Source organism: Mytilus edulis, chromosome 7 (assembly GCF_963676685.1).
Source record: "Mytilus edulis chromosome 7, xbMytEdul2.2, whole genome shotgun sequence".
NCBI classification, from domain to species: domain Eukaryota; kingdom Metazoa; phylum Mollusca; class Bivalvia; order Mytilida; family Mytilidae; genus Mytilus; species Mytilus edulis.
Genome location: NC_092350.1, coordinates 18,137,020 through 18,197,686, shown reverse-complemented (window position 1 = coordinate 18,197,686; position 60,667 = coordinate 18,137,020). Strand labels below are relative to the sequence as shown.

General features: G+C 31.3%; 1 protein-coding gene across 1 annotated transcript; it reads right to left on the bottom strand.

Annotated features, from left to right (window-relative positions):
- Nucleotides 1-3,385: 3,385 nt before the first annotated feature.
- On the bottom strand, nt 3,386-27,550 carry LOC139480903 (uncharacterized). Its single transcript, XM_071263845.1, has 6 exons — nt 27,231-27,550; nt 13,294-13,407; nt 7,140-7,223; nt 5,916-6,059; nt 5,523-5,612; nt 3,386-4,080 (listed from the first exon to the last, which is right to left on the bottom strand). Exons 2-6 carry the CDS (start codon nt 13,386-13,388, stop codon nt 3,924-3,926), a joined length of 570 nt encoding a protein of 189 aa, XP_071119946.1. The 5' UTR covers nt 13,389-13,407; nt 27,231-27,550; the 3' UTR covers nt 3,386-3,923.
- Nucleotides 27,551-60,667: the final 33,117 nt, after the last annotated feature.

The window sequence follows — 60,667 nt, the reverse complement described above, 5'->3', positions numbered from 1 at the left end:
TGTAGATACATCTGGTCTTGCGTTCGGTATCCAAGAGCTTGAAGCTCCTACTCATCACCAATGTCTTATCATAAAATTGATGAATCAGGGGTATGTCAAAGAACGTCTCGTCCATTTTCGAAAAAAGTTCATCGGAAGGTACCAAGACCTTGTTGATAAATATTCCGTATCAACTTCACAAGTAATACACGATGGTCTTGAAGTATAGATTCTGATTGCTGACGTAGTTTATCGTCTTGATAGCGTGTTATAGTATTCTTTTATTTGTCTTTATGAATCTTATTTTTACCGTTTTTGGTGATATCCATTTGACGTGGCTTTGTACTTATACATCCAGTTATTGTGTTATTGTTCCGTAGTAAATAATTTTGTATTATTGTCTTTCAAAATTGCTAAAATGCTTTGTCTGTATGCCTGTTGTGTTTATTTTTTTACATATGACGTGGCTCTGTACTTATACATCCCGTTATTGTGTTATTGTGCTATGGTAAATTTTGTATTCTTGTCTTTCATGTGCTAATGTGCTTAATCTATATGCCCATTTGTGCTTCTTTGTTACATATTTGTTAGTTTTTGTAGTGATTAAAATTATAACACAATGTTGACAGCTGTACCATTATTTTTGACAGTTTTTAATATAATGAATTGTATGCACTGTCAAACAAGTGGAAAGGTTTAGAATAGCTAGCTATAAAATCAGGTTATATCCACCATTTTCTACATAAGAAAATGCCTGTACCAAGTCAGGACTAATATGACAGTTGTAATCCATTCGTTTAATGTGTTTTAGCTTTTAATTTTGCCATTTGATGATGGACTTTCCATTGTCAGTTTTCCGCGGAGTTCAGTATTTTTGTGATTTTACAATTTAAAAAAAAAATGAAAACAATCCTATATACATTTGGTCCATTCATCTCGCTTTTCTGGATTAAAATTCAGCAAGAACGTTGAAACCTCCATTTTTAAAGCCAAGAAGTTAACGTAAAAGTATTTGGATGCGTTGATATAAGATCAAGTTGGGACATTAACATAAGATCTAAATCAATACAAATTTGGTGACTAGGTTTAATAATTTTAATTTTTTTCGTATATTTTGTTGAATATTTTGCATATTTGTACAGTTTGTCAGTTTCTGATTTTTCTTATCAATTTTTGTACGACACCTATAGCTATACATGTAACCTTTAGAATAGTTAATGTTATTGGTACCGAAGACACAACTATGTATCACAATCAGAACTGGTCATATAGAGCTGTAAGAAACATCTTTTATACTATTATTTTCTAATTTGTAGAGAATAATCTCGGAAGTCTTGATCTTTAAGAATAACAACCAATATTGTAATTCGGTTTATCTTCATTTATTGCTAGACACTGAAATTTATATATACAAATAGGGGACGGAGTGAAGCGTGCAAACTTGTTGAGTACATTGTATATTATTGCGTCTGTTCGAAGCCAGGTTTGAAAACATTAAAGTAGTTGTCTAAGATAATGTTTTTGTTTATCCTATAGAGTGGGGCGCTCATGTTCGCCGTGGACACAATTTCGGCGCTTTATGATTTTGAGGTGAACACACTTCAGAGGATGGCTGAAATGGAAGAAATTTGCCGGTAATTTATATTTTTGTTACAAATGATTATTTTTTTAAACTAAGACAAAATTTCGGCACTAACCGCAAAAGACAGCGATTTCGGCCAATTTCCTGAAATAAAAAACACGATTTCAAGGAAGTATTTCTTAGTAATTCTCTAACTGATTGCCCTAAATTTCCGTTCTTTACACCTTTGATATGTCTGCTATTAATCTATAATGAAATTGATTGATAAATATTGTATAAAGCTGAAGCTATTTGGCGAATATGTGTTCCCTTTTGACAAAACATTAGCAATTTTCAAAAAGCCTTTAATCTAAATTTCAGATGATTTTTTTCAAAAGAAACACGTTTTAAAGCATACATATTTTGCTTTTGATGTTATCTTTATACAGAAATATCGTTATACTTCAAAAACATAAAGACCTGAACATAAACTGCAGATAACATGGAAAGTTATGGCGAAAATGAGCACCCAACTCTAATTAGTTTTTTGGTTTGATGTTTTTGAAATTTGCCGTTAAACAGATTGTTGGTTATTTTGATATAATCTTATAATTTGACCATAAGAAGGTTTCGTATATAAATAATAACAGTTACATGCTCCTGGTGGAAGACCATGTGATTAAAAAATAAAACCCAACCCCTACTTATTTTATTTAATTATAACACGAACACGATAAATATGTACTTTCACCAAAATAAAATGTCCTCAGGCTTGTCAATGAACTAAGATCACGAGTTTAAAGAAATCCACATAAATGTCAACATAGTCCAAAATGGCAGCGTAGAATATAATTAAGACATGATGTAACAATATGTTATGTTTGCATAACTGGGACTGGGGAAGGTTAATGTTTCAAAAAGAAATCGCCAAAAAAGATCTTCTCATACAATACAGCTAAGACTTCACACGTACACCCTGTATATTTTCGGTTGTAGTCTCTGAGATTCTAAACTATAGGGATATCGTCTCTTTTCAAAAGTTATGATAGGTTTTAAGATTTTAAAGTATTGATTTTACAAGTCTTTGATTCTGCAATAAATTACTGATGATTTACACTGTTTTGAGGACTATTGCAATATCATTTGACATGCCTTTAATAAAGCATGCCCTTGTCAGTGCTTGCCTTCGGTTACATACTAGTATTTAAAATTGTTGTTGTTAAGGGCAGCTTGATCGATGGACTCTATTCGCATTCACAACCTTTCTAGAGTTGGGTGATATTTTGAACTCTAGATGTTTAGATGTTTGGTTTATGTAAATCTATTGGTTGCCGTCTACATGACACATTTATCATTATATTTTCTCATCTTTAGGCCATAAAAAAGAATAGGTTTGCCGCTTGCCCTAACCCTACCTACCCAGAAAAAAGCTGCCTACTCAAAATCTTTTATTGTCCTGATTTGAAGAAGTTTTTTTTAATCAGATAGGCATGAAGACAAATAAACATCCGATACTTCAATTTCTTTCTTTTAAAAAAAAAAAGAAAAAAATACCTACCTACCTACCTACCTACTCACTGTCTCAAGCTTTAGGTAAAGTTTGGGCAAACCAAAATATTTTTAAGTTTGGCCTTATGATGTATAAAATTGAGATTGGAAATGGGGAATGTGTCAAAGAGGCAACAACCCGACCAAAGAACAGACATCTAAGTATGCATTGCAATTTTCGTAGACGACAACTCGGGAACAAACAAAAAGGATAACAGTCGATTCTGAGACAAGTCCTCTTTAACAGCATTGTTCTTTTCTTTTAATTATATCAGATACAGATGTTTTATGCATAAATGTGAAAATTTAAAACTTTATTGCGAATGAGAACAATTTCAAAGAATATTGCACAAAATACAAATATAAATATTAAATAACAAATTGCATTATACTAGAAAATATTAATCTACAATATAACACAATATTACAAACAAACAAATCAGAAGTAAAAGTTACAGCGTAAGTTATGGAATGGAATAAAAATTTACACTTGTAAAATTCTTGTTAAGTATTCAAAACGATTAATCTAGACAAAATACCACAACACATTTTTTTGTGTATTTATTGAAACTTGTACTATTGAGATGGATAAATTTGAAAACACGTAACTCTGCATAAAAGAATTATGTGCTCGTACTCGTGTTCAGACTACTAAATTGAACATTGCTATAAAACATAATGTTCTTCTAACAAAAAAACAATATTTGTTTTTAACATTCTGTTCTGTCCTAAAGAGGAATTTCCTGCCGTATCATGCATCAAACTATTGACATTCAAAATAAATGTAAGGTGATTTAATTAAAAGAAAATTTGAAATCGCTGATACACATTGTGCTTATAATGTTTCTTTTGTTTTCAGAATCTGTTGAATAGATCGTCGTCTTCTCTTCCCTGGGCTTCTTCCACTCCCTAGGAAGTTAAACATGTCAGCAATGGCGGAGTACTCTTGTGTCTGGCAGTGGAACCCGAGATTTAACTGGCAACTCTTCTTCCTGTAAATAAAAGACGTTACACGTTACATAAAATTAAAGTAAAATTAAATGAAAATTAACAAACAAAAATGTTTTATTTTTTTGGACCTTAGGTCTCCTCACTTATGGTTAATCAGTTACAAATGTATATCACGTATTCAAATGCATTAGGGGAAACAACTCTTATATGGAGTCTTCGTATCGCTTCCGTCAAAATTGGACAAAAAATCCTAAGGATATAGCGAATAGCGAGCAATTTGGTAAAATAGATTTGTCGCTTTCCTTTACTGTTACGAAGGATATCTCATACATGAAAACAGTGTTTGAGGAGAACACTCTTACAATAAAAAGTCTTCGACTAAACAGGGCCAGTCTCAAAAGCGCAATGACTGTTTGATATCATATGCAATAAGTTTAAGCGACATCTTGGGTAACCACAAAACAAGGCACGTTACAAAGGAGTAGGTACAGTAAGACCCCTTTTTGGCCCCAAAATATAGCATTTTTCAAAATTGTTAAAATGTATACTTTTAGTTATTTATTGGAAAGAAGAATGCTTCTGCTGCATACATATGGGCTGTTTTTGACAATACAATGCACATATATCGGGTACTAGCATCAATAAGTCATGCTAAATTACTGAAATCTTCACAATTTTAGCATTTTAGTTAAATTTTAGACGGTCTGAAATGAAAGTGGCCGCATTCGTGTTCATTCTAAATATTGAAATGTAAGTTGTTTTTGATGATAACACATAACATATATAAAGGTTGAGGTTTAACACGGATGCGGCCACTTTCATTTTTGACAAAAAAACATCTGGAAATTGACATTTTTGGGCATATTTGATAGATTAAAAAAAAAAATTAAGCTGGAATCGGAGCGTTTTTAATGAGTTAAGCAGTTAATATCTTTCCATAAACTTATTGAATCAACCGAAATAGACACTAAAGTGTTTAAAAAGTGTCAAAAATCTTTCGTCAGATGAAATTGAAATTTAAGGCCAAAATCGGCTGTTACCAGACCTACTCTTTTGGCGGAATAAAAAAAATTAATCAGAACAAATACAATAGGTTTTTCCACAGAATAGTGTAAACCACAGTAGAAAGACATAAGAAAGGATGTGAACTGGACAATATATGATGCAACCAGACAGACATTCTACAAGTAAACATATTCATCAAGATTTAAAGCCAGTTTCATGAGAAGCAATAATAATGTATGGACTTTTATACTTTGCGAGGTCTTTTAGAATAAAAACATTTTCGATCTAAAGCCGCCGTTTATGAAACTAAAGACTTCATTTTTAGGTATTTGCCTTTCCGCGGCTAATTTTGCAGAGTTTAGGCGACAGAGCAAAGCTAACTAATAGTATTTTAAAAGCTGAATCATGTATCACGTTAAAAAACCTTAAGTATAGTACTCATATTAGTATTTTACTTCTAGCATTTGAATAAATTTACCTTTCTTCATGGACTGTATTGTCAGCATATGTCAAGATATGTTTTAGTCTTTGAATCATCTCTTTCTTTCTTAAAAGGTCTTGTAGGAATCTAAAAATGAACAAAACATGATGATACCAAGATAGGCATGAACCGCTGTAACCGTTTCTATGGTATTTTTTTTTACCTATTAGACATCCCGTTTTTGCACAAAAAAAGTATCCATGTTGGCAACATACTATCTAAAAAGATTTTAACCTGATTTTCCAAGTTATTTAATTTTTCAAACACAATAGCACTTAAGTCTTGTAGAAATCTAAAAATGAACAAAACATGATGAGGAAACTTCAAGGGCATAGTCATAGTACTAGTAATCTTTTCAATGATTGAATGTATATTCCCGTTTAAACTTACTGTCGAAGTGAAGGGTCCATACTTGGTACAGATCTTTTTCCTGGACTATTTCTATCATTTATTACTTGAAAGCTCCTTTGAATTTCATCGATATCTACTGTTGAACACATTTCGTCGGACATTCCGCCTCCCCAAGTACATTCTCTGAAATAATTAATGTATTGTTATCTCAGCAGTCTTCTGGAAAAAACTTGAAATGTGGTTGCAGTTTTCCCAACTAAGTGAAATATTAAATGACTGTTTTGAATCAAATTCCCTTGGTCAACTGATATGTATGTCATGTCATCTTAAAACGTTTTAAGTGTGGTATTTGTAACAGTGTACATATATGGATGTGAATATGTAAAGGAGTTGCGTATAGGATATGGTAAACCGATTGAACATATCCATAACGGAAAATATTTGTTTGAATTATTACAATGGCATCGCTAAACATAAATTAAAAGCAAAACACATTAAAACTATATAGTAGATACATATAAATTTAGGTCAACATATGTTTTGAAGCTCCTGCATGTGGTATTCAAGAACTATACAAAGTCTTCTGTTTTATTTGCTCACATTTGCATATACAATATACAATTCTTACATACTAACACTGTGTCATAAATATTACTACCGCACAGACTACCGTACAAACTCTGATCGAAATTTGTGATAAGGTTACTGTTTAAATCATTGTTATAAGTGCTCTTCTAACACAAATAGTTTGATAACTCGTCTCATAGTTGATTGAACAAAAGAAATTAAAGCAAATAAGGCATGAAATATAATATTTATTTCTGATTTTGGTATAATTAGAAACAGAAAAATATAGAAATAAACTTATTTCAACTGATATTTTCGTTCTAAAAATGAAATTCAGGAGAAATTTTGTTCTCATAAAGAATTGGTTTATCTGAGGAATGACTGTAATATTTTCCTGTCTATGAAGAAAAAACATTAAAAATGTGTTGCAAACTGAATAAACCGCGCAGCGGGTTATTCTAAAGTGTGCACCACATTGTCATTTCGAATAGGACGAAAATATGTTACAGTCATTCCTTATAATTTAATTCTAAATTAAAATTCCATTTTAAACCGGAGTAACTCATGTAAAAAACCGTTTGTTATGTCACGGTCACATGACGAGAGTATGTATATGAGCTGATAGAAAAAGCACTGGCAGTCAATCAGAAGACGCGTTACATCCCAAAATTAAATCATAACGTTATATTAACTTACTCTTCAATGACGTCAGAAAGTTTTTCTAAAGACTCTGTTACTGATTTTAAGTTATGGCGGACGTCATCTAGCTGCTGTATAAGTCTGAAAGCATAAAATGAAAGGTTCTTTAATTAATTGATTTATTTTTTGCTGAACGTTTAATGGCACACTATTCATACACTTGCAAGCATCGTCCATTCTCTAAACAAGGTATTGGATTGAACGTCCTCGTTCCGACCGGTTTTGGCGGCGTATTTACACGTAGCCAAATTTCCTTATCATATATTATATGATAAGAGATGAAACATTTTATAACATAGTATCGATAACATTTTGTCGTGATCGCTACATGAATACGTGGCTTATGTTCTATCGATATCTGCATAAATGGGGCTTAAGCGAGAAAACTAGTCACTAGAGCATGTGAAAGTTATGGCAATATGGCATGTCATACATCAGAAACAAATTGGATGTCTTTCAAAAGAAAATATTTTAATATATATGATCCCAAGACTAGAAAATGTATGATATATTTTTTTTTGCGAGGGCAGTCTCCTGACAGGAAGAAAGAGCCATCGATTCCGAGTATAGAAACCTACAAGAACATCAATTCAACGGAATCTACGACCTGTAAAATATTCTAATTGGTGTCCAAGTATTGTTTGCTTACACATACATAATGCGCAATGCACTTGTTTTGTTTAAGAAAGATGTTGTTCATTTCAATATTTTTTGCATAAAAAATTGTACAGCAAAAAGAAGAAAAACTATCATAAAAAACAATGTTAAACCAGTATAAAACCACTTTTTACATACGGACTTTCCTGTACCAAGTCAGAAATATGACAGTTGTTTTCCATTCGTTTGATGTGTTTGAGCTTTTGTTTTAGCTATTTGATAAGGGACTTTCCGATTTGAGTTATTTTACTTTTTAACGTCATGTTTGTCAATAAAAGATTTGCTACTATGAACAATCCACTATATAGATTTGAAAATAAATAACATATATGCAAATAAGGTCTATGAATCATTCAGATGTACAATCAGTTATGGAAAGTGCTGTTTTTTCCCTAACCTATAAAGAACTAATTGTTGAAAAATTAAAACAACTACACATAAAACGATAAGAATTAAGTCTCTTGTCAAAATATATTCCTCGCCATAAAAGTGAATGCAATCAAGCAAGCTAATGTAGATGTTAATCTGTAGACCAAAGTTTTAAGAGATGGCGGTACATATGGACTTGGTTAGTGTCACGCTAAAGTCTAATTTCCATAGACTAGATCGTGAAACCTTGCGACTTTTCTCTTCATTTAACATCGTTTGTTCGTTATTGCACAGTTATATTTTAATTAAGTCATGATAGAAACATTAATTTCTTATCAGGACTTAAATTTATGCTAATTAGAAAACATATATAGTGACAGTCTATTTACATATACCAAGACGCTCAATCTGTTATACAGAAAAGCGAACATTTAGGTTTGTAATGGAAGGTTTGTAACGGAAGGTTTGTAATGGAAGGTTTGTAATGGAAGGTTTGTAATGGAAGGTTTGTAATGGAAGGTTTGTAATGGAAGGTTTGTAATAGGTTTGTAATGGAAGGTTTGTAATGGAAGGTTTGTAATGGAAGGTTTGTAATGGAAGGTTTGTAATGGAAGGTTTGTAATGTTGTAAATGCATTTTCAATTCTTATTAATTGACAAAATCAAAGCTGAACTTTAATTTTGTATTTGATTATCACGCGGTCTATTTACATGCTCCCAATTAACTTAGCTCTTTTATTTTTGAGTTATGCCGAATTTATTTTTGATTCAACCAGACAGTTTTCTTAACATACAAATGATAAAAAGAGGGGTTATTTGTCCATAGTTTGAAAGAATACCACTTCATCTTGTATTGATAGTCACTTATTTGCAAGTTACAACATTTTATTTTGAAGACAAAATATTTTATCCCGCATCGTACGAAAAAAATCAAAGTTTATATTTATATTGTGTTTCTAACATGTTTTCGTCCTGAATATGTATTTAAACTGGACGTCATCTATCCATGTATCTATCCGTCCTTTTATATCGAAGTCCTTGATACGCAGAATAACTTTCCCTTAACTTAAAAAGAGTTATAACTTATTTACATCGGTCTGTGTTGTCCTCTCGTCAGCTTTTGACGTTTGAGATTATCAATTGTAAGTCGTTAACACTACAAGTTAACATCGACAAAGTCATCATTCCGAAGACTTTTATTGTATTATTCGATTTGTAATTAACTGAGAAGCCAAATTGCTATACTAAAGAATCTTTAACGTTAATTAATATTTATCTCTTTTATAATTTCAACAAGGAGAGACAAAGTCTTTTAAGTCCCTGGACTCGTAGTTCTAAAATTTGATAAGAATTGAAATTATTTGATTTGTATTTCATGTTCTTATTTCAGCTTAAATCTCAAACGGGAGCAATAATCGGCAATGTGTGAACCCCGCATTAGGCCATATATTGACCAAAAACAAAAGAAAACTATTGTCGTATCGAAAGTTAGCTTTTAGAGATTTGAAATTGTATCTATATGAATTGACTACTTCGTCAATATTTATTGTTTAAATTATGTTTTCCGATTTTATGAAAGATTTTGGATTTATATAGATTTCAGCACAATATATATGTTCAATTTATGAAAAAGGATAGTTTACTTTTCCTTTGGGTAAATTAATCAGCACGTTATTCTAAACATATCCAATTTACTTGTTTCTTTAATAACTGATAAACATAAATCAATTTGATATAGCCGTTTTGTTATTTGAAAATACAAATGGGAAATTAAAACAAAGAACATAATACGATTTTAAATAATCAATTTTAAAAAATCTCTATCAAGACGGAGTGTTTCGGTTATTAACTAAATTTTGGAATCAATTTCCCCTGGAATATTAAATCAAGAATTGAAAACGAAGAGTTAGCCATTGATTTTAAGTTGTATACTTCCTAAGAGCTAATTTACAAAAGGTTATCTCCATAGAAGCCCATCTTAACTGCTAACTTTCAAATAAAGACGTCCTTCTGGTTTCCGACACACAAAAAAGAGTTTTGACACATAGAAATCATTAATTTGGCATCCTGGAGTTGATGCCATTACTCAAAAAATAAAAACAAATGTCAAGTCATGTATTCTAATCGAAATAGTGTGATCAATTTGCCTAAAACGATTTGTTTTATATTGTTTTAGATTAAGAAAAAAACTCAACAAACAACAACAACATGGTTGTAGCTGGCAAATCGCTTTTTAATGTATTCTTCTATAATAGTTAATATTATTCGAGTAACTTTATGATCTTTTTGACAAATTGAAAAATCTACCACAAAAATTAAACTTTTCTCATTGATTTGACATAATGTGTTCTTTTTTGACAAAGTCTTTATAATTTTTATTTGAATATAATCCTCATATTTCATTTTTCCATTATATCATATGCTTGGAAAACTAAGCCAATTTTGTTATGAAACAATATCTTTTAAAATTCAATTTATCAAACAATATAAATAAAAGAAGTAGAAAATCAGTAGATAAAAAAGGGTACTAGCACGAATATTTTTCCGGCAAAAGAATTTCGTATTCTCATTTCACGGATACGTTATACTAATAACCTCATTTGTTTAAATTTCTTCCCTATGTTGTTTTTATTGTTCTAAATAATGGACATAAAAGATCTGTCGAATAATACGAATTACACACCTCCAATCCTGTAAACAAAGCCCTGCTGGAACAGGTAGTCTTAATTGTTATATTGGTTACACGTTGGTGTCGTTATTGTCTAACGTTCAATATATATTGTTATACCTTCAACAATAGTAACTCTTTCATTGCTGTAAGTCATTAATGGAAAAGTAATTAAGTCTATAAATGTATGAAAGTGTCCGGTTGATGCTAACGTTTCAGTATTAATAAAGGTAGCAATGACGAATGTCAACCTTGATTCATCTAACGAACAATATTTTTATTGTCTAATAAGCTGTCAAGTACCATTAAGATAAAGTAAGAATTCAAGGCAAACGTAGCAGGTTTTGTCTACCTTCAAACGCTAATCCATACAAGGATAAACGCGTAGACATGAATAAGATAATGTATTAAAAGGGAAATGCATCGATTCATGACACTTAATCACGAAGCGCACATATGTCTGATATCAAAATACATATAAAGCTACACTAAAGACGACATTAAAAGATTTGAGTCAACTTTTTCTTGGGAAGCTTTCATATATTTAGAATATTTGAAAAAGTGAAATAAAAAAATACCGAACTCCAAGGAAAATTATAAATGGAAAATCCCTAATCATATGGCAAAATCAAAATCAAGAACACAACAAACGAATAGATAACAACTGTCATTCCCTGATATGGTACAGACTCGATCTTATGTAGAAAATGGTGGATTAAAACCTGGTTCTATAGCTAGCTTAAACTTCTCACTATTGACAACGATGTTTGAACATAGCAAATAGACATAATAGGTAACAAAGTCAAAAAAGGGATACATCAGTCCACATGGTGTTATTTTCTAAAGCACTATCTAAATAAACAAATATGTCAACTAAGAAATATAAAAGGCCTTTAGAAAAGCACATTAGTAAAAATTAAAAACAAGAACATAAAACTTTTACCATAAAATAGCACAATGACGGAATTTAAGAACCGAGCCATGTCAAATGGATATCAACAACAATAGACTAAACAGTAAAAGTAATATTCACAAAGACAAATTAAAGAACTCTATAGCACGTTATAAAGATAATAAACACTGTCAGTACCCAGAATCTATACTTCAAGATCATCGTGTACTATTTGTGAAGTTGATTCATCCTAGCTTTAGAGAGGTTAATTTCATTTACTGTATCAGGCCATCATAGACAGATTCATTCAGGTTTGCGCCTGTTAAAATGTTTAAACCCGCTGTTCTAAGACAGGAGCCTGTGTTCAGTGGTTGTCATTTGTTGATGCGGTTTTTTATATTGATTAGACCGTTGGTTTTCCTGTTTGAATAGTTTTACATGTTGGAGCTCTTGATACATTTTAGCTTGCTGTTCGGTGAAAGCCAACTTTGCTCAGTTAATTCTCTGTGGTGAAGTCCTATAATTGTTAACGTTTTATACTTGTGACTTGGATGGAGAATTGTTTCATTGGCACTCATACCAAATCTTTTTATTTATATAATGCAATGCGCGATTTATAATAAGTCACTTCAATACCAATTGATATGTATTCATATATCATGGAGTTCCAAAATGATGGATTTTCTATCACTGCATAACAAAATCGAACATTCGATATGTTTTTCTTTGGTGTCCTACTACTGGGTGGTATAAAAGAGAGACTAAATATGTCAAAGTATATTCAAATTTGAAATAGAAAACAAACTGAAGAGTACCATTTCAAATGCGAAACAAAAACGAAGGGAGATAAACAACAGAAAACTAAACACAACATGTTGATCTTAGATGCTCGCGAAGGGTAAGTGGACCATGCTCGACATGCGGCACCAGTCGTGAAGCTCGTGTGATGAACAAACCTGAAGATACGTCTTAATTTAGTAGGTTAAATTTGAGAAAAAGAGGACAGGATTTTGGTTACGACAATTGGAACATATTATTATATTCGTCGTCATCCGTGAAACAGATATTTCATAACTGTCAACCAACTCATGAAGTTGTCCGTAAAATTTGCGAAGAAATGATTTTAACTTAACAACTGCCTTGTTAGCTTAAACCATTTATCAAAGAATTGGTGACAGGAAATGCAAGCTCTGGAATATAGTATCAACTTTGTGAGACATATTCTTTATTTACAAGTACTTCTTGAATGCAATTGCTGCTATCTGATAGCCCTAACATGATTACTCTCCCGTAGTCAATGCAAGGCCATTTGCACTATAGGTTTTGTTCCATATCAACTTAGTGGTTGATATATTTTGTACCTGTTTTTGAGCTTAAGTTTCGTAATTCCAAGCTTAGTTGTCATAAAACCGTTTAAACCACTAATTCGTGTCTATTTTGATGGTGTCGCTACCTAAATAAATGGCTTTGAGCTTACCAGATGAATTAAATGTGTCTCAAATACAAGAATTGGGTCATGGTTAACTTTCATTGTTAAATAGAGAGAATAAATGGTTTTATACATACTGTTTTCCTCGGTTTGAAACGTCGTCTTCGACTGCTGCCGAGGTCGTCAGAAATAAAATAGCTGTTATTAATAACCACATGTAAGTTTCAACCATATCCAACAAACTGTAATTTCTAAAAATATACAAGATATCAAAACTATATTTAAGTTACGTCGCTCAATTTCAGGAAAGATAGTGCATTGATGTGATTATATTACAATTATGACAAACGAATAACAAGGTATAGGGAGTAAACGTCATTTGTTTATGATTACACTATTATGGACTAAAGACGTTTTGTATGCTGTTTAGCGCTAAGTGATTTTTTAAAGCCATGTTTGAAAGATTTATCAGTATAACACAATTGTCTTTTCGAGTAAAACCGAATTTAATACTCTTTTTCCTTGAAGGGTAAACCATAAAATATATTTTTATTTAAATAAATGTATTAACCCGATTTCAATGACTACGAAACGAGAAAACCATGAATCAGACACGCTAGGGACCAAACAATTATGACGCAAATAACCGTGACACAACACACTTGAGATTAAACGTCTAAGAGGCCAAAACTAAACCAGACACACTTAAGAGTCCAAACTGAAATCAGGCATATAAGAAACAAACGTTTTGGAGGTAAAACAATCAAACCAGGCACACAGGGGATCAAATGGCAAAACCGTGGCACATGGAAGTCAGGTCCACTTTATCACAAACATTCCTGACGCACCAGACCTTTTTGGAACAGTTATCCCAGTTTGGTCAGAACAGGACTTAGAAAACCGTTGGATGAAAGAAAACTTTTCAGTTAAGTTCGTACGATATGCCTATGCCTTATCGAGGTACAGCATATGTTCATAATGTTTAAAATCTTGTGTTGATCAGAATAATTTTCATTGCTTCATGATTTTTTAGTACTTGTATTCCCTTTGAATAAACTGCGAACAATAGTTTCCTCATTAATTGCAACAAAAAGATGTAATGATCTTTAATTGAAATTTATTTTCATCTTATTTATTTTCATGAACATCTTTAAACAATGCATATATGTTGGATCTGAACCTAATTGAAATATATTGTAAAGTTAATTATTTTGCACTTCCTTGTTTTAAAATAGTGAGAGAAGGGGTTCGTCATCTTATTGACTCATTTGACTTGTCACACATATAAGAGAAAGCCCTATTAATTCCTACATAACTCCTTTTCAATACAATATTGTACTCCTATTTTAAACATATACTGCATAACACTTTTAGGTCAAACAGAAATAGTTAACTCAATATTCAGGACATAATGCCCTCAATATCTGAGGGAACCTCGTAAAAAACAATAAAAAATCTTTGTCATTTGGGTTTACGTATAGTAGGACTTTTTACGTCGATAAACTACATACTTTGTTGTTTGATTTCCAGTCTGTAATAATAAAACCAAAGATAAAAAAATCTTTTAATTATTTAGCGTTGCAATTACAATGTTAACTGTCTTTTTTATTACTACAAATTCCTAATCAAATTTTAATTTTCCGCACGTTTCCGCGATACAGGTGATGATAAAATCGTGTGTTGTGCTTGTTTAAATTCAATTTATGCTTGCAGTAGACGTTGATTGCAATGATGAACTCAAAAGTTAACAGCAAAATTGACAACTCAATAATTGTCGTCCGTTATAAACGTAAAACGTTCTGCTAATGATTGTCGTAAAATTGAATCAAGTAGTCTGCTTTAATTGTTATTTTATGATGATAAGGATGTAATTGGTACCAGAATAGTAAATATTCTGTTGTTTTAGAGGTCTTTTGTGTTAATTTTTGTTACAAAGAGTAAACGTAATAGTTTGTAAAACTTAGAAACAAATATGACAGTTTCCATAAAGACCTTTGATCTATATATATTCTTTATAATATTGTTTAAATTATTTTGATAGTCCGATAATATAATCCTAAAAGAAATAAACGTCACATTATAAAACACAAAGGTCAAACTGGGAAAATTTGAATGTAGGCATAAAATAAAACACGAAATCAAATTAATTCGTGAAACTATGGATGTGGGCATGATGTTAGGATTTAAAGTTAATTGGAAATAATATCATTATTGAACACTTTCGAGATTAAGACAAAAACTGACTACAGGAGTAAATTTTGTTTGTGCAGATCGAAAATATGTTTGAGTTTAAAGAACGTAAGACGATACAAGGCAGATAATCATTAATCATTAATTGATCAATTCTAGACAAAACTATGACCAACAGTAAAAACTTCCTTCAAATTAAACTGAATGAAGTAATATTTGTCATTCATACAAAACAAATAATCGTGATAAAGCTTTTTATGACATTTGTTGTTCATTCGTATGATGTGTTTGAGCTTTTGATTTGCCTTTTGATTAGGGACTTTCCGTTTTTTTAATTTTCCTTGTAGTACAATATTTTGTGAGTTTATTTTTTGTTGTGCTACTAAGTAGACAACTGTTTCAGGTGAGGGACCGAACGCTTACAAACTTGTTTACATCATATGCCTCTGTACCTCTCCCCAAATCAGAAGTCCGGAATTCAGTTGCTGTTTTATTTGCATTGACAACACATCTCCTTTTTACGCGAATGTTTGTAGATGAGTTTCTATGCACTTATATAGACATAGATACAAAGAGCTATTCAAATTCATTGCATATAAACAAAGTTCAATGTTTTAAATGATTTACTATAAACAGACAGCCCTTGATTTAAATGAAGACAATTTTTGGGAATCATTTCAGATGTCATTCAAGTATACACAAATGAAAATAGCACTTCTACCTTTCATGCTTAGCGAATTTACTGATTTATCTTTAACAGGAAAGCTCATCTGTAGGGTTAAACATGTTTGTAAGCGATCAACCCTCTTGCTAACCAAAAACATGAAAACGGTTTTACATACATAAACGTTTTGGTTGCTATGACGCTGGCCAATGAAATAAGACTTAACATATAGATTTTGAATTGTTGTTTAATACAGTATTATAAAGTTGTTTATGCAGCTGTTTTTCGTTCTATTATTCTCATGCACTATAAACCAAAGAATTGTAGGACTTTGGAACATGCATAATAATCGGAGTTTCAAATACATTTTAAAAAACAATTAAAATATATGAAAGCTTATTGAGTTGAGTTTTGTTTTGGTATTCGATTTCTCGTACTATTTCCATTCAAGATGACATAACTTCAGATGCATATTTGCATTAAAATAAAATGAAGTCGTCGATGTAATATATATGCTTGTAGTTTTGATGATTTCAATAAACTCTGAGAACATTTGATTTTACATATCGTTTGAATAAATGTCCTTAATTAACCGTTATTTTAATTGCTGTTCAGTTAAGTGTGAATAATATCAAAATCTGTACATTTATTTGACATTACAGTGAATGATATTTATCCATTGCAGTATAAAAACTGAAGAAAACTGTTTTTATCTTAAAAGTTTTAAACAAAAGGTAATAGTTGAGGATTATCTTGAATATTTAATGAGGTAAAGTAGATTTATTCAGTATATGGAGTGGCTTATTTCTACATCACGTAGCAGGGTAATTTCTTAGAAATTTGTTATTTGCATGTTTCTAAAGAAATGAATTTCTTTTCAGTGAAAACTTGCATTTCTCACGGCTACAACTAAATAGTTTATTTGTTCTGAGGTGGTAACGTATACTTTTCAATACGTCAACTATTTATTTAATGTGAGACTATATTATTTGATTTTGAATAAATTTAAAGCGATGTGAGGAAAATATCACTAATGATTCTAAGGAACATGAAAATCTCCCAAAGCTCCACTTGAGTGTATGACTATGCATTAAAGAGGTAAATATAATTCCAATAATATAAATGAAAAATATTAATATTTCGAAAAAGATAAAATAAAACTAGTGATAGTTGGGAGGCAATCAAAAACTAGAAGTTGAAGAGCAACACCATGATCATTAATTTGCATTGTTTGTTTGTAGTTAATAATGTTTAAACATTTTAAATTTAAAAAAAAAATGGATTTGAAAACATACAATATCTGTCAGAATATTAGATCACGATTAAAACCACAAGTCGAAGAAGTATAAAGACCCCCCCCCCCCAAAAAAAAACAACAAAAAAAAAACCAATACGACAAATGATCATTGTTGAAAGGGGAGGGTTATGATATGGATAAACTCGATACACCTATCTAACAGGCTTATGTGCATGCACCTAGTAAGGAACCTGGTCAGTGATTTTTTAAGTTATTATTTTAAGTTTGAAAGATGTTTTGAAAAGAAGTCGTTGCTGATACTATCAGTCTCTGTTTAGTGTTATACATTTTTGTGTTTCACTTGGACATTTCGCTTAGACATAGGTCTTTCTCTGTAGACTGTTTGATTAATATTCGATGTCCCATTGATTATGATTGTAGATGGATTTCGTCTTCTTGACGTATACATAGCTTTACGTTTAATCACTGTATATATCAAATCTACATAACACTGAAAATTTTAAAACAGGATATCTATTTGACGTTTAAAGCCGTTCTACATCAGTAGTCTGTTCCTACCCACTTAGTGAGTGTTTTTTGGAGACCTTCTGAAGTTTAACTCTGATCTTAGAATCACTGTATTATTGAAAACAATCTTATATTAGAAGAGCTCAGTTTGTTCAAATCAAAATTCTATTACACGACGGCATGCTTTATTGCATAACCGAACTTTCAACTTGAAAGAATTTATCACATAATGTTTTTTTTTTATTATTGTACATGTAAAGTCGATAATAAAGCAGGCAAATTTTAAACATTGTTCTGAAACATTTTAAATAACTATATCAAAGTTTATAGTTGTATTGTTCTTCTTTACCTTTCAAATCATGTTTATTAAAAAAATATTGAATCGCTTGATTTAAACATAAAACATCATACAACTCTCTTTGATATTCTCTTTTTTTTGTTTTAAAAATATTTACATACAATAGAGTTTGCATTAAATAAGTTTTCTTGTGAACCATTTATGATGAGTTTTATTTTGAATGTAAAGAATTCTTAATCATATTCTAATCATGCATTCAGTATTTGATTTTTTTCTTTGATCCGACATATCTGATATAATATGGTTTTTATGGGTATAAGTAGTAATGTATTTATCTAGCTAAAACAGACCTTATTGAATAAAGTACTTTTTCATATTTCATTTTTCATATTCTCGTCAGTGGTTGTTGCTTTCCCTTTGTGCTTTTCGTCAAATAAAAATGATAGTGTTGAGAACAGGCATTCGTTTGTTATAAAATTCATTTACAGTGTATTTGGACGATTATCATCCTGATTTTATCGTCTTGGAACCCATTCAAGGCTTCTGGTGGAGTTTTTTGTTGATCTATATTTATTTTTATGTTAAGTGTTTGATGAACTGTTGTTTGTCTGATCGTCTGTTTTATCCAGGGCATGGTGTGTTTTTATTTTCTTCGGGTCATGGTATGTTCTGTTCTTTTCTTATCATAGTGTTGTAGGTTTCCTTTCAGTCATGTTACTGTTTATTTTCTTCTGGTCACGGTGTTGTCTGTTATATTTTGGTTATGGTGTTGCCTGTCTTCTTCTGATCTGTTTTTCTTTAAACTACAGGTTTAAATGCTTCCTTGAAAATGTTTTTTTTCTCTCTCTCTCTTTAAACTTTATAATCGTTGGAGAAGGTATGTTAATTCTATTGTGAATTGTGGAATTCAGTCAGTTCCTCTCTGACCAAAGTTTACCACATTATGATTGAAGCATGCTCCTGTGAATTATATTGACTTTTAGGAGCAGATTTTACGCTTACAATTTCTAACCAAATAGGTACTAGCCTATTAGTTAGCAAATTCAAATTTACGATATAAATTATTCGAAATATTAAGGATTTTCTTATTCCAGGCAAAGATTAACTTAGCCGTATTTGGCACAACTTTTTGATTTTTTTTAATCCTAAATGCCCTCCAACTTTGTACTTGGTTTGGCTATCAAACTGTTTTGATCTGAGCGTCACTGATGAGTCTTATGTAGACGAAATGCGCGTCTGGCGTATCCAATTGTAAGACTGTTAACTATTCAGAGGTTTATATAAGAACGTATTAAAAAAAAATGGGAGTAGTTGATCAAACAAGAAATAGCACAATAAAATAGAGAACATTTTTTAAAATACTAAAGGCCAATACGATCTTACAAAACTAGAACTGAGCTTATATTGTCTGAAAGGGCATTTGTATCCCAAAGTGATCCATGTGGTCGTATTCAGTTAGGATCATAATGAGTAAACGGAGGTAAACTGAATTCAAGTACAATGCATTTCATTATACGGTATACTATACACCCGTCATTTATAATAGCACAAGCAGTCCAATGATTTCATGAAATGCCGAATATGGGGTTGATGTTAAGAAATCAGGCGATAATACAGTAACATGCTTCGTTGTTCTCTTATTTGTAACGTCTATACTGAATCATTATACTGCTATAGTTTACGATATAGTTTATGCACTATGAAATGTCATTACTTAAATTTTAATGTATCAATCTAAAAAGGGAGGTCAAATTGCTACAGCGAATGTTAACATCGCTTTTCGTTAAATAGTGACAATTATACGGTTTTTAAGCAGATCGAAATTTCATAATATATAATAGTAATAAATATAACATAGGTACCTACCTCCTTTTACATATAAGCCTAGTCGTCTAGATAAATGAACTTTAGATCAACCCTCATAGCGTTAAATAACAAATATACAAATAAACATATTACCATTGCGATAATTATCACTTGTATCAATATTTAATTGAATAATATTGTAAGCCATATTTATCTTTTTTATTCCATTTAGATTATGACGTAAAAACCAATTAAGCTGGCTACAAATCGGTTTGTTACAACTATGACTTAGCAGATAGAACGTCTGAAAGGGAGACTATAGAGGATAGACATATCTCTTCCACATTTGTAAATGCCTGTACCAAGTCAGGAATATGACAGTTGTTGTTCATTTGTTTGATGTGTTTTGTCATTTGATTTTGTCATTTGATTTGGAACTTTACGATTGAATTTTCCACGGAGTTCAGTATTTTTGTGATTTTTCTTTTTTCTGTTCAAACTATTCTAGTTTCGGATTCTTATATTCTGCGCAAAACTGCTTCGTTTTCACCTCTTCGATTTAAAAATAACTCCATTGGTAAAAAACCTAAAAGGAGTGAGTTCGGTAGAGGTCATATTTGGCCTGGTTTTGCATGTTCAATGTTTCAAGATAGAAATATTTTAAATTAATGAAAAGACGTGTCAGAAATTCAAATAGTACTATTTTGTCAAAGGGTAATTTTACAGCATTGATTTTTATATCTCTAATGTGTCAAAAATACATTTGTTTTGCAAAATTTGACAAAATCGTCTGGATGTCAACAAAATTTCGTCCTAGAAAACATAGGCAGCAGTTGACAATTTAAATATTCAGGTCAGATATGTATAATGTCATAACAGACATCATATCAAGGGAACCCTTTTGTCGACGAGTGCGATCTTTGTTTTGTGTAATTCATTTTAACTATTTTCATTGAATGAGCGCTATTTGTAGCGTTCATGAATAGAACGGAAAGTACATAAATTTTCAACAAAAAGAAAATTTTTCTATCTAGTAATTGTGTTTTGTTTATTCAATGTGATATTGGTAAATAAATTTGAACTTAAAATTTAAGCTCTTTTAGGGCTTTATCGAGCCTACACCATTACATCCAAAGGTAACAACCCAATGATACAAAAAGTAAACTAACAAAAAAACTGTGCACCAAGGGAAATTCAAAACGGAAGTCATTTATAAAATGGTAATGTCAACCCATCTAACGAATGGAAAACAATTGTCATACTTGGTACAGACATTTCTAAATGTCGAAAATGGTTAAGTGAACCTGTATGATAAGAATGTGTGAGCAAAATAAACACATATAATAGGCAAATATGACAACAACAAAAAAAAACACCAAAACGGTGAACAGCAGTGAACATTGTAATATAATCTTAATCACTATAAAAAATCAATTATACACAAATATATGTTTCGAATTATAACAATGAAAAGATTGACATTTCGGGCGGAGATTAATTTTAATTAACGAAAAAATGCGAAAATACCCCCTCCTTTCCAACAAAAGGGAAAAGAAATAGAAAGCAAATCATTATACTTTTAAAGCCGTTATCGGTCGATGTACAAAATTGGCCATGGCGCAAAATTGTTTTGCATTAAAATTAGGAAAACAAAAATAGATGACATCAACCAGTTTTATAGTAATTAGTTTTGGTCACGACTGGTGCATCAAATGATATTAAATCGGTATCTCATATTACTCTAGATAAACTTATCATAGATTTCAGGCTTAAATGGTCCCGCAAGATGCATATTTTGTAGTTTCGAATACAAAAGAACCATCAGTGATGATCAAATAACAAAATCTAATTTTTTTTTGAAAAGCACCGAGGTACCATGCATATTTAATTTTGTTTACCGTGTTGGTTCCCCAATTCTGACACTCGCCTCATACGCGTATTTACATTTAAGGCATTTTAAAATCTGTCTTCAACGTTTGAGGAAGTCCTGCAAAATAATGTTGAAGTATGAATTCAAAACCGATTATATAAGATAATAAAGTAGAAGATAAAACAAAAGAACGAACAGTCTTCAGAAGTTCTTTTGTATAATATATAGTGTTGTTTTTCAATGTTAAATCTAATAGTCTATCATAACGAGATTATCTTTGAGACAAATTCCGTGTAATTATTCTTCACTCAATATTGTTTGGCTTAAATTGGTTCACATTGTCATGTTTTGCCACGGTCTCGTCAAGTGTTAAATGTCAAATTTAATAATGAAGTCCTTGTCTTGCCGTAGGAACAATAAAAAGTACCAACGTAAGTCTCACTAAAAGCAGGTTTCTTTTCTAATCTACTGATTGATTATTTTAGGAAATATTTACTTCAGTTCATTAATAGATTCTGTTGGTTTCCTTTCTTTATATGTTTAAACAAAGTATGAACCATTCAATTATCAATTAAGAGAAAAATGCATACGTAGGCATTAAAATAAAGCTGATTTTGCTTTTCATAACTTTTATCATAATTTTGTACTTCATGTTATAGTTGTAACATTCGATTATATGACGTACATATGTAGCTGTAGTAAAATAACAAAAGTACTGAACTCCCAGGAAAATTCAAAATGAAAAGTTCTTAATCAAATGGCAAAATCAAAAGCTCAAACACATCAAACGAATCGACAACAACTGTCATATTCCTGACTTGGTACTTGACATTGATTAAAATACTTTAATAAGCTACCTAAATCTCTCACTTGTATGACATTTGCATAACACTCGATTATATTTGACAACAATGTGCGAGCAATACAAAAAGACATAATACCGATAGGTAAAGTTGTTAAAAATAGGGATACATTATGTTATAATCTTAATTACAGCGTGTCTGTCATTGAACATTTGTTGGTTGTAGAAATTGCAATTCGATTGTCTTCAACATGTATTCATATTTACCCTTTGATTATGGTTAAAGAAAAATTAGATTTCAATAATTTCTCTACTGGGGAAAGGGGGGCTTTAAGTAATGATACATCACTTTGAAATAAATAACGATAAATGGAGGCTATTTATACTTAATAAAAGAAGTTACAAGAGTAAACGTAAGACCATCACAGTACTATCACAGCAAACACTCATTAAAAGATCTAAATACAGACGAACATTTCGACAATCAGTATAACAACAACTATTCCTCCGTACAAATTTTAACAGTCTGTGTACAGACTGAAAGACAACACATATATTTAGCAGATATAGACGGGTTAAGCATAGAAAAAAATTAAAAAAAGAGAGAAATTCAATTCATACAAATTATATAGATATCCTGTCGTAAGTTTTCTATAGTTCTTTTTTTATTAAAGCTTATTATGATCAGGTAGCAATCATAAGAAGATAAAGTCTTTATGACAGTTAATAGGAATAAATAAATGGAATGAATGACATTTCTAAGAATCATACAATATGGCTAATTTACTTCTATATATATCAGCTTTACATGAATATCCCTTTCCATACATGTCTGATCTGTCTAATTTCGTTAAACCGAATTTGATAAGTGTAAATACTATGAAAATACTCCTGCAATTATTAAGAAAATATATACACGCATTCGATTTAAGAAAGACAAACTCGTGAGCTTGGGAATTGATTGATTGAGTGATAGATGCTTCATGTCCAATGGTAAAAAAAACCCACCATATTGGCGAAAATTTTTAAATAAACAAATAAACCCAGCATAAACAAGCCAATACCATGGGTTGGACTTGATTGTGCTGTCTCACAAGGTACCAATTTGTCGAAAGACATATGCCCTTTTTACCTGCGTCAAATTAAAAAATTTGAACACTTCAAGTACAGTTTATGCCCAGCACTTGGCAAAGAAACAGCAATCACAATTCTCTAACTATTGAAATTGGGCATAACATACACTATATCTCTAATACAAGGCGACATATGACCACTATAACACATATTCCCTGAAATGTGGATTTGAATGAAATTAGAAGATCCGTTAGTCACAACAAGAAACTTTGAATTTGCCACATTTCTATGAATAATATTTGTTTTCGCTTATACCCATCTATATATTAAGTAATTCATATGTCTATTTTTAGCTTTCAATATCGAGTATGGGTTCTTTTATCCTTCGCATACACCAAAGAAGAAGCAAAAATTACCACCAGGTTTTTATTTTTGAAGCTGTTGTGTAATCGCTTTAAGGAATTTTTGGTACTCAATGCTCATCACCTTCGATCTTTCTTTGACCTTTATAACTTTTTTTATTCGAGTCTTTTGTAGATAAAACGTGCGTCTGACGCAAATAGAAAATTTCAATCCTTGTATCTATGATGAATTTATTTGCTATTTCATTGGCAACGTACATACTTGTTCTAAGCACTAAGAACTACAATGACAATGAAATAAATGCCGAAAAGAGACAATATTTTATATACACTTTTCAACTTGCATCCTTTAGTTAGAAAATCATTTCTACTACGTATTTTCTTCATTCATATCTTTAACTTTTTATGGGTTACGTGGTGTATGTAGGACCATTTATAACGTTTAAACTCTTGTTTATCATTAGTTTGTATTTGTTTCCACTTACTTTACAACCTCGTTACAGAAAAGGAGAAACGTAAATGATGAGTTTGCTGCAAAGCAGTGAATCAAAATGAATATTGTTGACGAATTTTGATCAATTTCATCAATCATCTTAAACTTCTCTATTTCGAAGATGCATGACTTTTGTGAATTATGACGCAATTAAGTCATACATTTGTAAATTGGTATTTCTAATTATTGCTTCAATCGAATTAGAATAAAAGACACATCTTTTCTACTTAATTCTGTAGGAGGCAAACGATTAAAACGACGCCTTCTTAAATACACCTTTGTAATTGTAAAAGATTGAAATTTCTAAATTATCTTCCTTAAATGCATTATAATGATGATCTAATACTGGCTAATTTACATTTTGTACAACTAATATAACATGATTTGTTATACTTTACATTTTAATGTCTTATAATCAGTAACATATCTGTCCAATTTGTTGGTTTCCTCCAATGTGTGATCTTATCATTGATACTATTTAGCAAACTTCCAAACAAATTGTTTAACATTATTCCACAAAATTCCAAATTTATTCTGAGCCGTAGATGTCGTTTTTGTTTGTTTGTTATATGTTATTGTTGGATAGGCGTCATTTTGAGTTATCTTCATTAAAATTTGATTCTTTTGAATTACCAATGTACAACGCTCGCGCGCACCTTGTTTTTTTTCAATAATGTATATAATTAATGTATAATTTCAGCATGTGTAAACTATGCATAGCTTTACGTTAATAAGTTAATTTGTTTAAGAGAAACAAACAATCCTTTACATGACACATAGAAGATAACAGGAATAATCTTCGTTTGAACATTGATGCGTTAATATTTGAAAAAGGCTACTAGTAATCAATGGCAACAAAAATGTTTTGATTTGTTTGCCTCCAGCTTTGGCTTCGGTTCTGTTTAAGAACAAAAAATGAAAAATGGTTTGCTGCCTACGGTCGTTTGTAAGAAAATGTGTTGTAAAGAACACAAATGGGATACATAACAGTGCAATCCAAAACGTGACAATTTGTATATCGATTAACTTCAAAACTACAATTGTATAGAACAAGCATGCACATGAGGAGAAAATACTTGTGATAGCATAATAATTTAACGAGTTATACAATATCATATTAGCTTGAAAAATTAGACAGACTTGTATCAAGTCGGAAAATAAGAAATAACACAATTATCATAAACGTAAGGTTAAGCAACAAAAAAGTGCAATACTAAAAAAAAAAAGAAGACATTGACCGTCGTGTTACAGGCATTCAAACACGTGAATGACGACCAAAACTATTCACTACCATTATCTGTCGTGTATTATCTAATTTTACTACTTAAATTTAAACAATTGAATAAAAACATATCTTTAAGCTCATATGCTCCTCTGACAACGTGTTTCGATAAACGATCGCATTTAATTTAATTTCCACTGCAAAATGTATATCCAGACATCAAACTCTTACAAAATGTTTGTTACACTTAAAAACATTATGTGTTGATATAAAAACTCTTTTGACGATACGTTGCAAATGTGCTGATGGTCGTCATTCTAGAATTGTATACTAGTAATACAGGCCTAGATTGATGGCCTCATGAATTCATAGTTTTGACAATTTGATAAACAATTAAGCAAAGATTTATTATACATATAATAAACACATACATGTATTATATAGAAATTTTGTATGCCTTTGTTTTTTAGATAAGGTGACTGATCTTGTTTTGTAATAAAATTTTGATTATGAATTTATAGCGCTTCATTGGATAAACATTTTTGTATCTTTATCAGTAACAAAATTGCTTATATGCAACAGATTTAGATTACTAATGTGTTATATGAGAAGGTCAACAATCTGTACGTTAGTTCTGCAAATATTGTATTTGTTATCCACTTCAATTATGAAACAAATGATACTGATATTAATATACAATATGTTTTGTTAATTTGAACCTTCAAAATTGCGAACCAGCACACACAAAGTCAAGAGTACAAAACCAATAAGCTTCTTTATCCAGATAACGTAAAAGCGTTTTAAAATACATCGACTGAAAATTTGGTATCCAAAGAAACTGACTGTTACTTTCCTGTTTTCATTTAATCATTAAACACTACTAGCAAAAAAAATAGCGTAAAAGTTTAAAGCAACACATTGATTTCAAAGTATGTATGTCAATAATTTTATTTACTGGGCTATAAGAATGTTAGATAAAAGGTAAAATCACAAAAATACTGAACTCAGAGGAAAATCAAATCGGAAAGTCCCTAATCACATGGCAAAATCAAATAACCAAACACATAAAAAAACGAATAGACAACAACTGTCATATTCCTGACTTGGTACAGGCATTTTCAAATGTAGAAAAAATAAACATTCTAAGAGTTTATAAGCTATTTTGTTATTTCTTTTTCCTTTTTTCTTATAATATGACATCAATTATGACTGCTTTCCTCGTACTCTCCATCTACATATGATACTAAGTAGACATTTGTCATGTGACATTGGTTAAAAGAGTCGAGTAATGTTGTAGTTTTTAATAATATATAATTGTAATAGAATATTTATTTCTTAAATCAGTGATTATACAAAAAAAAGTCATTTGTGTTTGTCGGAAATTCTTTTGCTGAAATACATCCATCTGTTTACAACTAAAAACTATTTTGCTTTAAACGTTAATACTTTATGTTCGTGCTCATATTTATTGCTAATCATCTAAATAATATAATATCTTTAACAATGTTTAACAAAACTATATACATACCTTATTAGTTAAATTAGTTCTTGAAGTAGAAATTCCCAAAAAGTCTTTTGTCGTCAGTAATTTTGTTAAAAGTGTTGTTTCTTAAATAGTTTGCAACTTTATAACACCTTTGAAAAAAACGTGGGTTCCGAACGTTTCCCGCCTTTTAATGCTTCCGCTTATTTAGCTTCGTCCAAAGTGAAATTACAAGCACTTGTATTTACTTTTGTAATGAATTTATTAATATACAGATCTACGTAAACGGAAATGTAAGTCCATCTGTTGAGTTATTATTGTTGTAATATTTAAATGTTTTCGTATCCAAGCAAGATTCGATGTTTAAGTTATACTCTTTGTCGGTTTATTTAAATTGGCCTTTCATAATTAAGTATCCATTGACACCACGTGACACGAGTTAGATTTTATGGCAGTATATTGAATCTTTGAAAACCAATCGCATCCAAATTAAATAGGAGCTTTGGTGATCTTTGATGGGTAGGAAATAAAGGATTGCAGAAACGTAGTGCGGGTCGAGTAGCTAAGTCAATAATTAATTCTAATTGATTTTTTGTCCATGTAAAGCCAGGTAGAAATATGTTATTTGTGTTTTTCTAACAAAATCAAGAAGGCCTACCTTATTTTTCAACAAACTATGAAAATCCCTTATTGAGATTAGTAAAATTCTAATAAATTGATTTCACAATTTTATCAATTTATTTCAATTATAATTATTTCCATACAAACACATTTTGTAGTAAATTATTAAATTTTGATAAGGAAATTGAGTACTTAATATTCATCAGAACTAATCTAGATTTTTAAACTACCTTATTGGTCAAGACACTCAGGGATGTTGTAATACTATGAAGGATGTGATTCATTTGTTCCACACCTTTACATAACCTGCCATATGTTTCTCTTTTCTTGATTAAAACAATATTTTATGTAATTTTAAGGGGTATATTTATAGCCATTACATTGAAACCAATTCCCACATACTAGTATATGAGCGGAATTTACAATATAACGTTATAATTACGCCTTTCAAAGTATTATTCTACAACAAAAAGCCTAGAATATAGCCGTTTATAAGGACCAAACCAAAAGGGACGGTTCTTACAGTTGTTCGTCTATACTAACGAGATTTTGCATGGTTGTAACTTCTGCAGGAGAGCACGCGGTTACAGGGGCCTCGAACCGTTTAATAAAATCTATGTCAAAATGAAATTTAACCTCTTTGAATCTTCATTTAAAAACTAATTCTGATTTAGTATAAAATCTGAAGAAGAGGTATGATTGCGGTTGAGACATTTTTCAACCAGTTACCAAATGACGTAGAATTTAGCTATAGGTCACCAAACGGCCTTCAACAATGAGTAAAACCCATATCGCATATTTAGTAAGCCCGAAATGACAAACTTTAAACCAATCATACAAGAAAACTATTTACTTTTAGAAATATCATCAGTGAAATGTTTTATGCATTACAAAACAAGTCATTTCAAATCAGTCAAAACATACATGTAACGACTAAATAACCAGACATTTAAATTCCTTTACATGAAATTTAATACCATATTTGCTGTAGAAATAGAAAAAAAACCCGTGATACGGGTAAATGGTTAAGTGTATTGCGAAAGCAAATACAATGAAACAAATGCATCCAAACGAAGTTATAATAATGTTAAAGTTCGTAACCACATTCGTAACTACAATACAAAATGTTTGCAGATCGTAGAGACAATGATCTGTTTTTCGTTATCACAAAAATATGCAAATTCTCATTTTTTTCTAAACTTACCATTAACTTTAAAGTTGTTGCATACAAATAGGCTTTGAAAATTTAACATGCAATACATACAACGATTAAGCGATTCAGAATATACAGTTAGATTTAGAATGGTCTATGTAAATGAATTGTGTGCATGTTTGGTTATCCATGTATAATTTATAATAATGACATAAGATGTATGTTTCATTATAATATTTTATTCTGATTGGCTAACTGCACATCACGTGTTATTCCGTAAGCAGCTGCATTGCTCATTACAACTTTTCACTCATGATTACACGTGCTCCAACAATAAAGTGCACAGGTGAATTAAATAATAAAATATATAAAATTCGTTTTTCATGATCATAGCTAAAAAATGTAATTATAAGTATCAGGTGTTTCACGTCCAATTTTTTATGGAAGTGTTCTTTATAAAGCACGGGGGTGTCAGTATTCGCCTCGGAAGCTTGCGGGGCCTTTGAATGGACTTATTAAGAAGGGATATAATTATGATACTGTTGTCAAGTCATTAAAGATTGCATATTTTGGCGTTAATATTGAGTCACTGATAAGGTCTTTGCATCGGAACTAAAGACATTTATTCTAAAAACAGTTGTTGGCATGACACGGGTTATGTTCTTCTCATATATGTTATGATGGTATGATACTAAACCCCTAACGGGAAGGATTGTGCCTGGTGTTCATATGATGAAATCATAATCTTTCAGTCAGTTTAATTGAAGTCTGGAGCTGGCATGTCAGTTAACTGCTAGTAGTCTGTTGTTATTTATGTATTATTGTTATTTTGTTTATTTTCTTTGGTTACATCTTCTGACATCAGACTCGGACTTCTCTTGAACTGAATTTTAATGTGCGTATTGTTATGCGTTTACTTTTCTACATTGGTTAGAGGTATAGGGGGAGGGTTGAGATCTCACAAACATGTTTAACCCCGCCGCATTTTTGCGCCTGTCCCAAGTCAGGAGCCTCTGGCCTTTGTTAGTCTTGTATTATTTTAATTTTACTTTCTTGTGTACAATTTGGAAATTAGTATGGCGTTCATTATCACTGGACTAGTATATATTTGTTTAGGGGCCAGCTGAAGGGCGCCTCCGGGTGCGGGAATTTCTCGCTACATTGAAGACCTGTTGGTGACCTTCTACTGTTGTTTTTTTATTTGGTCGGGTTGTTGTCTCTTTGACACATTCCCCATTTCCATTTTCAATTTTATTGAATGCTTCTTTTTGTAACTTTATAGGGTTGTAAAAGCGTTGACTGTGCGTACATTTTTAGAATGAAGCGCTTCCGCGCTTCATACAAAATGTACTTCGGTCAACGCTTTTACACCCCAATACATTTACAAAAAGAAGCATTCAATACTTAAATATTAGTTTGCATAGTCATAGGAAAATAGATACAAAGGGACATAGATTAAATACAAATTTTACTGATGACTATTACTGTTAAGTAAAACACTCGCGGGTTTTTATTGTAGTTTGCTTTCTATTAAGTGAAATTTTTGAAATGTTTTTAGACTTTTGAAATGAAGGTTATCAATAAATATTCAAAATAAAAGAAACCCGCATTTAAGATTTGCCGAACAACATTATAGACGTATCCCCATCCCCCAAAAAATCCCAAACAACCCAACAGCATATACCAAAAACAAACTAATTTTTCGTGTTCGTTTCTAATGGGATGCTATGTCCCCAATACTAAGTGACTGATCATATATTGTTTAATATATCCGTCATCCCGTTGTTCTGAATTCAAACAGATGTACCAACCATTTTCGTTTAATCAGCCGATAATAATCTACACTGTAAAAATGGTGTTTAAAAACACTTTTTTGTTCCAAACATGTTTCAATTCTGAACGTGTTTAGGTTGACATTGTGTTGATTGGCATTAGTTTTTCATTATTCATAAAACATAAAAAGAGTTTATGTTCAAGACATTCATAAATCATAGATACCAGGATTGAAATTTAATGTGCTCACTGATAAATGATTATTTTCTGATTTGTTGTTGTTGTAATGACTCTAAATTATTAAGTATTTTTTGGGGGAGGGGGTACATTCATTAAATTTGTGCTCCGTTACAACATGATGACTTTAATTACGACTTTGGGTTTCATTCCGGATGACGGACTTTTTGAGGAATGACTGTTGCTACAAGTCTGAATGCAAGGGTATTCCTCTTATATCAACACATCTGATTTAAAAAAGAAAACAAAAATCACATTTTATTATGCTAGAATATGCAGGAATAATTCATGTCAGCAAGTAAATGCCTGTTAAAAAAATAATTCACACAAATGAAACTATTTGAAAAATCCATTTCATTTTCAAAATATCTTTGAAAAAATCTATTATGTTTACCTAATTCAATTCCGTTTTTCATATAGTTAAGAACTTATTCTATCAAAGTGCGAAAATTGTATTGCAAATGAAAGATAAATTGTATTTTTGTAATATAGTTTGAGATGAATGAGACAGTGACCTATTATCGATTTTCCTTTGGTACTATCGAATTATCTGATTACCTGGGAATGAATTTAAAGATGACGACTGTTGAAATGATGGTATAATGCCGTCCTTTCCTTTGTCGTAGAACAAATACTTAAAACATTCTTATCTTCATACTATCAAATTAATGTACTATAGGAACGGAGACGAGAAAACGAGTACCATTTCATTATTTAGGTTTACATAGAAACTAAGAAGCAATGCAATATCGAATATTTATTTCTGATGAAATAAATAAATTATCCCAGTCTGTTTAAGAAAATCATATTTCCTGAGACAAAAATATTCATCGTTGATAGATTTAAATGCGCTAAACCTCGCCTTCGGCTATAGTGGACAATCTTTTACAATGCCTTAGTACGCCATATTAAACATTTCTACGTTTTTCTCTAGCTAGTTAAGTTGTTATAATAACTAATTCCGACTTCAGACCAATCCTATATATTATAATAACATCCCTTTTCCGTGTCCATTTGAAACCTGAAAGCTGGTAACATTAAAAAAAAATTATGGTTTACTTAAAAAATATTTGACTTTAAACACAATATAGAAAGATGGAAATGCGAAAACTTTAGACATTCTTGAGGGTTCTGATTTCTGTTCCCAGTGAAGATGCAGTCGTAAAAATTGAGAATGGAAACGAAACTAGGAATGTGCCAAAGAGAAAACAACCCGAACAAAGGGCAGACAACAGTCCAAGGCAACCAATAGGTCTTCAACTATCCATGCTTTCACCTCCTATACGATCCCTTTGGTTATTCTCTACATTAGCTGTGTAACTATGTATTCCCTCGTTGTTTTCAGGCATATTTTGCTGTTCGAGAAACTTGGAAACTACAGTACTTTATAAGGACTTTCTATAGAACTCAAAATGTCTAAAAGACATATTTTAAATATAAAATAATAAGTTGCCAACAATTTGTTTTACTTTGATTTTTTTGGGGGATTGTTATGTCTGAAATGATTTGAATGATTTTGTAGTATTCTAATTTGAGAGACATAGAGAGAGTACAGTAAGTAAGTAAAGTAATTTTATAGATCTGATGTGCTAAATCAAGAATATAGATAGATTTAGTTGACTATACGTGATAAAACGAGAGTCTTATTTTTCATTCTAAATGCAAGTCAGTTTAACACTTTAGCTCGAACAAAAAGAACGGATATTTAGAGGAAATTATACATACTTTAACCTTAATTTTACTTATTTATATATTTAAATAATACCAGACGATTAACACCTTTGATTTGAGAACCATAGTCGATATTTCATACAATACAAAACTTGACATGACAGATAACGCTCTCAGGGGTTCCTTCCTAAATACGGATAACTTTATCAATTGAAGAAAGGGATGTCAATATATGTAGTCAGAATTCATAACTTGATTTATAGTCAGAAATACTATATAGTGGTCTACTTTTTATAAGCTTTTGGTAGAAAGATAATGAAAATTAATTTGATCTTTCCACTGTGATTATTGATGCTATATTTTTCTCGTGTTTGGAAATATATATATATATATATATATATATATATATATAGATTCTACCACTGCATCGAGTGTGATATGATATTTATCTGCTCGAGACAGTTAAATTTTCAAATTTATAATGCAAGGGTTGCCGAACGTTTTAAATATTTAAAATTCAATTGTAGAGAGCGGATAATAATCGCATTGCACGAGATTTAGTTGAGGAATCGGATATTTTTTTTAGGCTATATGCAGACAATATTAATCCTTTCTTTCCGAACGACTTGCAAAAGGATGTGTTCTTAATACGTGACGTCATCAGTCATGGTCGCCTTTTTTCATGCCGTAACAATCACAGTGTAGATACTATTCTGTACGCTATCCGGAAGTCGCGATTTTCGAAGCGATGACTACCAACTGGCTAACAGGACGGTTTTGCCTACGGTGACTTTTCTCATCATTTGTTTACACCTATATCTATAAAGTGCTTTGAACATCTTCAAGGTATTTAAAGCATCATAAATATGTGTAACTTTAACAAAAACATGCAGTAGAATATAAAATATACGTGTGCATCATACCAACTTCATAGAAAAAAGTGAAATCGATGGACAATTTTGCTTTCGTAGTACAAAACAAATAACCTTTTATTGCAAATATTTGCATCAGTTTAAAGTTCAATATATACTGGTTCAATATTCGTTTCGTATTTAAGTAGAACATTCGTATTTCCCATAAAAAATATGTTTTCCTTGAGGATACCAAAATAAATTACTGTACGATCAGTCCATAACTGACTGTATTCTAGTAGCGATTTCAAATTTTTTTACTGTATGACCAGTCGTGATTTTGAAGAAAAAACAAAGGCAATTTGAAGGTATCTACGTATTTATATGATATTATGAACTGTCCAGGGAACTTTAAAGTGTAGTATCGTTCATCAGACAATATAAATATAGATATGATGATTTTTGTAGACTGCAAAATAATTGTATTTTTGTTCCGTCAGTCTTGTTTAAAATCAAACGCCTAAAAAGCAATACTTGATTTGCTTGTGGACTTTGTAATAGTGTATAGTTGCAGTTATCTTTTTAGCTATAACATTTTAAAAGACTATTTACACCGTCCGCCGAAACATTCAGGTTAAAAGTTGATATTAGTCGACCCTGAGAAAAACTTTGGGATGGGGTGAAAAGGAGGCACATTGTTAATATCTACTGACTTTGTTATTTGAAAATTGTTAATGAAATGAACATGTTAAATTCAAATCAATATAGAATCATATTCAAAACAGTGTGGTCCTGGCCATTGATTGACGACCTAAATTATCCCATTGACTGGGACAGATCAAGTGAACGTTTGTCGGTAACGACCATTGCTCACTTCTTACTTATTATATAATTTAAACTGTGGGGTCACCATAGGTTCTTAACGCCTTTAATAATAAAATAATTCGAAAAATTATTCAGGAATAACCTTTATGTTTTGATTTATATTATTGATATAAATCAACACATCGTATTATTCCGGATTAGTTTTTCGAATTACTTTATTTAGGTGTTGAGAACCTTATGTGACCCCACAGATTCAGTGTCTTTAACAAGTACATAGTGAGCAGTGATTGTTACCAACAAACGTTCACCTAATCTGTCCCAGTCAATGGGATAATTTAGGTCGTCAACCAATGGTCGTAAAAAAAAGGCAGGATGTGTAACTTGGAAAAAAAAAGGCAGGATGACATTTGTTGTAAAAAAGTCAGGATAAGCTAAGAAAAAAAGGCAGGACCGAATAGACTGAAAAATAAAAAGGCAGGATAGAGATTACAAATAAAAAAAAAGCAGGAAACAATTTTTCATCCTAGCCCCCCCCCCCCCTAAAAATCAAATGGTAGCTTCCTAAGTTATATCACTGCTTCACTGCGTTGTCGTTTTGAATATTTGTGATTTTGTCCTCATTTTTGTTCGATGTTGTTTGCTTTAAGTTTGGCATTTTATCGGTCTGGCGAGTACAGCTTATTTAAAAGGGATTTAAACGTTTTTGTTTTTTTTTCATATTTCAATTGTGCAGGGTTAAAAGGGTTGTTGGTGTGTATCGGTGTTTGTGTTGGTGTGTGTGTGTGTGGGTTAGATCTAACAAATACGTATTACCTCGCTGTATATAATTTATGGTCGTTGGTTTGTCTCATGTGAATTATTTTATTCAGGGAACATTTGAGACGCGGAGGGAAAGTTGTATAATTAAATTGGCAATCAATTGGCAATAATATTTCATCTTCTTTTTGAAGTAATATATGTAAATTTAAGTATTTACAACTCAATACAACATGCAGTGATTTGTTTAAAAACTTGAGGTATTGAGAAAAGAATTAACGAAAGTATTCTCCCGCCGCTTCTGAAGTCCATGTTTTGGAAAAAATACCCCCCCCCCAAAAAAAAAAAACCAACTAAAATATAGGTGCAGAGTGGCATCATTTGATAAAGAATCTGAGAAAGTTTTATTAATATACGGTAAGTTTAGGAAAGTTGCGTATAGTGAATGGGTACCACCCAATAAGGTAGTGGAAAAGCCCTTATCACGGAAGGAGAAAACAGTGAGTTTTCTAAAAAAATAAATGAAAATAAGAGGTGCACAATTGAATTAAATGATAAAGAATCTAAAAAAGATTCACAAAGTTAAGTGTCTGAAGGAATTTGTGGATATAAAATAGATACGCCCAATATAAAACTATGGCAAAGTCCGTATTTGAGATATAAAAACATGAAAAATATTTTCACCAAAAAATAGAAATAGAAGGTGCATATTTGCATTAATTGATTAAAAATGGAGCAATTCAGTTCAGAACTTTTATAATTGGTTTAGGAGGTGGTGTTGGAAAAACCTGATAGGTGCCCAATATAATGCATAGTCCGTATCTTATACAAAGAACCCCCATAAAAGATGTTTACTTTAATTCGAAATAGACGGTGCGCAATACAGTCATTATAATTTATGATAAGGAATCCGGGAAAGATTAATTAAGTCATATCAGTGACGGATAAAAAAAAAAGGCGATCCGGCGGATTGAAACCCTTTTTAACTATCAATGCATTTGTATGGGAACATATATTTGGAATCCCCTTTTCTCCTGGATTGGACCCTCTCTCCATTTAAAAATGGCTGGAAACCCCATTGTATATTAAGTGGTAAATGAGGAGATGTACTTACAAAACCGGCCAAACATAGTATAACTGTCCAACGAACGAACGGAAAGACGGACTTCATTATCATTATAAACCCCCGCAGTGTTGTACATTTGGGTGTCACCGAAATAGCTCTACTCCCAAAACAAAGTGAAGTAACTGTGATCAATTATAGGCTACAGTACGGCCTCGAATGTGTGTAAATACATGCATTTTTGTATTACAATTAAATCTGTGCGTTTGTACAATTTTAAGTATAACGGAGGACAATTCTGAAACTTATACATACAACAAACCTTCCTCTTGTTTTAACAACATTTAAACATCCTTATACTGAATGTAGTAAGTCGAGTACACCCTATTAAGCTAATAGATATAGCAACATGTGGTGTGAGTGCCAATGAGACAACTCTCCATCCAAATAACAATTTAAAAATTAAACCATTATAGGTTAAAGTACGGCCTTCAATGTTTCATATAAGTTTTTTTCAGGATGTTAATTTATTGAAATATATTTGTGTTATTTCGAAAAATGACACCTTCTAAATGTATCGTAAATAACTTTGAAATCACTACTAGAATACAGTGAAATATAAAGATTTTAACAACATTTAACATCCTTATACTGAATGTAGTAAGTCGAGTACACCCTATTAAGCTAAACATGTTTCATATAAGTTTTCAGGATGTGAATTTATTGAAATATATTTGTGTTATTTAGAAAAATGACATCTTCTAAATGTATCGTAAATAACTTTGAAATCACTACTAGAATACAGTGAAATAACGACTGATCATACAGTTTCAAAATATACAAGCGAGACTGATCGTACAGTGAGAAATTCAAACAAGTGTTATTTTCTTATTTCTGGCTTCAAATATCTGGTTGAAACTTTTACCACCACTTGACATTTAGTTAATTAAGTCTGGTATTTACGTTAATTTGTACACTAAGAGGGTAAAAAGATTGTTTTTAGGTTCACAGACTGATTGTCCTTAGTGATGCACTTGAAAATCTATTGATTAAGACAGAGATACGAATAATGAATGTGCTAAATTTAATTCTAAACCATTTGAGAATATCGATGTCAGCTGAATTAATCATTCAGCAATGTACAGATGATCCACTTACCGTTAAATTCAGTATATCCATCAAATTTCACATACTATCCAAAAAGTTCTCGCTTCGAAAATCGCGACTTCCGGATAGCGTACAGAATAGTATCTACACTGTGACAATAGGATATTCGGAGGGAAGCATGAAAAGTTGACGTCGTAATCGAATTTCGACCAATAAAAATCTAAAATCAAACGAACCACACGTTTAAAATTAAGTATAGATTCTACCACTCCATCAGGTGTTATGCGATATTTATCCACTCGAAAAGTTTAACTTTCGGCAAATTTAAAACGCGAGGCTCGTCGAGCGTTTATGATATTTGATAATATTTAAAATTTCGAGAGTGGATAAATATCGGTACACATAAAAAAGATTAAGATTTGGTATGATGGCCAATGAGACAACTCTCCACCAGAGACTAAAATGACACAGAAATTAACAACTATAGGTCACCGTACGGCCTGCAAAAAAAGAGCAATGCCCATACCGCACAGTCAGCTAGTTCAAACCAGAAAACTAACGGCCTAATTTATGTACAAGAAATAAACGAAAAAAGATATGTTACACATTAAAAGAACAACAACCACTATTTAACAGGCTCCTGACTTGGGACAGGCACATATGTACATAGATCTACATAATGTGGCGGGGTTTAACATGTTAGCGCGATCCCAACCCTCCCCTAACCCGGGACAGTGGTGTAACAGTACGAAATAACACCGAACTATAAAAATTAGTTGAAAAGGGCTAGCCTCATCAGATAAATACAAACAGAAATACTACACATAGCGGACGTGGTCAGTTACTTGTATATCCCAACAACTTGCATGTATTTAGTTGCCATAAAATAAAGTCATTTCGCAATGAAAACAAACGTAAATTACTGTGACAACACCGATTTTTTTTTAACAGCATACTTAATTTAGTTTAGTCTTAAAAATCATTTAATTCTGTATCTTTTCTACTGAAATTATAAAATTGAGAATGGAAATGGGGAATATGCCAAAGAGACAACAACCCAACCATAGAAAAAAACAACAGCAGAAGGTCACCAACAGGTCTTCAATGTAGCGAGAAATTCCCGCACCCGGAGGCGTCCTTCAACTGGCCCCTAAACAAATATATACTAGTTCAGTGATAATGAACGCCATACTAATTTCCAAATTGTACACAAGAAACTTAAATTAAAATAATACAAGACTAACAAAGGCCAGAAGCTCCTGACTTGGGACAGGTGCAAAAAATGCGGCGGGGTTAAACATGTTTGTGAGATCTCAACCCTCCCCCTATACCTCTAGACAATGTAGAAAAATAAACGCATAACAATACGCACATTAAAATTCAGTTCAAGAGAAGTCCGAGTCTGATGTCAGAAGATGTAACCAAAGAAAATAAACAAAATGACAATAATACATAAATAACAACAGACTACTAGCAGTTAACTGACATGCCAGCTCCAGACTTCAATTAAACTGACTGAAAGATTATGATTTCATCATATGAACATCAGGCACAATCCTTCCCGTTAGGGGTTTAGTATCATACCATCATAACATATATGAGAAGAACATAACCCGTGTCATGCCAACACTGGTTTTTGAATAAATGTGTTTAGTTCCGATGCAAAGACCCTATAAGTGAATCAATATTAACGCCAAAATATGGTTTGTGACTAGTTTGTGATATCGAAAACCCATAAATCTTTAATTCTTTTAAAGATGCACATGCAGTGAAAATATTACAAATATCACCTAAACGTTTTCTTTTCTTTTTAGTTGGTAAATACTTACCCCAAAAATATATAGGAGTGTAAAATTCTATCTCAATTAATCTAAAAAATATCAAGACGTGGTATTTAATTTTGATAAAAGAGAAAAGTAAAAGACAGTCACTGTAGGTTTTGAAATATAAAACTGCTTCTTAAAGTTATAATAGAAATTCATTAGTAGTGAAACAACGTAGCATTTCATATACTCAAAAAAGGTATGTTTCTAACAAGAAACGTTCTGAAAATAAAGTGATGAAAGAGTAACTTATTACTTTTTGAGCGTTGCATAGAAATAAACCGAACACATTTAATGTAGATTTTGTGACTGCTCGGTCTGGGATTTATACATCCACAGCTTAAAGATGTCAAAACTATATTTCTTAAAGATCCTATTGTTTTTATTTCAAAGAAATGAACAGGCTTCATTAGTCATTTATCATAGAAACAGCCGAAACTTGCTGATATTAGCTGTCGATCTTCAAGCATAGATAACGGGAGTGGATCGTAACCCTTGGCTAGCGAAGATGAGATAAATAGGAACGTATTAGATGTAGGAATTTTCTTATGGTATTTGCTGTAACACATAAGGTGAAAGCGAATCCTTATGAACATTATGAATTATCTTACTTTTTTTTATATATTTGTTTTAATTTATGCTGAGTTTGTTTAAGAAGAATTGTTTTCTGTTTTGATTTCACTGACGTAACTTTATTTATCAATTCACTACCTAATGCTTTTTGAATAAGTATAGATTGTAATATATGTATTAAAAGAGTTATCTACTGGCTTTGGCTACTATACAACATCAACCGATGGTATTAAAAACATCCCGAAATCATGTCGAGACGTAGCATTTACACCTTAATTTTATTCACTGATTACCACCTTCTGTCTACGCTCCAATAATACAAAAAGACACAGAAACATATACATGTCGACAAGTGATATCAGTCATGAACATGCAAAATCGATGGTATATTAATTCAATGTTTTGTGCAATTGTCACATTAATTATTCCAGTCTTTCTTTTCAAGAGCATATCTCTAGGTAAACAAGGAAAAGTCAATGTTCAATTATTTATATAGCATAAAAACATTTGTTTAAAAAAAATATTAAAGCAGCACACTTAAACAGTCTAAAAAATATTATGATTGATGAGGTCTATTTTAACTTTAATGAAAAAATAAAAAGTTTTCGATCTCAATATTTATGACAATTTAAAGATATCTGATTTATTTATCACAATTTGACGCTAGAAAGGACATAATCAAATAAACAAACCTAATCCTTTGTATTAAAGTTATCAGCACGAGGAAGTAAGTTACTTCTAGCCACATTGTAAACAACTATATAATGGTTCCTACGTTACCTATATCTAATTAATGTTTGAATTAGGATTCATCGTGCTGTACAAAACATTTGTCACAAAATGAAAGTTATATCCACCTTAATTTTTCATAGTGGAGAGGGGGATATTTATATTTATATATAATTATTATCATGATCTGTGCAACAATTCGTCATCTGCAGAAGTCATTTTTTTATTACCACAAGGAGTTAAGGAAATGTTTGTGTACTCTTTTTTTGTTATAAAAAAAACAATATTTTACCAGAAAATGTAAGATTTTTTTTAAATATTTGTTATCGGCTTTGAATTAGATGTAATTACTGCAAGTACTGCTCAGATCTGTATTTTAATGTCTTTTTATGTTAGGACGCACAAGTACACAGTCACGTCTACTCTATGTTTTGTTAGATGTATTTCTATTTGTACCTATTTGATGAGTTAAGCATTTGTAGTTCGTTCTTATGTTGTAGTAATACACCACTGTCTCATGTTAGGGTTGGGATTCCGCTTACATGTTTTATCCATTCACATTCTGTATTATGTGCCTGTGCCAAGTCAGGAGACTGTAATTCAGTGTTGTCATTTGCTGATGTGTTTCATAATTGTTTTTCGTTAATTTTTTGTACATAAATTAGGTTCTTAGTTTTCTCGGTTGATTTGTTCTACATTTGTGATTTCGGGGCCGTTTATATCTGACTATGCGGTATGGTCTTTGGTCATTAATGAAGGCCAAACGGTGACCTACAGCATTTAATTGCTGTGTCAGTCTTTTGGGAAGAGTTGTCTCATTGGCATTTATACCACATCTTCTTTTATATAGAGAATCTATTCCGCTTGTTTAATGATTGTTGAAATACACCAATAAATATTCACATTCTCTCCCCGTTCCGTAAATAAAAGCAAAATAAAATTATTTTGCTACAATGTACATTAGATGAATCAATTTTTACTAGTTTGATTAATCTTTTACAGATCGAAGGACAATTAACATCCTATAAAGAAATAATTACCATCTAGATTGTTTTGATAGAATTCAGTCATAACATAAACGGTACCAAGTTAACTACCAGATGCAAATTTCAATATATGTGTCTTCAGTGATTCTCGAAGCCTAGATATATGAATTTCCAAAACATATTTAAAAGATAAATAGCTTATAAATCCAAAATAGACAACAAGTTAAGCCAAAACCGTGGTAAAGCCTTTTAATTATGTACGTTTTGGGAATAAAGTTTATCAAAAATTTGCGGGCATTCGTATGGGCACCAATTGCACCCCTTTAATAGCAGACTTGTTCTTGAACTGTAGTGGATCACACTTTATGACCAGAACCAGAAACGACCCGTCAAAATTGCATTTAACTGATAAACTGAATTATCCAATAACACTAACCATTACTTGATAATATTTTTTTCGTGAAAAAATCAAGAATGTCCTTAATATAAAGCCGAAATTTACCAAATGGAACTTATTTCAAATAAATTTAATATAAACAGTGATAACAGCCCATTCCTGGATTTATATATTTCAGTTTTACACGGGTAACTCTATACTGAAATTTAAGATACAAGGGACGATATTTCGTTTCCTATTGTTAATTTTTACTTATTTGGACGTTGATGTTCTTTTGGCATCATTTCACGCTGTGTATATGTCACAAATCGTTCGCTACGCTCACGTCTGCTGTGACTTTTTAGGATTTCAATGAACGTACTCTTTGTAATATTGCTAAACTATTAAGTCAGGGATTTCATTACAACAAATTACCTAAAACGTATTCTGAATTCTTCAATAGATATAAAGATTTGGTTTTGAAGTTTAAATGTACTTTTAAAAAACTGATTTCAAACGGGATAGAACATACTAATTTTTATGGAGCGTTATTTACTTACCCTTGAAATTAATATACAATCCGGGTTTACTTATCGATCTTTTAAATAAACTTTTTCTAAAAGGTTACCAATTCAACACTGTAATTATATCTTTGAGTATTGTTTTTATGGTATTAATATTGATTTTGTTATCAGTAAATTAAAATCAAAATATATATTAATTTGAATATACATATGCAATTTCATGGCTCTAGAATCTGTCGATATCTTACTATGGCATTGCACAATGTCATATTTTTCTCTGACTGTGTCTGATGTCTTTTTACTAAATCCATTAGATCTTGGATGTGTTCCGATTAATATTTAAGTCTTAGATACTAGTAGATGTTTTTTTTCATAAATTATTATTGGCTTTGAACTAGCTGTCAGTAACTCTGAGTACTCTCAGAAATGTACTGATTGTCTTTTTGTTGTTGGGTTGTATAAATACCCTGCCACTTCCATTCTGCGTTTTTGTTGGGCGTATTTCCGATGAGTATAACTAATTTTGATAGTTTGTTCTTATGTTAGACTGTTGCACCACAGTCACAGGTTAATTAAAGGATGGCGCCTTCAAACGAATTTAACCCCGCCACATTATGTATGTGCATGTTCCAAATCAGGAGTCAGTTAATAGTAATCAAAAGTACGAAGATTATAATTTAGTACGCCAGACGCGCGTTTCGTCTACATAAGACTCATCAGTGACGCTCATATCAAAATATTTATAAAGCCAAACAAGTACAAAGTTGAAGAGCATTTAGGATCCAAAATTCCAAAAAGTTGTGCCAAATATGGCTAAGGTTATCTGGGTCAAGTGGTTGTCGATTGTTTATGTGTATCATATTGTTGTTTGTTTATTATTTTGTAAATGAATAAGAATGGAAGTGTTGTCGTTTGAACCATTTTACATTTGTCATTTTGAAGCTTTTTATAGCAAACTTTGCAGTATGAGTTTTGTCTATTATTAAACGCCGTATGGGACCTATCGTGGTATATTGCTGAGTCATTTGGTCTCCTGTGTAGAGTTTTCTCATTGATAATCTTACCACACTTTCTTATTTTTTTTATTAAATAAAATATTTGGTCCGAACTATTTGTCTGCCTATAAATACAACCTGATGTGGATAGCAAAGAAAAGAAAAAGTTAGGGAAACCATTAATGATATCAGGCTAATGATTGTGTACGCCAGGACGCTTTCGACTACAAAAGACATAATAATGACTCTCGAAAAAACACTTAAAAAAAAAACCAAATGAAAAACAAAGTCCAAGACGATTAGGATTCAAAATTCCGAAAGGTTCTGTCAAATTAAGCTAACGTAATCTTTCTCTAGGTATATATAATCCTTAGTATTCTGTAAAATATTCATAGTTTTTAAACAGGAAATTCATAAATGTGACCATATCAATGATAATTCATGTCAACACAGAAGTATCTGTGTGGCTATTCGGAATCTATTTCAGACATAACGTTTGAACGTTCAGTTTTGCTTAATATATAATATATATGAAGTTCAGTATTACTATGCTAAACGCATAAGGTTGTTTTCACGTTTTATTACAACACAATGAATGTGTTAATGCTATTTTAGTGCAATAGTAGTTATTATGATTGTAAATGTTCGTAACTATCTCGTTACACTTTTAACTACTATTATATGATATTAAATATGTATAATATATTTTGATGACCAAGGAGTCAATGCTCTGCTGGCGCTTGCCCCAGTTGTACAAGATAATTTTTTTTGAAAAGTATAACAGAGAGATTAAAGAAAAATCAGCTAATTTAATTGATTGATTTTCCATAAACAGTAACATCTATAACACTTCATATTGCAAACATTTGGATAGATACATGAACATGGTTCCCAATGAATATATAATTTTTAAACTGACAACGCCTGGCCAAAAACGAAAAAGACAAACAGACAAACAACAGAACACACGACAGCACACAGAAAACCAACGAATAAGCAACACAAACCGCATCAAAAACTAAGGGTGATCTCTGGTGCTCCTAAGGGTAAGCAGATCCTGCTCCACATTTGGCACCCGTTATGTTGCTTATGATATAACAAGTCCGGTAAACAGTCTAATTCGGTAGGTTACATTCGTGAAAGGGAAGGGGATTGTAGTTACGACGTAAGGAACATATCCGATATCATTTGTGAAACGGTTATTCCATAACGGTCAACCAACTCGTGATGGCTTCCGTTAAATTTACGAAGGGATGATTTCACCATTTGGAACTCTTGGTTTATTAGCTTCCTTGTGAGCATCAACCCTCTATCAAGGAAATATTGATAAGAAATGCAAGCACGGGAATATCGTATCAATTGGGATATATATACCCCGTATGCAGGTGTTGCTGGAATGTTGCTACTTAGAAATGGAAAGTTCACAATTGGAAAGGTGAACTCATCTCTTTTGTCGTAAAGTTTTATTTTCAACGGACCTTCATTGGCAATATCTAGATGTAAGTCAAGATATGAGGACGACTTAACTTTATCTGTTGTATCCTTTATCTCTAACGTGCTTCTAATTTGCTTTCATCAATAATATTCCAAATTGAATGTTAGCGAACAATCTAAAGCCAAAGATCAAGATCAACACGGTACTTTCGATAACATTGTAGTATATACGATTATAAGTGCATATACATAATTTATCAACCGACATTTTGCGATTAGAATGTACCACCATGAAATCAAATCACCATTTTAGTACTTTACCCCGGGTGAATGATTCAGTTTACAACAGATAGCTTAAAAGCAGCAGTGCGTATCTAGTGGTTGCAAAATAAACGAATAAGACGATTTTTAATGCAAACGACAAGTGTTTCCAAGTAACCTTCTGTACGGTATCTGCACCGTTATCGAATGCCAAAGAAAATGAAACGCTTTACAAAAGATCATACACTGCGTCTGGTGCAAACATAAACAAATTTCAATCCTGTTATCTATGATGAGTTTATAGGCAACCTAAAAACCTGTAAAGAAGTGTCAGCAATTGCATACTGGACGGTGTTAACTAAACATCTACATTTAAAATGCACATTGCTACCTCGAAATGGTATAGTGTAAAATGGGTAGTCAGACCAGACGTGAAAATGTAAATAATTCCATTATGAATTTCATTAATTTTAAATGTACAAACACTAGGTAACCATTCATTCAAAAACATGTTTATACTGGTATGGTTAAAAGGTATAAATAATGAAAAAAATAGACATGCTCATCAAAGATACCATGCTAATAATGTTTGTACACACGACGTACAAAAGACTCACCAGTCACGCCCAAATAAAAAGTTGAAAAGCAAAATAAAATACGAAGCTGAAGACAATTGAGGGTCAAGTATTCCGAAAGGTTTGCCAAAGACTGCTAAGGTAATCTATATCCGTGAATAACACGCAGAATGTAATACATCACTTGATATGTTATGAAAATAGAAACCAGAATCGAAATAGAATCCAACATTTTCCAGGTTCCATAAAATGTATGAGACTTGGTGGCTTGTTGTAGTCTTTTAAGTTTTAGTTGCTATTATCATTATGTTCTCTGACAGTCATTAAATTCAAGCATCCTTTATTTTGGGAACTTGATTTTGTTTTTTAAAGCGAAAGTAAAGCGACATATATTTCTGTGGTGAATTTTAATTTTATCCACAATCGATATCAACTTGGTACAGATTGAAAATTGGCACCCAAAATCCAGAAGTTCGTAGTACTTTTATATACAAAAGACGATTATAGGAAAATGAATTGAATTTACATCAAGTAATTTAAGACAATGCTAAAGTTCTACGTTTTGACTCAGATTTTATTATTTGAATGTCAAAATCAAAAAGATCTTGCTTCAATTCTGTTGTTTTTTAATACCCGTAACGTTGTAATTACGTGACGCCATAGACAAATAAATAAAATTCATCAGTAAAAGTAATAATAATAGGACATTCAGTATAATAAATAAAATAACACATAGTTTCGCCGCGGTTGACAATGTTTTCTCGGGGTAACAATCTGCTCTATCACCTTCTCAGCTATGTGTTATTTATAAAGAAATCTTATGAACTAGACTGCAGAAAATCCAGACGTTCGTAGGACATTATATAAAAAAGGCGATTTGGTAGGATTGCAATTGAGACAACACCCACCAGAGTTCAACTGGAGTGGAAAGAAGCATTTAAATGCAACCGTACAGCCGCTACCTATGAGACTAAACCTATGCCGTATCGGCTATAAAAGACATCTACATGAAAACTATTAAACAATTCAACTGGGAAAATTAATGGCCTTATCTACAAAAAAATATTTTTACGAATTTACAATTTACGAAAAATAGATATGGCAGACATGAATCAACGACAAGTACTGAGTTACAGGCTCTTGACTTGGAGACAGGCAAAAAAAGTCTATTAATACAACATAAAATGCCCTACACATGCATAAAGAACTATAATAATTTTGATTAACTTGTGTCTCATCCCTTTTGCATATTTAAATATATATAATATGTTTAATCTATAAAGGTGGTCCATTTTTCCCTTAAAAAAAGTATTATTTAACGTGGAATAGTGGACAAGTTCTGTTCCACTGTCCTATCTTTCAGGCTACTAACATTAACAATCCGATAGAAAATAATATACAAGTGATGCAAAAAAAAATCAAAGCATTTGATGAAAATTGTTTACCTATTAATAAGAAACTTTATCAGTTGACAAATCCTATCTTGAAAATATACAGAATAATCCAACTAACGCTGTCAGCTGATTAAAAACACCCCCAAATGATGGAATGCTCAAAAGATAGCGTCAATAAGGTAATTTAGTCCAGTAAGAACAGCTTTAAGTAGGTACTGGAAATTTGTGTCCAAATATAATCATAACTGTGTTCCTTAGTTATAAATAATTCTTATCTTATATTGTATTGTAAATTTTAGAACAATGGCATAGGAAAATAAACACCGTTAAATATTCAATGTACTTTTTGAAAAGCCAAAACAATGGTTATGCATGTTTTATATGCAGGGGGCCTCGATAAATATTTTCATACTTTTTCTAAATTATTTGTAAAAATCAATTATACAAATATACTCCTACACACTAACGTGTTGATTTTACAACTTTGCATATCAAATGTAGACATCGCAAAATATGTTTTGTATATTTCAAAGCATTAAAGATCACATATAAAGTTGAAAGAAATCTGTACCTAGGGACGATTTAATTATACAAATTTAATCGCTAATGTACACTCTATTTGAAATTTGAATTAGCAATTAGAAACGATATGATCATGACAAATAAAATAACAAGTCATTCCACAGTGGTTGTGATGGCCCTGATTGCATTTCTAATTAGGAGAGCATTTTAATTGACAAAGCTTTGTCTGTGTTTTATTAACACTGGTTCAAAGTGAGAAAGTAAACCAATTATTTCATACAAAAGGAAGGTTCACTGGGTTTATGGTTTTAAGTCAACATGCATATTGTCACAAAATGTAGGAAAAAAATTACGTACTTATAAATTGTTTAAAGATATTTTTGAAATAGAGGTGTATTTGAGGGAAAACATTTCAATACGATACAGAAGTGCATTTGCTAAATTTAGGTGTGGCGTTGCCCCCTTGCGAATAGAAACAGGTCGTTATGAAAACAAAAATGTAAATGAAAGAGTTTGCTTTGTGTGCAATGATAAAGTTGAAGATGAGAAACATGTTATTTTAGATTGTCCTTTATATGCAGATTTACGTGAAAGTTTATTTTATGAAGTTAAAAGAAGTAAAGGTGATTTTAATATTTTATCTAATGATGAGAAGTTTATATACCTTTTTAAAAGTACTGATTGTTTTGATATGGTTGCCAAGACCTGCTTTAATATTTTAAGTAGAAGAAATAGTTTTTTATATGCTTAATTGATAATTATGTTTTTACAGACCTGAAATATTTTTTAGACATGATAAATGTAGTTATATAGTTTTACATTATGGAAATGTTTTATAGACATGTTAAATATATAGTTATAATTTATAGTGATTTCTATAGTCTCTCATAATACTTTATAGAATGGCACTTGTATTTTAATTTATAAAATTACTGTTTTATTCAATGTATATTATGATGATTGTATTATATGTATTACAAGTGGTGAGACTCTAATAAAATATTGAATCTGAATCTGCATTGCAATAAAGTCTATGTTTTATTGGATGTTTACTAAACATTATAATTAATCAATTTTCATTGTCACTGCTGTAAACGATTGTGCAACTTTTAACAAAATAATATTTTGCCAAAAACAAAAAAGGAATACCACAGATTTTTAAAGCTTAAAAGGTGTTGTAGCTATTATGTTTTCCTAAAGCTTGTTTTACTCCTTTCATCATACCGAATGCATTTTGTTCTAAACAGTTTTGTGTGTTCAACACAATCACCAACAATCCACCAAAAGATCTTCTATCCGTACCTTATGGATTGATACAGGAGGACATGGAATTATTACATTTTAAAATACTTTAAAAGAGAATACCAATGTTTATGCTTCAAGAAAAAACTAAATAATACAGTTAAAAATGTATGACAGACGGAAAACAACACAAACTACTGGGTTGTAGATTTCCTGTTTGAATCAAGGCAATTAAAAATATGATAGGGTTGTAGATGTTAGTAGGCACTCAACCGTACCCATCCCTTCAGACAGTCGTCCATAAATATAATTGAGAATGACACTGAATGATGTGTCAAAGATACAACAACCCGACCAATGTTGCTTGTTTCTGAATCCTTATTGTGAATGTGTTTATAAAATATACTTTTATATAATAAAAAATATTGTTTACACCAAAGAGCATAAAACAGCTCAAGGCTACCTATGGATCTGTTATGCAGTGGTCAAAATCCGCACCCGGAGATGGGCTTCAGCTGAACCTTAAACAAATATTTGTTCCAATTCAGTGAAAATGGACGTCAAAAACTTTGTTCAATAGTTATCAGGTACCAGGCTTATAATTCAATCATTTTCGCAGAAAAATTAACAAGTTTGCTAAATACGTTAACTTAACGCATCGTATTATAGATTATTTCTCTGTACGAGTTGTCTTGTGCTGAATGGTTATAAACTTGCGTTTCCTACCAGGAGCACCTTAATTACAAGTTCCAGGAAGCTACAAAGGATAGTTTTACTTAAAGTTAATGATATTACTTCAAGTTTTTTTTACCACCATTACGACTAAGTTGGTCTATGAATTGATTTATGATTGTTTGTTTCACGACAAGTGTTAAATATTCCATGCATGTTAAGGTCGAAAAAAATGAAATAACTATGCAGACATTAGTAAGGTTTTGTAAGAGGGGACTACCGGAATGAAAGGTGGAAAATTTGGATTTCAACTAAAAATAATGGTTTATTGTAAAGTGACAGATATTATGATAATTGGTCATTAAAAAAGTAAAATATAAGAATACCGAACTCCAAGGAAAAGGAGTAGGTCCGGTAAGGACCGATTTTGGCCTCAAATTTCAGTTTCATCTTACGAAAGATTTTGAATACTTTTTAAACACTTAAGTGTCTATTTCATATGATTCAATTAATTTATGTGAAAGATTTTAACTTATTTCGTTATTAAAAACGGTCCGATTCAAGCTCAAATATGAAACATCTACCAAATATGCCGAAAAATGTCACTTTTCAGATGGTTTTTGTCAAAAACGAAAGTGGCCGCATCCGTGTTCATCCTCAATCTTTATATATGTTATGTATTATCATCAAATACAACTTCCATTTCAATATTTTGGATGAACACGAATGCGGCCACTTTCGTTTTACACGGAAACCGTCTAAAATTTATGTAAAATGCTGAAATTGTTAAGATTTCAGTAATTTAGCATGACTTAATGGTGCTAGTACCCAATATATGTGCATTGTATTGTCAAAAACAGCCCATATTTATGTAGCAGAACCATTCTACTGTCCAATAAATAACTAAAAGTTTACATGTTAACAATTTTGTAAAACCGCCATATTTTGGGGCCAAAAAGGGGTCTTACTGGACCTACTCCTTTAAAACGGAAAATCCCTTATCAAATGGCAAAAATAAAACTGCAAACACATGAAATGAATGGATTGTAACTGTCATATTTGAATCCTGGACGCATTTCTTTATTGTGAGAAAATGAACAGAATGTCCAATACATCTGATAAATTCTGGAGAAATGTTCAATAATAAGGTTTTAATGTCTGAAATCGTAAATCATTTCTATACATCAATATTCAATGTATTCAATGTAGAAAATGATTCGAAAACAAGATGGCCACTAGAGTAGTTGTGAGCTAATTTAGCTCTGCAGTTTTTTGGCATTTTGATGTGTTTTTAGAGTGTTAACATGAACAGAAAATATATGTGAATGTTCAGTTTTTGATGGACTATCTGTTTCTGGACTTAATTGTGAAAAATATTTTCATTTGAAAAAGATACAGAGGATATAAACTTTTTAGTGTGCAAAATTGGATTTAATTTCATTAGTATCCATTGTTATCCATTACTACCACAGTATGTCTCTAGGCAAAAATCAGGCAGGTGTTAAGACTGTACAATCATTGTTAGCTGCCAAGAAACCTGGAGGCAACAAAGATCAACAAGAAAAACCACCAAAGCGAGACAAACGAACCCATTCAGATGTGTCTGAGGAAAGTATTGACAACATTGACATTATGAGCATTCACTCAGACCTAAAAGATATAAAAAAATTCCTTCAGGACACAGTGATCAAATCTGATTTAGAGTCGTTAGTCAAACAAAGCGACTTAAAAGAACTTGTTACAAGTATTGTTAGTCAATTATTGAATACACTAAAAGATTCTATCACTGCAGAATTCAATAGTAAGTTAAGAGAAAAAACAGGACAGTTGCAAGACAATGTTGATTCTTTAAACCTGGAAAATCACCTTCTGAAGGAGAAACTAAGGGAGAAAGAAATTAAGATCAAGGAGTTGGATGAAAAAGTGGAGGATTGTAATTTAAGAAGTATGGATGCTTTGAAATCTGCAAATTACAATGAGCAATATTCAAGGAAGCACAACATTCGCATTGTGAACTATCCAGAAAAAAAAACAATGAACATCTACATGCTGAATTTATTAACCTTATTAAAAAAGACTTGAAGATTAATTTGGAGCCTACTGATTTGATTGCCATACATCGCATTCCTGGAAAAGATGGGGCAATACGACCAATCATTGCCAAAGTAAGAAACACAGATTTAAAAATTAAGATCATGAGGAGCAAAAAAGGATTGAAAAAAGACATAAAATTCCATGATGATATCACCCAAAAGAACTTAGGACTGATGTCAAGACTTAACCTAACTGGGAAACTAGAGAATGTTTGGTTTTATAACTGTAGTGTTTATGGGAAGCTCCAGAACAGTAAAACTGGTAACCAGAGAATAAAGTTTGACTTGTTTGACAATATAGAAGAGAAAATTAGAAAGAAAACAGCTTCATGAGTTGTTTTGAAATACTGCTCTTAATAAGGGAGATAACCCTAACTCTTTTTTAAATTGTAAAAATGTTGGTCTCATCTGTTTATGTTATATCTCCATTCCATTGTATATGAGCATAGTTGAAAGTTTTGATGATAAGGGAGATAATTCAATATATTTTTCAAGATAACAAACAGGTGTTTCCCCCTTCAATTCAAGTTACTTTTACCAGGCTACACCTCTGTGACTTCAATAAAGAAATAAAGAAATAAAGAAGCAATCAATTCATTTTTTGCTTTAAATCACTATTAGACTACAACATTATTATTTATTTTTTTAACTTTGAGTAAGATAATCTTCAAGCCTACATGTATGTTGATACATTTTTTTTTGTTGGGTTCTTTTTTTTATTAATTTTTAAAAACCATTCATAATTTATGCCAATACTGTGAAACCAATCTGATGTGTTTTGTACATTATCACCAGTGTCATTTTATTGTATGTGTGTTGTGTGTATGTGATTACAATATGTACTTTATTACTGTTTTACAATTAACTTATTTGCTCTCGGGTTTATGTTCTATCTGTTATATATACATAACCTATGGGAATAGATAATAATATTAATATACTATCTATGAATGTAAGGGGTTTATTTTCTAATAAAAAGAAAAGATTGGATGTCTTTGATTGGGCAAAGGGCAAACATGCTTCAATTATATGTTTTCAAGAAACACATAGCAGTAAAGATGTTGAAAAAATATGGGAAGAAGAATGGGGCAATACTTGCATTTTTTGTCACCATAACAATAGAAGCGCTGGAGTTAGTATCATGTTTAAAAGGGGTTTAGATTTTACTATTCATGACACTAAATTTGACCAGAATGGTCGTTATATTGTTATTGATATCACTTTATTTGAACAGAGATTGACTTTAGTATGTCTATATGGATATAATACAGATGAACCATTATTGTTTGATGATATATTATATAAAATAGCATTGTATGCTAATACTAGTATTTTATTATGTGGTGATTGGAATGTTGTCCAGGACTGCAATCTAGATACATATAACATTTTACATAAAAGAAATCCCAAATCTCGTGAAAAGATTGAAGAAATTATTGAAAAATTAGAATTATTAGATCCTTGGCGAACATGTCACCCTACTGACTGAAAATTTACTTGGCGTCAACCGTCTCCTATTAAACAAAGTCGACTAGACTATTTCTTAGTCACTGAGGACATATATTCTCTTATGAAGAACACGAAGATTATACCCGGTTATAAGACAGATCATTCTGCCATTGTCTTTACTTTTTCTGCCAGTCTTGCTAAGCGGGGAAAGGGGTATTGGAAATTTAATTCACAACTTGTAAGAGATGTTGAGTATGTGAAAAAAATTAAGACATGTATAAAAGACACTATTTCTGAGTATTATCTTTCAGGTGACATTCAAAATTGTCTCGATGTTAAACTTACATGTAATGATCAATTATTTTTTGAAATCCTGAAGATGAAGATCAGGACTTTGTCCATTTCTTATAGTATTGGAAAAAATAGAGAGGATAGAGAACATACATCTAAGCTTGAAAAAGAGGTTGAACAATTAGAAAATATTATGAATATGTCACCAAATGTTAATGTGCAAGCTACTTTATATGGGAAGAAACTAGAACTAGAAAATAAAAGGGAACAAAAGATTGAAGGTTTACTCCTCAGATCAAGAGCAAACTGGCATGAAAATGGAGAAAAATGCTCCGAATACTTTTGCAAATTAGAGAAGAGTAATTTCATTAAAAAGACAATGGCTGAATTGATTGATGACCAAGGTAAACATATTTCTGAACAGTCGAGCATTCTTTTTGAACAACAGAAATTTTATAAAACTCTGTATTCAAGCAGAAGATCTGACAGGGAAGACAACTCTTTTAATAACCATAATGTTAAACTCACACAGGAACAAAGTGATCTGTGTGAGGGTAACTTGACATTTGATGAATGTGCTTTGGCACTGAAACATATGACAAATGGTAAGAGTCCAGGTTCTGATGGATTTACAGTTGATTTTTATAAATTTTTTTGGAGAGATCTCGGTCCATTTGTATATCGATCTTTATATTTTGGGTATGAGCATAGAAATTTTTCTAGTTTTCAATATCAGAGTGTCATTACTTGCCTTCCAAAAGATGGAAAAGATAGGAGATATATGAGTAATTGGCGACCCATCAGTTTACTGAATACTGACATTAAAATAGCTTCAGCAGCTATAGCTAACAGACTCAAACCAGTATTGCCATTTATTATAAGTGACACTCAGAATGGGTTTATTAAAGATAGGTTCATTGGGGAAAACATTCGCTTATTATATGATCTTATGCACTATCTTGAAGAGCATAATATGACTGGTTTACTGTTACTTGTTGATTTTGAGAAAGCATTTGATTCTGTTGAGTGGGATTTTATAGTAAAAGCTCTAAAAAGCTTTAATTTCGGACCATCTATATGCAAATGGTTTGAGACTCTCTATTCAGAAGCTAAAAGCTGTGTAATAAATAATGGTAGTTTGTCAAGTTTCTTCAATCTTGAGCGAGGCTGTAGACAAGGTGACCCCCTATCCCCATATTTATTTATTATAGGTGTTGAATTATTAGCGCTAAAACTAAAATCTACATCTGACATCCATGGTATTCCTATTCATAACAAAGAATTATTGTTGAGCCAGTATGCTGATGACACTTTTCTTGTTTTAGATGGAAAGGAAAAATCTTTAGAGGAGACTTTAAAATGTTTTGATTCTTTTCACAGGGTTTCTGGGCTAAAAATGAATGCATCCAAGACCAAAGCTGTTTGGATTGGAACCAAAAAATATTCAGACCACATACTTTGTCCTAGTTATAATCTTCAATGGACAAAGTCAAATTTCAAACTTTTAGGAATAGATTTTTCATTAGATTTACAAGCTATGTTAGATATAAATTTCACAAAGAAAATCAAGGAAATGTCATCAATACTTAAGGCTTGGGAACACAGAAAACTTACATTACTTGGTAAAATTACTGTTGTAAAGACTCTGGCATTACCAAAGATAGTTCATTTGCTAACAGCTTTACCAAATCTATCCCAGATTAAAATTAAAGAGTTAAATACTCTCTTTTATAACTTTATTTGGAATGGGAAATTAGAACGTATAAAACGCAATACACTAATTGGGGATTTTATGCAGGGAGGTTTGAACATGGTGCATTTGTCATCTTTTAGTACATATCTAAAAATAAGCTGGGTTAGAAGACTTCTTTTGAATTTAGAGGGGTCATGGCAGACTTTATTATTGTCTGAATTAACCAATTTTGGTGGTGACAGAGTCTTTTCTTTACAAAAAGAAAAACTACTAGAAATTCATGGCTATGTTAAGAATCCTTTTTGGAAAGATGTTTTATTTTGCTTACATACTGCAAAGCCTGATACTAAGGCTTGTACAAATGATATATTATCGCTAGATATTTTAAATTTTGTGCCACTTTCAGATTACACTATTTATATGCAATGGAAGGACTTTGGTGTACAGTATATAAAAGACCTTGTAAATGGTCAAAACAAAGAATTCTTTACATTTGAAAAGATTAGACATAAGATTCTTACAAATAATTTTCTGAAATATTACAGTCTAATCTCCAATATTCCAAAATTTATTAAAGATCACATAAAAGAATATTGTGATTCTCAACAGATTGAAAATGTCAAAATCTCTGATGCTTTTTGTACTCAGATTATTAAGAATAAGAAACCAAAATTTGTGTATAAGACTCTTATCGATCATATATTTCAACCTCCCCTTGAAAAATTTCAGAAATGGGAGCAGTTGTTAGACTCAGAAATTGAAAATTGGCAAACATACTTTATGCTACTAAGGAAGTCTTGCAAAGATACCTACTTAAAAAGCTTCCAATACAAAATGCTGCACCAAATAATTCCTACAAACTCTTTTTTGTACAAGATAAAGAAGAAAGATTCTAGTTCATGTACTTTTTGTAAACTTGATGACGAAACTATTGTACATTTTTTCTATGATTGTCCAATAACATATCAATTTTGGTCATCATTATTACAGCAAATAAGATTGTATAGCAGGGATTTTGCCATCAGTAAAAAGCAGATATTCCTTGGTTTCTATTCAGAAAGCTTATTCATGAATCTTTTATTTATAGTAGCAAAAAATTATATTTATAAATGTAAGTTTAAGGAACTTACTCCTAATATTTTTGGTTTTAAAAATAGAAAAACAATATCAGTCATATGAATATTATATTGCAAAGAAAAATAATAATGTTGATGTATATGAAAATTTTTGGACCCCATTACAATATATATTTCCACCATAGAGTATGATATTAATCTGTGAGCAAATTTTTTGATTAGATTTTGGTTATTCTTTGATGTAATTGTGAACAATAATTATGTACATAATTAAGTAATGTATGTGTGTATGTAAGTAAGAATTGTATGTGTGTATGAGAGACTGAGAGAAAGTGAAAGTGAATGCAAGTGGTTCTCATTTCTTTTTTCTATTTACCTCTTTACATTGTTATTTCCTGATATTTATTTATATATTCATAAAGGACTAGGGGCTATAAGGGCCATTTTCGTTTTTTTGGGGTTTTTTTTGCTTTTCTTTTTCTTAATTACTTTCAGTGTGTTTTAAAGCTTATCTTAGCTATTTATTTTTATTTTTTTTATTTATATTTTTTTTCTTGTGAGGGAGGAGTTAAAATTCAATAAAATCATTGAAACATTTATTGCTTTAGAAAAGCGGGGAAGAGAGGAGAAAGAGAAAAAAGAAATGAAACTACTATGGATTTATAATCTTTGTTTGATTCCTTAAAATCCAAAACTAAATAATATGTCATTTATGAAGAACTATTTATTTTTTGTTTGTTTTATAAGACATTTATATTGAACCATCTTTATATTTGTTAGCATCTAACTTACATGTATTTATACTGGTACATTATATATATATATATTTGGTGAATATTACTAACAACCACTAACTCCTTTATATATAAATATCATTACTAATGTTAACGAGGCCGGGATAAGGTACCGGTAATCGATGTTTTAAACTAACAAATGTAAAGATTTCAATAAAATATATATACCTTCAAAAAAAAAAAAAAAAAAAAAAAAAGAAAAAAAAAAAAAGAAACTAATGCCCTGACCAGATGGTTTCTCACCGAAAACAAATATTTACGTTAAAGTGAAAAGACGACATCAATCTAATATATAAGAGAAGGAGAAATATTACGACTTGTAATGTTACAAGTTAACCTTCGACGAATTCGTAGTAATTTATAAATATTGCAATTGCTTGGTCCCGTTCAAATGCTCATCTTTGTTTGAAACTACTACAATTTCAAAATTCCGAAATTGCATACAAAATATACCAGGCTGTGGAGCATTGCAGCTTGAAGATAATTACTGTACATTTAAAAGAAATGGTATATCTTTCTATCATAACATGTAATGACCTTGATAGCCGTTTTACACAAGTGTGTATCAAAATAAGTATGATCCAAACCCTTATGCTAAAGAAGATGTTTTTTGTATGTTTTATGGAAAGCCTTAAATAAATCTGAAAGACAAATTCTTCACCGACCCGTTTTATTAACCACATAATCCATAAAAACGAATATAGTATGATCAGTGAATGTCACAAAATAATGCCATAAGTGCCTGTTCATAAATGTACTTAAATACACATTTGATGGTTCACCGCATAAAATTGTGCACAATTTCTTCGAAATTTCTGAAATCATCTTAAATGCACAGATATATTCTAAAAAACTTCCCAAATGGCAATGCTTTTTTATTTCGCATAACAGATCTAGACGTTCCACGGGAAAACATAATCTATACCTTTTTGTCAGTATGAAACACCAATTCTGAAAATGATATTGCAGAATATTTCTCTTCTGTTTTGAACTTACATAATGACGAAAATGTTATTTTATAAAACTAATACGGTCTCTGTGGCCGAGAGGTCTAGTTTATTTATATTTTAGTGAAATATTGTATCACTATTCTGTCAACACCGAGGACATGAGTTCAAATTCCAAAAGTTGCATGTGAGCTCGACTCCAATCTTAATTGACCAGGATTGCCAGTTTTCTTGATGAGTTTCTGTGGGTTTTCTCTGGCACTGCAGCTTCCCTAGCCTTAAAAACCGACCGCCTTCAATTGCCCAATAGTGTTAAAAGTGGCGTTGAATACCAACAAACCAAGCAACCAATTTATCAATAGTCTTTTTAAGTAACAATGATGATTTATAGATCACGTAGATGTGTTACTTTGGTATAATTGAAATCTAAGATATAAACTGTTTGACATATATGATCTGAAATAAATCATTGAAAAGTAAAATCACAAAACTACAGAACTCCTAGGAAAAATTCAAAACGGAAAGTCCTTAATCAAATGGCAAAATCAAAAGCTAAAACACACCACACGAACTGATGACAACTGTCATATTCCTGACTTGATACAGGCATTTTCTAATGTAGAACATGGTGAATTGAAGCTGATTTTATAGCTAGCTAAACCTCTTCGATGTGAATTTTCTGGAAGAAAACAAAGACACTTGTCGCAAAAAACAATTGTCATTTCACCGTTATGTGCTGGTTATGCTCTGTGTACTATTTATCTGCCAAAAGCATTAAAAATCAAAACGAATAATATTTAATTCATAAACATTTTTCCCAATGACCTTCTTCTTTGGTTAAAGATTTTTTTAATAATGTTTACATTATAATGACATTTAAGTCAACTCTATTAAAGTTTTTCCTTTTTTCCATAAAGGTTATTATTAATATACTAAATGGTATTTTTTTTACAAATAAAAATGTTTGTTTCTCCTTGACGCCTTTAACAGTTATTTTTTTCATAATACTGATATTTGACCCCGGAGTTTATACTTTTATTGACAGATTACCTTTTTTTTTGGATAGGACATCCTGGTACTCGGTCAAGTAAGAGCAACTTGAAGTATTTCAGAGATTTATGGCTCCATTTCTATTGGTTGAACGTTGAATTTTGTCACAGATAACCAAATTGTATTTCATCTTTGGTTTTGCATTTTGTTTAGGGACTTTCTGTTTTGAATATTCCATGGAGTCTGTAGTTCGGTACCTTTGTTGTTTTACTTTTTGATACCCAAATTGAACTTGCAATAAATAACGCTTGAGTTTATGCCCTGTTTTGTGGGATTCTTGTTACTCTATCTTTCAATTTCTGCGAAGTAATTTTGTTGAACTGTAAAATTTTATTATTTTAGTCTTCTTTTGTTCGAATGCTATCTTCTCCCTCCTTGTATTTTGATTAGATTACAAATAACGACGATTGGAGTCGTTAACGCAATTATGATTATCATTACCCAGTACTTGGTGATAAAAAAATGTGAAAGATTTTTTTATTGTTAGCAAATTTTATTATTTATAGGAATATAATCATGTTTATTTGCAGTCTGGATCATTACCTACAAAGGGCCATCATTGTATTATTAACAGAAATAAGGTAAGGCCTTTTTTTTTAAAATATTGTTTCAATTAGAATGAAAAGCACGGATCAAATAGCGCTTTGATTTTATGAGCATAGCTATTTATGTCTAGGTACAAAGCGACATAATTCAATATAGTTAAGTAAAAAATAAACGATGAAGAAATTTCAACATTCAAATAAACAGTAAAATAAGGTTTATTTGCAAAATATACAATGTATACTCATGAAGAGGAGACACAATCTGTTGCGTTCTAACATAAAGAGGACCAATCGCATTGCATCATGTATTTCAAATGCGTATTTTGACATTCAAAGTATCTTCGGTGATGCTCTAGGCAAAATTGATTTAAATTCAGAGTGAGATAGAATTGATTTTAATATTTCACAGTTTGAAACAAGACTAAAATGCTTTTGAAACATTTCTGCATTTATATTTTAAGAAAATTTACACTTGGTATGTATTGTTTATAAAAACGAGTTATGATAACTTCTTCAAACTACAAAGGGTACATTGTCAGTTATATAGCTTCCAATTTAGTACTTTGCTCTTCTTACAGTTACTGCAAATATAAAAAAAGAAGATGTAGTATGATTGCCAATGAGACAACTCACCACAAGAGACCAGCATTCTTTTATTCGATCATATTCAATATTGCATTTTTTTGTACCGGTGTAATATGCATGTCTCTGTATTTAAACTGTCACCACAGATTTAAGCCCATGACTGACTTTTGTAAATATTCTGCTATTATACGTGTAGGTGCTGATGAAAGTTTTTAACGACCTCGACTGGCTATATAACCCTCGCACGGTCGGGTACTAGTAGATTCATTGTATTTCATGTGTATTTGATAAGTCTAAAAACGTTAGTATTTCTGTACTAATGTTTGTATTTCCTTTTTTCTAGATTGTTGACAAATACCATATTTTTTTTCCAAACAATTATAGTCGGGTCATAATGTTCCGGTAGGTCTTTTCACCACAGAACACCACCGCACACCGCCGAAAACCCCGAACACCAACGTACACCCAAAAAGTTTATTATTTTTTTTATCGTTATCAATGTGAATTAAATATAATATTCAAGTTATTATTTCAACAAATCAGAAGATTAAAAGTTCAAATATCTACAGAAAACAGAAAGGAAGAGTCTTATAACACCCCACCTTTTGAACTCCGCTGACCCTCATATATGAGCGTCTGGATAGGGGGGAAGGGGGTCTGCTATTCTGTAAACATTAGTTAGAGTTATCGGGTCTTACATTAGTTATAAGACATTTCCGAAAGTTTGGGGGCGTTAATCTTTAAATTAAAAGAAAACAATGAAATATCATGCGACGTAGATGCTAATGTGACCGTT

What these genes read in the sequence shown, in the direction of transcription:
- LOC139480903 (XM_071263845.1), bottom strand. Translation starts at nt 13,388, where the DNA reads ATGGTTGAAACTTACATGTGGTTATTAATAACAGCTATTTTATTTCTG. An exon ending in GTTTCAAACCGAGGAAAACA is followed by an intron (nt 7,224 to 13,293) that starts GTATGTATAAAA and finishes TTATGCTTTCAG; the next exon opens with ACTTATACAGCAGCTAGATG. An exon ending in CTTTCTGACGTCATTGAAGA is followed by an intron (nt 6,060 to 7,139) that starts GTAAGTTAATAT and finishes TAATTATTTCAG; the next exon opens with AGAATGTACTTGGGGAGGCG.